At 45.3% G+C, this 71,651-nt stretch overlaps 3 protein-coding genes, 1 long non-coding RNA gene and 1 pseudogene across 5 annotated transcripts; 2 read left to right on the top strand and 3 right to left on the bottom strand.

Moving 5' to 3' along the window:
• Positions 1-37,728: 37,728 nt before the first annotated feature.
• Positions 37,729-40,602, bottom strand: LOC136545497 (uncharacterized). The gene is made up of 3 exons (XR_010781056.1): positions 40,015-40,602; positions 39,774-39,900; positions 37,729-39,610 (listed from the first exon to the last, which is right to left on the bottom strand). It is a non-coding gene; the product is annotated as an uncharacterized lncRNA (long non-coding RNA).
• An 896-nt stretch (positions 40,603-41,498) lies between these two features.
• Positions 41,499-46,594, bottom strand: LOC136541585 (DEAD-box ATP-dependent RNA helicase 52B-like). Its single transcript, XM_066533526.1, has 7 exons — positions 46,436-46,594; positions 45,201-46,072; positions 45,020-45,103; positions 44,238-44,480; positions 43,203-43,370; positions 42,922-43,035; positions 41,499-42,226 (listed from the first exon to the last, which is right to left on the bottom strand). Exons 2-7 carry the CDS (start codon positions 46,023-46,025, stop codon positions 41,705-41,707), a joined length of 1,956 nt encoding a protein of 651 aa, XP_066389623.1. The 5' UTR covers positions 46,026-46,072; positions 46,436-46,594; the 3' UTR covers positions 41,499-41,704.
• A 5,648-nt stretch (positions 46,595-52,242) lies between these two features.
• LOC136543563 (L-type lectin-domain containing receptor kinase SIT2-like) lies at positions 52,243-55,407 on the top strand (annotated as a pseudogene).
• A 6,799-nt stretch (positions 55,408-62,206) lies between these two features.
• LOC136545495 (uncharacterized) lies at positions 62,207-68,300 on the top strand. Of its 2 annotated transcripts, XM_066537514.1 has the most exons (9): positions 62,207-62,638; positions 63,364-63,527; positions 65,166-65,371; positions 66,266-66,520; positions 66,646-66,732; positions 67,156-67,328; positions 67,451-67,560; positions 67,770-67,815; positions 68,092-68,300. In XM_066537514.1, exons 1-7 carry the CDS (start codon positions 62,250-62,252, stop codon positions 67,557-67,559), a joined length of 1,383 nt encoding a protein of 460 aa, XP_066393611.1. In that variant the 5' UTR covers positions 62,207-62,249; the 3' UTR covers position 67,560; positions 67,770-67,815; positions 68,092-68,300. The 2 variants fall into 2 exon arrangements, with proteins under 2 accessions (XP_066393611.1, XP_066393610.1); XM_066537513.1 differs by having other exon boundaries at positions 67,770-68,300.
• Positions 68,301-70,222: 1,922 nt separating this feature from the next.
• LOC136543562 (uncharacterized mitochondrial protein AtMg00810-like) lies at positions 70,223-70,819 on the bottom strand. The gene has a single exon (XM_066535972.1). It carries the CDS (start codon positions 70,817-70,819, stop codon positions 70,223-70,225), a length of 597 nt encoding a protein of 198 aa, XP_066392069.1.
• Positions 70,820-71,651: the final 832 nt, after the last annotated feature.

Below are 71,651 nucleotides of genomic sequence, written 5' to 3'. Positions count from 1 at the left end.
TTTTATTTATAGCATATATATGTTGCCTATGTAGTGTTTTATACGTTACATGAAATGTTATTAATGTTAACAATAATCTCAATTAAAGTTCTTTGGGAATTTATATATGTGAATTTGTTTAAACAATTTAAATTTTGCTAAAACAAACTTTGTAGTATAAAGTGTGTGCTTTCTTGTGGAATGAAAGTTTGATGATGTTTCTAATTCAAACATGTTGAAGTTGAGTTTCAAAAACTGAATTTAATATTGTCTTCCGCACTTAGCCATTTTGACCAAGTCCCTGAAAAACTGAAATTAAGTTCAATTTTTGGTGAATTATTAAATAAATTTTCATAGATAAAAATTGGGCAACTTTTGTTTCATTGGTTGGTACTGTGCTTGAACTATGTTAATGTGTAATTGGTTGATATGTTTGATAGATGTTTAACCACTAATTGATCAATTAAATTTGCTAATCAAAACTGCTGTTAAAAGCCTTATCTGAATCTCATTTTTCAGTTTCAAGTCTCTCTCTTAATAATTCAAAATATTTCAAACCTTCGAGTTTTTGGTGTTAGTTATTTAATAAAAGTTGGAGATCTCAGTAAAATTGACAATGTTTATTAATGAGATTAATCAAGTTTCTGCACGGAATCAAGGTAAAGGAGGAGAAGATGAAGGTTCAGTCAGTGCCACGCAGCTGCCTGCTCGCCACCGTCCAGCGCCTTCGCGGCGTTTCGCGCGTGTGGACATGCGGCCGTGCGCGAGGCCGAGCTCGAGAAGACGCTTCCGAAGCCGCGAAGTCTTCCTCGTCCTTTAAAACACAAAGCAGCTGGCGCTCCTCTTTTTACTCTCTCTGCTCGCCGCCGGCAAACTCGACGCACCGGCGAAATTTGTCGCGGCCGCTCCATCTCCGCCCAATTTCTCACACCCACGGCTTTGCATCATCATTGAGCACCTCCTTGACCCATCTGCAGCGGTCCTAGTCACTGGAATTAGACGTGCGCTCGATTCCCGCCGTGGCCGTCCACCATGCCCATCACACAGGGGCCGCCCTGCACTCGCCTTTCCCATTCACCTCTGCCCAAGCCGACCATACCCTCGCCTTCCCCAGCTCGCGCCGCACTTCCCTAGCCCCTCCTCCAATCACCACTGTCACTGGAGCACCGTCTGCAGCAGCAGCCACCGGCACGACCGCTGCAAGTGCCGCACGCACGCGTGGCCAGATGGCCATGGGCCACCTCCGGTCAGGCTGTGGGAACCTGTGGGTGCGTACGGGTATGAAGATGCCCCGGAACCTCTCCCTCGCCGCCGACGAGCATCAACCAGCCGGAACCAAGCCTCGTCGTGCGGCTCCTCTGTTCAAATCGCGACCAGGGACCTCGCGCAACAATAGAAGCTCTTCTAGAGAGTTTCCTCCAGAAGCTATGACTCAAATAAACAGTGTGCTACAGGGTTTTCTTTTTCCTTTTTGTGTTTTCAGCTGAAAATTGTGAATTTCATAACTAAATATTGGTGCATGCTAAAATTATGAAAATTGTTCTGTAAGCTTGTTATGACATGCTCTACCAAGGAAAAATATTAATTGGTCATAATCAGTAGTTTTGCTATGCTTAAAAATTACCTCTTTTAATTATAAAATGGACCTTACATGATTTTTATAGGCTAAAATAATAATCCTTTAATCATGAAACTTTTTGTGTAAATGTCATGTACTAATATCTACCTCCATAAAAAAAGTTTGGTACTGTTTTGATAATTCTAACTTGGTTAATTAATTTAAGTATGTTTAAATGTCTTTTCCTTAATTAATAAATACTAAAATGAATTAGGAAAATGGTTAAATGATCTTGGTGTGTTTTGATCATTGTTTGAGGGCCTTGGATCACCCAAACCCCTGCTGTTACTTGGCATCTTAATTATTTCCTTAATATGCTTATAATCAACTTATTTTTATAATAATTAAAATGGCTTAATTAAATAATTAGTTTTATGAGCTCCTTATAATGAGTGTGAGTTAGGAAAGTTGTACTCAAGTTGTGTATCTTGTTGTGTTCATCAATACCCATGTTGCATCCATCATGCATCATGTTTATTGCATTTCATCATGTTAACCATTGCATCATCTTATTACGTGTAGTAAACGAGAGTGAGATGGTTCATGGTGGACAAGCTTCGGAGAAGGTTCTTCCTCCAGTGATGTTGATGTCAAGTTCGATTTCTATGATCCTTCTACGGAATCTAACCTTCTCTACTACATAGGCAAGCCCCGAAGCATACAACCCTATCCTTGTTGTTTACAAATTAACCTAGACAAGCCGGACATGCTCCTCGAGCGGAACCACTGTCCACGTCACCCGAATTCTTTACCACCGTCAGATCTTGAGTTATACGGCCATGATTTACTGGATCAGTTTCTACTGAAAGCAGCTTCCACCTGCTCCTTTTTACCTTCTCAGCCTTCCCTCATCCTGCTTCGGCTTCTCTCAGAATCCAGGCACGCAAATAAATACTCGGCTTTAGCTTCTCGTCGTTCCAGAGGCTTCTTCTTCTACCGTCATTTTCTCCTCTCCCCCCGAGACCCGACGCGAGCAAGGCGGCGCGAGTGCCCTTGGCCTACCACCGCGGTGGCTGCGGCCGCTCCTCCTCTTCCTCCTCCCGCCTCGCCCCCTCCTCTTCCTCCTTCGGCCTTGCGTCGTCCTGGATAGCCCCGTAGCGCCGGCTCCCTGCGGGAGGCGCTGGCAGCGCGCGACGGTGCCCCCTGACTGTGGCACGGCGCCCTACGCACGTGGCCACCGGTGGTGGCCCCGACCAGCCATGGCGACGCGTGTCCGGTCCCCACCGATGGTCGCCGACATGGCTGCCCCCTGCGCTGCCTCATCCCTCTGCTCTACGTCTCCTGCGCTACAGGAAACCCTAGCGCGTTGCCTCTTCATCATCGGTGGAGATGGCATCGGCTCAGCTCAGCGGCTCCATCTACTAGTAATGACCCTCCTCTCCCGCTCGGTACCTTCTTCCCCAGATCCTGCTTCCTAATTTCGTTAGACTGTGCTCCTTGCTTGGTTATGTGCCTAAAATTGACGCCAAATGTGTTATCTCTATACATATTGGCAGATATAGCTCTTCTGAGTGAGGTGCTAGAAACAACAAGGAGTGGCACTGAATTTGTATGGCTTATTGCTCTTATTCAGTCGCCCTTTCCTATTTTCATATGATGTTTTTGTTTGAGTTTCTGATTCCATGCCGACAGAGGTACATGAAGCAAGGTATGAGATGTGGCGTGGCTAAGATCAGCTACTAATGGCACTGTAGTCCTCTCTGAATCCATGCCAGCACATGCAAATTTTCTCTGGTATGTGTCAGAAATTTCGCAACCATAATGTTTATTCTCCACTGCTTACATGGTTATGTTTAAATTGGTTCATAATAGATTTCCATCCTTTGTACCAGTTACTCCTTGCATGAAAAAAGAATTGCATAGTGAACCTCCGTCTAAAGAGAAAAGCCTCTAATTATTCTTGGCAGGTGACTGTTACATCATTTCAACATTTCCCATTTTCTAGGGGGGGAAACAGATTTCACAAAATGGTGTGGTTGTCATTTATACATTGCTATACAGTACATGTTTGTGAGAATGATGGTTCATTTAACTCAGTTGTTAGTTTTTGTTGTACAGCTCCAGAATCTTATAGACCTCTGCCTTTACCAGAACCAGAAAGAGGTGGTTGGAGCCCTTTCTCGCCATTCAAAGATAGAGGCTTGTGTTACTGAATTTGATAACGTGAACTGTTCTCTCGCAGTTCCTACATATATAGATGATATATGCCAGATTCAGTTATTGTTGCTTTGCAGACTGCATTCATAATTGCAGAGCATGGTTTCAGTTACTTTCTCATCTCAAAAGCACACTATGGTTACATATTTGTTTTTAGGAATATCTGAACTTGCTGACTAAGCTGTGTGGATCGTCATTTCAGAGGTGATGCAACTTCCAATGGAATGATTTATACTTCTCTGCCCTTGTTTGCAACCAGAAATTTAGAGTTACAAAATCGTCAATTACATTGCAAAGATGACTTCCTGAGATGCGTGCAAGACCATTTCTTATAACCCACTGCACATGAGGTAATTCTTATATGTGTTTTAGTCTGCATAGCATCCACAATTACATACACTGACTGTCTTTTTGCTCGATTCATATAACACATTTGCCACATATTTTGTACCGAGCAAACAATGGGGACAAGGAGCTGTTTTTATTGATCCTATTTTTGATGGCAATAACTATCGCCTTTTACTAGAACTCATGTGACTGTGTTTGCTTTTTTTAAATAGGTGATTTCGATTCTGCATATCCATCAATATATGTTTTCCATAATATTAGAAACAAATATGCGTGCTACATGCAGCTATCAAAAAAAACGCTCAGCACTAAATATTGCCCCTGCATCGACTAGTGGCAACACGTGGGATACTCACTAAGATTATTTGATTGCCAAGATTACAGGCACCTAGAGCTCGAAGGTTGCCGTAGTCACATCCTAACTGTCTGATACCAGTGCTTCCTTTAGGAGATGGTGCACAAAATTTTGGTGATAGCTCTGGTATATACTTTTTCTTATGCATATCTAAGTTGGCTTAATCAAACTCTCCTTTTGAGTTTTGACATCTATGGATTGTCCATTTCCATCTGCCATTGACTGAACTCCTATTGTGCTACGATTAGTGTTTACCCTCGGTCCTCAGATTCTTGAACATTTGCATTGGAAATGTTTACTGTAAAAGTTCCTCATATATATGTTCAACTCTTTGCCATATTAGTTGGAGATATGTCCCCATATTAATTCTAGATATGTGCCAATGAAGTTCCTTGTCTGCTTATCCCTTTTGCGTTTTCATTGGAAATATGTTTCAGATCAGAAGACACATCTAATTACTATTTGTGTTTGCAGGTAGTTATTACCCCAAAAATACGTCAGCATTTGCACCTAAGAACAGCAGCAACCAGGGAAATCAGTTCTAGCTTTCTGTTCTATATAAATTGTTGAAAAACAGGTGCTTTGTCTCAAACAGCCCAACTCTTTAGGTACACCACATTTTTAACCTTTGTAGAATCACTTCCTATTAGGATATAAAGCTTAGGAGAACCAAGATCACCGCTACATTATACACCTAGGCTATGGAGTATATGCATGATGTAGATATCAACCAGCCATCTCATCTGCACTGCATAAATCTCCTATAAAGCACCAAAGACTACCAATGAGCAATGAGTTAGTGACACTGCCATGTGCCTACGTCTGTATACTTTATCTACATTGTTGTTAAGCAGTTTCTATTTCTTTTTTTTTTGCACTGCAGTGTCGGCTCATATGCATGTCTGTTTTTTGTTAGGTCTATATTCCCTATATCTGGGGTGCTTCTCATTTGTTTCAAAGATCCAACAGGCACTTTTGTTGCTCCTACAAGTCGCAGGTTGCTGTTGTTCAGACTGGTGGGCTAAACTCCTACTTTTCTTTCTATTTTCCTCATCTACGTTGCACTTTCCACCTATAGTCATAGTGTTGCTTGCTGAATTTGTAACCTCTGGTTATTCATATGCACGTTCACGTGCCAGACTACCGGTTCTATTCTATTCTACTATTGTTATTCAAATTGATCGGTTTACAACATCCGTTTGTCCTTTTCAGACATACAATGCTTGATTAAGATAATGAAAAGGCATCATAGCTTATTGACTTTTCTGATAACCATTGTTTCCTTCTTTGCCAAAGTAATTGTTGTTCTTCGAATGATATGTATGACATAAATAGTATGATAAAGGCATCAATAATTGTTGTTCTTCAAGTGAGATGACATATATAGTATGGTAGATGCATCCAAAAATTGTTTTCATTCGTTGCTGCAGCTAAATCCTTAACTGTACCCTCCTATGATTGTGTCTGATGGATGCCTGTGATTTGAGATTTTAGGATATTGGTTGCTCAGGTAAATTTGTTAGGGTTTTTACTGCAATATATACTTACTGCTTCAGTAACTTCACACAGATTTTTTGCACTCTTATTATCTTTAAAGCTTCTCACTTATTCATATATTCTAGGATTAGATTGATCTAAAAAATGGGAAAAGAAGTGAACAACCATAATCCTATATCACAAAGCAACTGTTGATATACGATGAATGGAATATGATTTGTGAATGTTAGCTTGTCTTAGAAGGGGAGCATTGGCGTAGTGGTAAAGTTGCTGCCTTGTGACCATGAGGTCATGGGTTCAAGTCCTGGAAACAGCCTCTTGCAGAAATGCATGGAAAGGCTGCATACAAAAGACCCAAGTGGTCGGACCCTTCCCCTGACCCTGCGCAAGCGGGAGCTACGTGCACTGGACAAATGATAGTTCTGGTACTCTAATTAGTTTCAACTAATATTAATGCCTTTCGAAATCCAAGTCACCGATGTGCTTAATGAACACTTCTGGTTCATTTAAACCTTAAACGTTCAAATTTTGACTTTCTTTTTACATAGCGCATAGCCTGCTAGAAATTAAAGCAAATGCTCCCATCAGCTATTTTTATTTGCTGAGGAAAGTTCCGCTTCACTAAATAAGATAGAAAATGAGGTCAATCAAAATTATTTTGTCTTATCATAGAATAAATCCATGTCTTAGTACTGTATTCAAGCAAATCACTCTTGATAGTACTGAGACAAATGCATCGTCTACTGCATGTATCTCCGATCATATCTTCATGCATAGTTTGAGGTGGCCACATACTTCTACAGTTAAGATATAGTATTTCCCTTTCCTTAAAGAAAAGGCTTCCCTTCTTGCTAATAACGCACCTAATTACTATAGTTCCAGAACATAGGTTGAAACACAATAGTGTCTTGCTGCCAGATAGATGAACCATTAGCATTGTACCCCCCAAAAATATGATCTTTTTGTACTGACATGTCATCTATTGACATATTCATATAATATCTAATGCATATTACAGGCTTCAGCCACACCTGTTCAAAGCACGGTACATCCATTGGTCCTCTATGGAAGCACCACAAAACAGCAAAGGTACTACGTCACCATCGTATGCCAATTATCTGTAATCAATACAAAGGGTACATCATGAATTACCATCGCCATTAACCAATTTCAGATACACATCAACAATACACAGGCATTGGAAGACTAAACGCATACGGCATGCACCCAGATGAAATTGCGAAAGAGATTGCAGTACCATTTAACTTATATGTCGCCATTTTCAAGGTAACATATATACCACCAAAGCTTTATCATCCATTTAAGCAAAGTGAATCTACAAGCAAATCTGCTTTCACAGCAGACGCTCCATGCAGCGAGCTTTGACTTGGAGATGTTACCATGATGCAAACGACATGAATTGGCTCATCTACCATGGATGCCAGGTACATTCACCATGCCATAAACTGACACGACTAACAGTCATCATGCTCTACGTTTATCTGCAAAACTGTGACTTTTTCTGCTATAATTTGGAGTGCTTTTTAAACAAGTATTTTTATTAACAGTAGTGTCGGTGTTTCAGACCAGGGGGTCCTCAACCAACTAGTGAATTTGAACTACGTGCCCCTAATCCTAGATGGTGATGCAAAGAGACACAAGGTTTATACTAGTTCAGGCAATCGATGCCCTACGTCCAGTCTGAGAGATCGATCTTGTATTCCTTGCACCGAAGTGCTTGTAGTAGGGGGTTACAAGCTAGGGAGAGAGGGAGCTAGTCCCAGGTCTCGGCAATGTGTCGTGTGGGCCGCTTGAGACGTTGCTCTTAGGTGGCTGGGATGTGTGCGTGTGTGTGTGTTACAAGGTGTTCTTCTCTTCGAGTCCTTCTCTAAGTGGCCTAAGTCCTCTCCTTTTATAGTTGAAGGGAGGACAAGGACAGTACATGTGTTAACTATACAGCGTCGTGCCAACAGGGGCGGTATGTCCAAGCCCTGTGGCCTGTTCCTGTGGTGGCATGGTCGTCGGAGTGGTCCATCCTTGGAGCACTGGGGCAACGTGCTGGTCACGTCCGACCCTATGTGTCATGGGAGCCCCTGGGCTGCCTCGGAGTGGGTGCGGCGGTGAACATGCAAGCCGCCATGGACGGACTGTGTGCGAGGCCGAGGCTTGGTCCGTGCTGAGGCTGCACCATAGTGGGGGGTCTCGGTGGGCACAAACTCTGAGATAGTCGAGACCTTGGTGCATAGTGCCGAGGCCCCGAGTGGGCGGCTGATCTGGCGCGCCGGCTTGGAGGCGGTGATGACCCGGGCCAAGTTGTCCGTGCGATGTTGTTTTCGAGGTGGGGATCATGGGACACAGTGTAGTGTGGGCACTGATCGTGGGCACAGCATCAGAACACAGTGGCTGGTAATCCCCGCCGTGCCCTGTCCTAGCCGGTATGGCGCTGATGCGACCTCGGGTCCCATCGGCCATTCTGTGGCGTCGAGCCATCGTCCGGCTAAGATTGCGGGAGTGGTTGAAGTATTAATGAGACATGATGTGCTATCGGGAGGGTCGATCGAGGCGGGGGGCGATGGGCTGCGGACGAACTGGCCTCGAGCAACATGGAGAATGAGGCCTCACGCGAGATGGAGATCAGACTCCTTACCGAGGCCTTCTGCGAGAGGCCTCGCGTGATACGGAGAATGCACCCCCTGCCGAGGCCTTCCGTGGAGAGCCTCACACGAGGCGGAGATCATGTTCCCTACCGAGGCCTCCCGTGGGGAGCCTCGCGCGAGGTGGAGATTGCGTTAGGATGCCGAGACCTCCTACGTGAGGCTCGAGGCAAGGCGGAGGGCCTGGTGGGCTCGGACGTGGCGGGTGAGGGGCCCACGGCTTACCTTCTAGCTTTATTTTTTAATGGGACTTTAGCGACCCCTTTGATGTTCGCTCGGGGTACCCCGTTCTAAGGTACCCGATAGTAGCCCCCGAGCCTCCGTGGGAGTGCGTGCACTCTCCTTGAGGGTTTGCCGAGGCTTGGTTTATACCCGCTCCGTAGGAATTGGGTTTTGTTTTTGAGGTTCTGGTGGGTGCGCGCAAGCGCACCCACCAGGTGTAGCCCCCGAGGCCTTGGAGGAGTGGAGTTACTCCTCCAGGGCCTTTTTTCATTTTCGCGTTTGAGCGAGTAGTTTTTATCGCATTTGCCGAGCCCATAAGCGCAAGTTCGGGTTGCGGGGGTCTCGGCGAGGCTACAGGAAGAGCCCTCTAGCCTCCGCACGGAGCAAGAGGTTCGTTAGGGGTCCCCCTGACTTTGGGTACGACCCTCACGCTTCCTTTTTGCTCAGAAGGAGGGGTGGAATGTGCCAGGCTACCCTCGATGGGTACGAGCGTGGACACTTCCGGTGAGCTGTTATCGGATGAGTCCGAGTGGAGGCCCGTACCCCGTTCGCTAGGGGACAGCTAGTGGTCTAGAGACGCACTCCAAGAGTATCAGAAGGTTTCTCTAGTGGGTGCCGAGGCCGTTCGCTGGGCCTCGATGGCTCGGTGCCTCCCTACGATGGGATCCCATTCGGAGACTTCCCTGCCGGTCTCAGACACGACTTAGGACGCCCCGAGCGACTGTTCGCTCGGGCCTCGGCCATTCGTAGGCTCGCCCCGAAGTCATCCTTGACTTTGTTGCCCTGGGGCGGCTGTCGAAACCTCTTGGAGGCCCAGCCTTCGAACCCCTGGACCATAACAGGCTCGGTGCCCTTTACCGTGTTTGTAACGAAACCTCTAGCGCGGACTTAGACCGTTTGTCTTTGTCTTGGGTGTAGAAGCCCCCGAGCCTCCGCCAGGAGCAGGAGGGTGGTTAGGGGTCCCCTGGCTTTTTCATCCGACCCTCACATATCATTTTCGTTCGGACGGAGGGTTTGTTTGCTGAGCCCATTCTGGTCTCGACAAGGTTGCAGGAAGAGCCCCTAGCCTCTACGTGAGAGGGCCATCGGGAGTTCCCCTGGCTTTTTATACGCCCCTCGCGCATGAGGGTTTATTTGCCGAGGCCCCTTTGGGCGCGAGCCCGGGTCGTGGGGTCTTGGCATATTTGCAGGAAGAGCCCCTAGCCTTCGCACAGGGTGAGAGGGCCGTCAGGAGCTCCCCTATCTTTTTGTATGACCCTCATGCTTCCTTTTCACTCAGAAGGAGGGTTTGTTTTGCCGAGCCTCTTTGAGTGTGAGCCGAGGTCGCTGGGTCTCAGCAAGGTTGCAGGAAGAGCCCCCTAGCCTCTGCATAGAGCGAGAAGGCCGTCGGGGGTTCCCCTGACTTTTTGTGCGACCCTCATGCTTCCTTTTTGCTCGGAAGGAGGGGTGGAATGTGCCTCACTACCCTTGATGGGCATGAGCGGTGGCACTTCCGGTGAGCTGTTATCGGGTAGTCCGAGTGGAGGCCCGAACCCCATTTGCTAGGGGACGGCTAGCGGTCCAGAGACACACTACAAGAGTACTAGAGGATTTCTTTAGTGGGTGCCGAGGCCGTTCTCTGGGCCTCGGTGGCTCGGTGCCTCCCTACGGTGGGATCCCATTCGAAGACCTTTCTACCGGTCTCGGACACGACTTTGGGTGTCCCAAGCGTTTTGCTTGCTTGGGTCTCAGCCCCATATAGGCTCGCTCGCGGTCATCCCTGACTCTATTATCCTGGGGCGGCTGTCGAAACCTTTTGGGGCCCAGCCTTTGAACCCCTGGACCGTAATAGGCTCAGAGTCTGGTTCCTTCATATGAAAGGAATAGGCCATGGGGAATATCTCCCCTATTGGCTCGGCAATGGGTGGCGCGTCTTTTGAGGCAGTTTCCTAGAGAGGCGAAATGACGCCTGCTACCGTAGTGCCCGAGCGTGATGTGGTGGATGGGACGTAACTGCTCCCGCATTTAATGAGGGAGACGTGGGCACGTGGGTCAGTGAAATCGGCTCGTGGTTAACTACGCCGGATCAGGGGGGGGACTTCCCCGATTTCATCGCCCGTTCATTTCGCCTCCCTCCCTGCATAAATACCCAAAGAGTCTCGCCCCTCCTCATCTTACCTTGCCTACATTTGCATTGCCTCCACCGAGCCATTGCTAGAGCAGCGGGTGCCGAGAAGAAGAGGAGAGAAGAGCGAGCCTAGGGAGAAAGCGAGAAAAAAGCAAGAGCGTGGGAGAGAGAGAAAAACTCACCGCCGCACCCGATTCCTCCATCGCACCCATGGCCGGCGACATCGTCGTTGTCGAGGCAGACCCCTGGGATCCGTTGGATGTCACCGAGGAGATGCTTCAGTCGCTTGTCGACGATGGACTCCTTCGCCCGGTGACAGACCCCACTAGGCCGGAGTGGATTGCTCCGTACGGTGAGCCAGAGCCGAGGCCTCGTGACGGCTACGTCGTGAGCTTCGTCTCCTTTCACGAGCATGGCCTCGGCATCCTGGTGGATCGATTCATGCGGGCGCTCCCGCACTACTACGGCGTGGAGCTCCACAACTTCAATCCCAACTCCATCGCTTAGGCGGCTATCTTTGTTGCCGTCTGCGAGGGGTATTTGGGGATTGCTCCTCATTGGGAGTTATGGCTCCACCTATTCTAGGCGGGGCACACTACCAAGCCGACAGGCACGTCGGGTAAGAGGAAGGCAACGAGGGCCGGCGGCTGCACTCTCTAGGTGCGCCAGGACCGCCTGCACCTCTACATCCTGGCCCTACTCACGTCCTCCAATCGCCGGTGGTACACGAGTTGGTTCTACCTTCGCAATGATGATGAAGGACTTCCCCCCTACACTGGGCGGATTGTGGGGAGTTGCCCGGAGAGATGGAAGTACGGCGTCCCGAAGGACGACCAGCCCAAGCTGCAGCCGCTTCTAGAGGGGCTGGCGAGGCTGCGGGGCCACGGTCTCACCGTGGCTGTGGTCATGGCCGCCTTCCACCACCGGAGGGTGCTGCCGCTGATGGCTTGGCGGCGGCGGCTGTTTGAGATGAAGCCGGGTGAGCCCATTGAGGGCACCCGAATGTCCTCCTCCGCCCTTTCTGACGAGGAAATTCTTCGTCGGGTGGGGGAGATGGTAGAGGCAAAGCTGAGGGGTGGCAACTTGACCCCTATCGCGATGCGGCCATTGCAGGGGTTCCTCTCGCTGGTAAGTCATGTGTGTGGCAGAACCTCCTAAATTATAGGACCCACATACACTTGTCACTGTCCAACGACCTTTGACAACAATGCATATGTTCCTGGTAACTTAAGAAGTCTGTCGGGTGTCCTCGGGGAACCCCGAATCATCCACGATTTCCGAGTAGGATCACGTTACAGAGTCAATGCAGTATTACAACATTTATTCAAATATCAGTACTAGAGTAAAAACAGCAGAAGTCTTACGATAACATAGTTTACAAACCAATTGTTTCAAACCTTACAAACTAAGTTTGATAATTATTACAAACCATAGTAGTAGTGGAGTGGCATAATTAACATATACATAACACACAAAATAAACATCCTGCCCAAGGATCACACATTTACTTCTCATCGTCAAAACGAACGATAGTCATGCAGCACGATCCAAAACAGATCTGCTCATGAGGCTCACCTGCAACAAGGGTCAACAAACCCTGAGTACAAAAGTACTCAACAAGACTTAACCAAAATAAAACTGATAGAACTTAGGAATGCAGGCTCATGGGATTCAAGGTATGGCTTTAACAATAATCAAAGTTCTTTTGCGTAAAAGCTTTTTAACAAAATTCTTTAATTCAAAGGTAAAACTTTATAAGTACCACATATGAATCTGCCATGATCCGTAATGAGATCATGAACTTCATATCAATCTCTTTCGCAAACCTTTCTCAAGTTCCAGTTATTAATACCACGATGATGAACAGTGAGTTGAGTCTCCATAACCAAAGAGCAATGATGATTCGAACCAATTATAAAACCCAGCTGGGGATTCCAGACCACACGACATATGCAGGTCCCCGACCTACATATACCAACCTACCCTCGGATCCTCTAAAACAAGAATGGGTCCGCGCCACCCGAGAATACCGTACTCCACCATTCCAGCCCATGGCCACGTGGGTACACGCTATTCCCGCCATCTCTCCACTCCCAGTGCGCGAGTAGCCATTCTCGTAATAGAATTGCCAAGTTCAGGCTTACCAGAGTATGTGGTTAGTACTACAAATTCTCACCTCATGCAATTCAACAACGGACGTGCCTTAATTGACACAGACGGAAAGAACCTGCTCACAAGGCCTCCATGTCTTGTGGCTCACACACACCGAGTCCGTCCGGTCTAGATTTATTACTCCACATTCCCATATCACATGCTATCATAATTAACCAATGTCCCATTTAAAACTTGCAGGTGGCAGGTAGTCACCCGACTTTCATCGTTCTATGCATAGCTAAGCAAAACTAGGCATATATAAGTTTAAAACTGGTAATATGATAAATATGGAATAACAAGGGTGGTAATACACCAATTAGGCTTTTATGTAACTCCTAATCATTTAATGCAGTAATGGAAAGCAAAAGCAAAATCAATTTATAAAACACAAGGTAGGGTTGTATGCATCCGGGGCTTGCCTTCGTTGACGGAAAAGTCCGATTCGTGCGACGTCACACAAGTATTCGATCCGACCTCAACAGACGGATTAACCTCCTCAACAGCTTGATTAAGTACCATGTGTTCACCTTCATTCACTACACGTAATAATAATACCATGTTTAACATGATGCGGAATACAAAATATGATGCTCGATGATGGATACAAAAATTAACAATTTGAATACAACTTTCCTTCGCGGTATAGTTGCAAGTCAAACAAACTAAATCTTTTTCGTAACACATACATCAACTGCCAAGGATCATTATCAACAAATGACCCAAGGTCATCACTCAATCTAAAATTACAAACAAAACCTAAATCATTAAAGGTTACTATTTGCTTTTATGAATTAATTATTTAATTCAAAATTATGAAATAAATCAACTTATTCTAATTGAGCTCAAAATTTTAATAAATGTTCATTACATGATAACTAAGTGGCAAAAGAAATTTCATAATTTTTGGACAAGTAAATAAGCCTAGAAAAATCATGGAAACCCATTTATTAATAAATTGAGCAATTTTTATCACATTCAAAAAGTACTGAAAAACATTATTTCATATTTTTCTTAAATACTTTACATCACAGAGAAGTCACACAAAAATATTCATAATTTTTGGAGCTCTGAATAAATCTACACAAAAATAACAAAAACAAACACTATTCATTCAAATCTGAAAATAGAAAAATCCATTTTTGAACTACACAGTCACTGACATGGTGACCCCACCTGTCATCCCCTTCCTCCCGCTTTGACTACGGTGATGATGGCGCTGACCAACGATATCTCGACGACGGCGAGAGCAACGGCGACGGTGAATGCACTAACATGATCACTACATCACGGCGCACCGATTTGTGGCACAAACGCGACCAATTACTGCCTGGACCGAGCACTACGCCGGCCATGGCGGCTGCGGTGGCACGGCGACACAATGCCGGCGAAACGAAGCTGAAAACGGGGAAACAGAGGGCATGGGAAGGTCCAGTAGCTCACCACGAACACGTTGGAGCAAAGAACGAGACCGGATAAGCTACGATGACATGGGTCGACGTTGACAACGGTCACGGCGGAGCGATCTTCGACGACGGCGATGCTCCGGTAGCTGTGGTGGTCAAAATGAGAAATCAATGGGTCACAAAGCACTACATCATTGCGGTGAAGCCAAAGCAAGACTCGGCAAGGGCAGAGACTCACCGTAGCGCGCTGGCCACGGCGACGCGGACTCGATGGTGGGACTGCCGGCCATGGAGAAGAAACACGACGAGTGGCGGTTCCCAGCGAAATTAAGCTGAATTGATGGGTTGGCTGAGCGCGTAAGGATAAGGTAGAGCTAATGGATGCTTTGCTGCAACGGCAGAGGCACTGGTTCGACGATGAGGGCTCACCGGAGATGATCGGCAACGTCGGGAAAAACAGAGGGCGAAGGAAGAACAACGACGACGGCGTCGGAGCTTTATAGGGCGGCCAAGGAAGCAAGGAGAAGCCACGGCGACGCCTTTCCCATGCCAGCGCGAAGCCAAGGCCGCCACGCACGCGCCTGGAACGCCGAAGACGGTCGCCGGCCATGTAGCTTCGGTGGTGAACACTGTTCACAATTTTTACAAGTTTGCCATTCGCCAAAATTCACAAATTACTCTCAAATTTTCATAACAACTCAAAAATCTCCAAAAACAAAAGTTCTTCAAAATAAAAAGTTCTACAACTTTGCTTTTATAACCATCTCCTAATTCAGTCTAGATTTTGAAATGATCTTTTAAATTCAAATAGGGGATATTTAACGAATTACGCCTTTTTGAGTTACTCCAAATTTTTCTAAACAACTTGAAAAACTCCAAAAATAAACTTTGTATAACTTGTTAAGCTCTACACTTTTGCTTTTGGACCCAACCCCAAAATATGCTTAGATTTTGAAATGGATTTTTAGGGTAGGATTTAAATGTTGAAAAGCGGGGTTTTCTCGAAAATTTCAAAACCCAGACAAACTTTGAACTTGAGTCAAACAATACAATTCAACACTCATTACACAAATGTAAACTTGTTTTAGTAAATGCATATCAAAGTTTTCACCAGATGCCAAATGCTTTGCAATGCATATGATGACATGTCAGATTTTAATATTTAAACACCCGAGGTGTTACAATCCTTCCCCCTAAAAGAAATCTCGCCCTGAGATTTAAAGCCATAGGGTAAGTAATGGAAAAGAAAATGTGTCGCAAGAACACATACAAACTCTGTCCATAAAATAGCTAAGGTCCCTTTTACAAAACACAACCTAGCTCAACTAATATTACTCTATTCTATATTGACGCTAGAAATTCTGGAAACTTTTCTAACAAGTAATCCTCTAATTCCCAAGTAGCTTCCTCTTCTGAATGTTGATTCCATTGTATTTTATAGAACTTGATGGTCCATCTTCGAGTAACATGATCTTTCTGATCTAACACTCGGATAGGATATTCAGAATAAGTTAAATCCGGTTCTAATTCTACTCCTTCAACTTCAACATTTTGTTCAGGCACTCGGAGACACTTCTTCAACTGAGAAACATGGAACACATCATGCACAGCTGCGAGATGTTCAGGTAATTTCAAGCGATATGCCACTTTTCCATACCTCTCCAAATTTGATATGGTCCAATATATCGGGGTGCCAACTTTCCTTTAACACCAAAACAGGTAACTCCCTTCATTGGTGATACTTTCAGATATACAAAATCTCCTTTGTTAAATACCAATGGTCTCCGTCTTCTATTCGCATAACTCTTTTGTCGGGACTGAGCTATCTTTAAATTACTCTGTATTTGCCTAACCTTGTCTTCTGTTTCTTTCACAAGGTTAACTCCAAAGAATCTTCTTTCTCTAGGCTCAGACCAACTCAATGATGTTCTGCATCTACGACCATAGAGTGCTTCAAATGAAGCCATTCTAATGCTTTCTTGATAACTATTGTTGTATGAGAACTCGGCCAAAGGTAAGCATTCATCCCACTTATTGGAATAGTTAAGGACACAACACCTTAACATATCTTCAAGTACTTGATTAACTCTTTTAGTCTGTCCATCAGTCTGCGGATGATAAGCTGTACTATACAGAAGTTTGGTACCCAATGAAGAATGCAATTGTTTCCAAAAATTGGAGACAAACTGTGTACCCCTATCTGACACAATAGTCTTGGGTACTCCATCGAGACTCATGATTCTTGCTAAATACATCTTGGCATATTGGATCGTAGGATATATTGTCTTGACTGAAAGAAAATGTGCTGACTTAGTGAGTCGATCTACAATAACCCATACTGAGTCAAATCCCTTTGATGTCTTGGGTAGACCAACAATAAAGTCCATACTTATGTCCTCCCACTTCCAAGATGGAATAGGTAATGGTTGTAACTCACCAGCAGACCTCAAATGTATAGCTTTCACCTTTTGAAAAGTATCACACTTTGCTATATATCTAGCAATCTCTATTTTCATTTTAGTCCACCAGAATCTTTGCTTCAAGTCATGGTACATCTTGTTACTTCCCGGATGGATTGATAACCTAGTAGCATGTGCCTCATCTAGAATTGACTGCCGCAACTCAGGAACTTTTGGTACCACCAGGCGATCCTTGAACCATAACACATCTTCATCATCTATGCTAAAGCACTCCGCCTTTCTATTCTTGACTCTTTCCTTGATATGGGCTATACCCTTGTTTTCCTTCTGAGCAGCAATAACTTGATCTCAAATAGTGGCTTCAACAATTATGTTGGTCAAACTTCCTTGTTGAATTACTTCTACATTCAACTTTTCCATTTCTTGACATAAATTCAAACTCATTGTTCTTACTGTTAGACAATTGCAATAACTTTTGCGACTGAGGGCATCTGCAACTACATTTGCTTTACCAGGGTGATAATGTACTTCCAAATCATAATCCTTAATCAGTTCTAACCATCTTCTTTGTCGCATGTTCAACTCTGACTGAGTAAAGATATACTTTAAGCTCTTGTGGTCTGTATACATATGGCACGTATTACCAAGCAGGTAATGCCGCCAAATCTTCAGAGCATGAACCACCGCTGCTAACTCCAAGTCATGAGTCGGATAGTGTTCTTCATGTTGCTTAAGTTACCGGGATGCATAGGCAATGACTCGGCCTTCTTGCATCAACACACATCCAATACCAATGCCGGAAGCATCACAATAAACATCAAACGGCTTCTCGATATCAGGTTGGGCTAACACTGGTGCAGTAGTCAACGGTCTCTTCAAAGTCTGGAAAGCCTCCTCACAATCTGATGACCAGACAAACTTAACTTGGTTCTTCAACAGCTCAGTTATGGACTTTGATATTTTTGAGAAATCTAGAATAAACCGATGGTAATACCCCGCCAATCCCAGAAAACTCCGAACTTGATGAACTGTGGCTGGCGGTTTCCAATCAAGCACATCCTTCACTTTGCTAGGATCAACTGCAACTCCTTCGGCTGACAAGACATGTCCAAGAAATTGCACTTCCTTAAGCCAAAAATCACACTTGCTGAACTTGGCATATAGTTGATCTTCTCTCAAGCGGGTCAGAATAATTCTAAGATGTTCCGCATGTTCTTTCTTATTCTTGGAATATACTAAAATGTCATCAATAAACACCACTACAAACTTGTCTAGCTCATGAGTTCTAGCTCTAGCTACATCTTCCCTATGCCAAGCTTCATTCCTTCCCTCCACCATACAAACTAACATGCTTTCGTGGTTCCTGTGCGCGGTGGTGAGACGCCTCAATTGATCCTATAATTCTCCTACCTGTATAGCATCCAAAGCCCTATCTCTAGTAGCTTGTGCTAATTCTGCAGAAATCCTCTGTATCTCTGCCTGGGGATCAGGCCTAGAGCTGCTACTGCTAGCAACATCATTTCTAGGGGCAAGTTAGTGATGAGGAACTCCTTTGGGTCCAGTGGACTTACGGGGCATCATCTTGGCACGAGCCATACTGTAGGAAAACCAATTTAATCCAAGTAAGACCCTTTGATTAAAATCCAAAAAGTAGCTAAGATGGATTACATTCCTCAAACCAGACTCACTACTCAACTCCAGACTAAGAGGTGAAGAAAGTAACGAGTGAATTATTCATGATGCATGAATCGTTCTTACGAACAAAAACATCAAAGTTAATAACGCACATAAATAACATTTATTTTTATATAGGGCATAGTAATATTACTACTCCACCACACAAAACCTTTTTAATCAAATACGGAATGGTGAGAAAGAAATAAGATAAGTCAGAAGCAATTTGGACCAAATTATCAAGTTAAATTTAGTTATCCCAAATCATTTTGAAGTTTTTGTAAAACAATACAACAAAAACCTTGTAACGATCGCTCTGATACCATTCTGTGGCAGAACCTCCTAAATTATAGGACCCACATACACTTGTCACTGTCCAACGACCTTTGACAACAATGCATATGTTTCTGGTAACTTAAGAAGTCTGTCGGGTGTCCTCAGGGAACCCCGAATCATCCACGATTTCCAAGCAGGATTACGTTATAGAGTCAATGCAGTATTACAACATTTATTCAAATATCAGTACCAGAGTAAAAACAGCGGAAGTCTTATGATAACATAGTTTACAAACCAATTGTTTCAAACCTTACAAACTAAGTTCGATAATTATTACAAACCATAGTAGTAGTGGAGTGGCATAATTAACATATACATAACACACAAAATAAACATCCTGCCCAAGGATCACACATTTACTTCTCATCGTCAGAACGAACGATAGTCATGCAGCACGATCCAAAACAGATCTGCTCATGAGGCTCACCTGCAACAAGGGTCAACGAACCCTGAGTACAAAAGTACTCAACAAGACTTAACCGAAATAAAACTGATAGAACTTAGGAATGTAGGCTCATGGGATTCAAGGTATGGCTTTAACAATAATCAAAGTTCTTTTGCGTAAAAGCTTTTTAACAAAATTCTTTAATTCAAAGGTAAAACTTTATAAGTACCACATATGAATCTGCCATGATCCGTAATGAGATCATGAACTTCATATCAATCTCTTTCGCAAACCTTTCTTAAGTTCTAGTTATTAATACTACAATGATGAACAGTGAGTTGAGTCTCCATAACCGAGGAGCAACGACGATTCGAACCGATTATAAAACCTAGCTAGGGATTCCAGACCACACGACATATGCAGGTCCCCGACCTACATATACCAACCTACCCTCGAATCCTCTAAAACAAGAACGGGTCCGCACCACCCGAGAATACAGTACTCCACCATTCCAGCCCATGGCCATGTGGGTATACGCTATTCCCGCCATCTCTCCACTCCTAGTGCGTGAGTAGCCATTCTCGTAATAGAATTGCCAAGTTCAGGCTTACCGGAGTATGTGGTTAGTACTACAAATTCTCACCTCATGCAATTCAACAACGGACGTGCCTTAATTGACACAGACGGAAAGAACCTGCTCACAAGGCCTCTATGTCTTGTGGCTCACACACACCGAGTCCGCCTGGTCTAGATTTATTACTCCACATACCCATATCACATGCTATCATAATTAACCAATGTCCCATTTAAAACTTGCAGGTGGCAGGTAGTCACCCGACTTTCATCGTTCTACGCATAGCTAAGCAAAACTAGGCATATACGAGTTTAAAACTGGTAATATGGTAAATATAGAATAACAAGGGTGGTAATGCACCAATTAGGCTTTTACGTAACTCCTAATCACTTAATGCAGTAACGGAAAGCAAAAGCGAAATCAATTTATAAAACACAAGGTAGGGTTGTATGCATCCGGGGCTTGCCTTCGTCGATGGAAAAGTCCGATTCCTGCGACGTCACACAAGTATTCGATCCGACCTCAACAGACAGATTAACCTCCTCAACAGCTTGACTAACTACCACGTGTTCACCTTCGTTCACTACACGTAATAATAATGCCATGTTTAACATGATGCGGAATACAAAATATGATGCTCGATGATGGATACAAAAATTAACAATTTGAATACAACTTTCCTTCGCGGTACAGTTGCAAGTCAAACAAACTAAATCTTTTCCGTAACACATACATCAACTGCCAAGGATCATTATCAACAAATGACCCAAGGTCATCACTCAATCCAAAATTACAAACAAAACCTAAATCATTAAAGGTTACTATTTGCTTTTATGAATTAATTATTTAATTCAAAATTATGAAATAAATCAACTTATTCTAATTGAGCTCAACATTTTAGTAAATGTTCACTACATGATAACTAAGTGGCAAAAGAAATTTCATAATTTTTGGACAAGTAAATAAGCCTAGAAAAATCATGGAAACCCATTTATTAATAAATTGAGCAATTTTTATCACATTCAAAAAGTACTGAAAAACATTATTTCATATTTTTCTTAAATACTTTACATCACAAAGAAGTCACACAAAAAGTTTCATAATTTTTGGAGCTCTAAATAAATCTACACAAAAATAACAAAAACAGACACTATTCATTCAAATCTGAAAATAGAAAAATCCATTTTTGAACTACACAGTCACTGACATGGTGACCCCACCTGTCATCCCCTTCCTCCCGCTTTGACTACGGCGATGATGGCGCTGACTGACGATATCTCGACGACGGCGAGAGCAACGGCGACGGCGAATGCACTAACATGATCACTACATCACGACGCACCGATTTGTGGCACAAACGCGACCAATTACTGCCTGGACCGAGCACTACGCCGGCCATGGCGGCTGCGGTGGCACGGCGACACAACGCCGGTGAAACGAAGCCGAAAACAGGGAAACAGAGGGCATGGGAAGGTCTAGTAGCTCACCACGAACACGTTGGAGCAAAGAACGAGACCGGATAAGCTACGATGACATGGGTCGACGTTGACAACGGTCACGGCGGAGCGATCTTCGACGACGGCGATGCTCCGGTAGCTGTGGTGGTCAAAATGAGAAATCAATGGGTCACAAAGCACTACATCATTGCGGTGAAGCCGAAGCAAGACTCGGCAAGGGCAGAGACTCACGATAGCGCGCTGGCCACGGCGACGCGGACTCAACGGCGGGACTACCGGCCGTGGAGAAGAAACACGATGAGTGGCGGTTCCCAGCGAAATTAAGCTGAATTGATGGGTTGGCTGAGCACGTAAGGATAAGGCAGAGCTAATGGATGCTTTGCTGCAATGGCAGAGGCACTGGTTCGATGATGAGGGCTCACTGGAGATGATCGGCAACGTCGGGAAAAACAGAGGGCGAAGGAAACGACGACGGCGTCGGAGCTTTATACGGCGGCCAAGGAAGCAAGGAGAAGCCATGGCGATGCCTTTCCTACGCCAGCGTGAAGCCAAGGCCACCACGCGCGTGCCTGGAACGCCGAAGACGGTCGTTGGCCATGTAGCTTCGGCGGTGAACACTGTTCACAATATTTACAAGTTTGCCATTCGCCAAAATTCACAAATTACTCTCAAATTTTCATAACAACTCAAAAATCTCTAAAAACAAAAGTTGTTCAAAATCAAAAGTTCTACAACTTTGCTTTTATAACCATCTCCTAATTCGGTCTAGATTTTGAAATGATCTTTTAAATTCAAATAGGGGATATTTAACGAATTACGCCTTTTTGAGTTACTCCAAATTTTTCTAAACAACTTGAAAAACTCCAAAAATAAACTTTGTATAACTTGTTAAGCTCTACACTTTTTCTTTTGGACCCAACCCCAAAATATGCTTAGATTTTTAAATGGATTTTTAGGGTAGGATTTAAATGCTGAAAAGCGGGGTTTTCTCGAAAAATTCAAAACCCAGACAAACTTTGAACTTGAGTCAAACAATACAATTCAACACTCATTACACAAATGTAAACTTGTTTTAGTAAATGCATATCAAAGTTTTCACCAGATGCCAAATGCTTTGCAATGCATATGATGACATGTCAGATTTTAATATTTAAACACCCGAGGTGTTACAGTGTGCCGCTGTAGCCTCTGAGCCTCCTCAGCCCCTTGTTTCCTTATGCGCATCTGTTGTTCTTGCAGGCGATGAGGGACGTGTGCTCCTCTCTGCCGCCTGTTCTCGAGGACATGAGGCGGTGGGCGATCAACCGTGCGCACGCCGATGCGCAGAAAAAGCGAAAAGACGCCAAGGCGGCGAAGCGTACGAAGCAAATCCTCGTGCGCGAGGAGCTGGATAAGAGCTGCTGTCAACAAAGGAAGGATGGTCTCCCACTAGAGGAATCCCCGTCGACGTCGCTGTCGACGGAGGCCTCGGATGGGGATGACGGGGGCGAGGTCCCCTGGACCACCTTCCTGACATAGTGGAGGTGGTGCCCAGGGCGTTGGCAAGTAGCCCGGCACTCCCGGGAGGAGGAGGAGAAGCGGACCCGGGGTCAGCGGTTGCCCGCTCCGAGGCCGAGGCCGACACGCCCGAGGTGCGGGTGTTGGGCAAACGTGCCGTCAACCTGGTGGGCTCGGCGGCCGTGGTGGAACAAGCAACGGTGGAGGCGATGTCACCGCCCCTACAGAGGATCGAAGGGGCGTCGGGGTCCATCGAGGACCGACCGGCGCCGATGGATACGGAGGCGACGCCTCTGCCGCTGCCTCCACCGTTGCGGACAAGGTTTGCCATGGTGAAGCGGTTGCCGCCCCGTTCAAGGTAAGTGTATTTTTGACAGGGTCATAGTGCCTTCCATTCGCTTTTTTGGTCTCGCGCTGACCCTGTTGGTTATTTTTCCTTAGTCGGAAGCGGCCTGCAGACGAGCTCCCCTTGGCGCCCCTTAAGGCGCTCAAGGCGAGCCCCGGCTCCTCCGCCCACTGGGTGGCGGAGGCACAAGCCGCTATCCAACGTGGCACGGCATCGGCGAGGGTCGACCCGAAGGAGCCAGCCTCCCAAGGAGGGGCTGCTGAGGCCACCCCTATACAGACAAGGGAGGGAGCGCTTCTGCCCCATGGGGGTGAGGCTTAGGAGTTGGATGGGGCTGGCGTGCCCTTGATTGCCGAGGCCCCCAGGGCCTCTGAGGCTGAGGCGATGGAGGACAGGGCGCTTACGACCGCCGAGACCGCAGTGGCCGCAGTCGGTGTTTTTACGTCCTCCGAGGCCATGATGGCGGAGACTGGAGCCCCCGAGGCCACCAAGGCCGTTGTAATGGCGGCGAGGCCGTCTATCCAGGAGGTGGAGATGAAGGCGGCGGAGGCCTCGGTGGCGCCCTTGGTTCAGGGGTCGCCGCTGTTACGAGAGAGCGCCCAGGAGGCGGAGGTCTATCCGATCTCCTTCGACGATACTTCCCGGGCGCGGGAGGTGGTCGACGCCGAGGATGCTGGTGCCGTGGAACAGCCGGTGCCAGTCTTGGACGAGGGAAGCTCGGCCCTCGTGCAGGCGCAACCCGAGCCTCACGGGTGGGATCACCCGCGAGTACTGTGGCGAAGCCGGGATGACCCTGAGGGGGAGCCTCTGTTCGCCCTTGAGGACGCAGCCAAGGGTGGGCACTGGGGCACCTTCGAGCAATACCGCCAGCTGGCGGAGCAGTCGCTACGGATGGCCCTGTCCATGGTGGTCGACGAACTGCCTGGAGTCGCCTAGGTTTGCGTTTTCCTTTCTCGCGTGACGTTGTCCTTTTCTGGTTTTGTTGCAATCAATGACCCCTGTTCTGCTTCCCCAGGAGCTCGAGACCCGGTCCCTTGGGAAGTCGGTCTTTCTCCAATGGGAGACGGGCATCTAGGACCAGCTTCAGTGGCAGAAGGGCCTTCTTGCCGGCGCCAACGAGCTCCTGTCGGCGCGGAGCGCAGAGGTAGAGGACCTTCGCCTTCATTGTGCCGACGCGAAGGTCGAGGCGGCCACGGCCCAGACACAGCTTGTCCTCTTGCGGCACGGGTGAAGGAGATGGAGGAGGAGCTCACCCACGTAGTTAGCGATCGGGATGCCTTTAGGGGCCGAGCCGTTGAAGCTACGGCCTCGGCCGTGGCTCTCGTAGGGCAGCTGGGGGCGGAACAAGGGTCGCACCAGTTGACGAAAGGTGCCTTGGATGAGGCCCTTACTGCAGCTGAGGCCTCGTGAACTGAGGCTGTGGTTTGGAGGGGGGCGGTTGAGGGTGAGTTTTAGTCCCCTCATTTTGTTTTCCTTTCCTTATGTTCGCTCCCTAACTCCCTTGTGTGATGCAGAGCTAGGGAGTGAAGCTTCCAGGGCGGCCGAGGCTTCTCGGGTCGAGGCCCATCACTTGAAGGAGGAGGCCGAGGCTTCCTAGGCCGAGGCCCTGCACTGGAAGGAGAAAGCCAAGGCCTGTCAGGTCGAGACCCAACGTTGGGAGCAGAAGGCCAAGGGTGAGTTCCGTGGGCTTCCACCCCTAACTTAGGTTGTTTTTTCCCTCGCTCGACCTCATTCCATTTTCTACGGTGCAGAGTCAGAGGTGGAGGTTACTCGGGCCGCCGAGGCTTCCAGCATGGTGCAGACGGTGCTCGAGACTAAGATCGGGGAGCACGAGGCGCTGAAGCGTGCTACCCTTTCTGCCTGCGAGGCCCTAGAGGTTGAAGGGGTTCAGTCAGGCAGCTCCCTGGGGAGCCATTTGATCGCGCTGAGCAACCAGATGCGTGAGCGGCTCCGAGGAGCGCTGCACACGGGTGTCAAGCGTGTGCTGGCCATCATCTCTTCTCACTACGTTGGCGTCGACCTTCCGACCATCAGTGATGGGTATGTCCTGCCTGATGATGACGAGGAGGCTGACGTGGCAGTCACGAAGCTGATGGAGGCGGCAGAAGGCCCTGGCATGGCGCTGGCGACGCTCTTCGAAGAGGAGGTGGTTCCTCTCCTACCATCTATCGGTGGTGAAGGCCTTGAGCCTTGATCTCTGCCCTGGGGGCTATGTAAAAATAGAGTAGGAGTTATTTTTGTATCATAACGCTTGTGGCCATCAAGGCTTTTATTTCTGAAGTATTTGTGTTTCTTAGTTGTTTTTCTTATGTTTCCGAGCCTCTGCCCTCTGTTGCTCCTGATCAGATTTTGTTTGCAAACCCCTTGGGACCTAAGCCGTCCCTTGGGCGAGAGGTAGTGAGGGAGTGCCATAGCCCAAGGGTGTAGGCCGTCTCATGACTCTACCGGCCTCTTGCTTAGGAAACAGACCTTGGTCCGAGGGGTTTTTACAACTGATTCGTCAGAGCCTGCTAGAGTCTTGGCGTAGGAATTTTTGCGAAAAACAACTGAAGAATGGTGCGTGGGACCTAGGGGGAGTCCCCCATCTAGCCCCCGAGGGAGGCTTGGTTCTGCCAAGGCAGAGCCGAGTCTCCCTTGTTGTGTTACTGTATTGCCGAGCCCTACGATGGGCTCGGGGGGTTTCTCGAAAAATTAGACCAACTAAAGAACGCTTTTTAATTGTATTTTGAGAAACGACATATACAATGCTTGGAAGTTTAGGGATAAAAGCGACGTAGCTGTTCTATGTTCCAAGTGTTGGTGAAGACTTCGCCCTTCTCGTTGGCTAGCTTGTAGGTCCCAGGCTTCAGTACTTGGGCGATGATGTATGGTCCTTCCCATGGTGGGGTCAGCTTGTGGCGGCCCTTGTTGCTCTGTGCTAGCCTCAACACCAGGTCGCCTACCTTCAAGTCTCGGCCATGGACGCGTCGGGCCTGATAGCGCCGTAGGCTCTACTGGTATTTAGCCAAGTGTAGTAGCGTGATGTCTCGGGCTTCCTCCAGTTGATCAAGGGCGTCCTCTCGGGTGGTGCGGTTACTTTGTTCGTTATAGGCTTGTAGCCTCGGGGAACCATATTCCAAGTCAGTGGGGAGGATGGCCTCGACCCCACAGACCAGGAAGAAAGGCATGAACCCCGTGGCTCGGCTTGGAGTGTTCCTCAGGCTCCAGATGACCGATGGGAGTTCGGCGAGCCATTTCTTGCCAAACTTTTTCAACCGGTTGTGAATCCTTGGCTTGAGGCCTTGTAGGATCATGCCGTTGGCACGCTCTACTTGGCCATTGGTCCTTGGGTGTCCTACGGCCGACTAGGCCACACGGATGTGGTGGTCGTCGCAAAATGTCAGGAACTTTTTTGCCAGTGAACTGTGTCCCGTTGTCGGTGATGATGGTGTTGGGGACCCCAAATCTATGGATAATGTCAATGAAGAACAGCACCGCCTGCTCGGATTTGATTCGATTGATCGGACGAGCCTTGATCCATTTGGAGAACTTGTCGATTGATACCAGTAGATGGGTATAGCCCCCGGGGGCCTTCTGTAGAGGCCCGACCATGTCGAGCCCCCACACGGCGAATGGCCACGTGATGGGGATGGTTTGCAGGGCTAGGGCTAGGAGATGTGTCTACCGAGCATAGTACTGGCATCCTTCGCAGGAGCATACTAGCTTGGTAGCGTCGGCGACCGCCGTCGGCTAGTAGAACCCTTGGCGGAAAGCGTTCCCCACGAGCGTCCATGGCGCCGCATGGTGCCCGCAGGTGCCTACATGCAAGTCCCAAAGCAGGGCTCGGCCCACCTTGGCAGTGATACATCGTTGGAGGACACCTGAGGGACTTCGCCTATACAGTTCATCATTATAGAGGACGTAGGTCTTGGCTCGGCGTGCAAGCCGTCGTGCTTCGGTCTTGTCGCTAGGAAGTTCCCCCCGATCAAGCCAATCGAGGAACGGGATTCACCAATCCGCGTCCTGATCAGTCTGTGGAGGTTTGGTGTTGACTTCCATTACCTTGGGCTCGGTCGAGGGGGTCTCGACAGTGGTGGGGGCATCGAGTTTTGTCGTGGTTTCCACCAGTGGGCCCTCCTCTGTTACCAAGGTGTAGTTAATGGAAGGCCTATGGAGGTCTCTGGCAAAGATGTTCGGGGGGACCGGTGCCCGTGCTGAGGCCATCTTTGCTAGCTTGTCGGCGGCCTCATTGTACTTCCGCGCGACGTGATTTAGTTCGAGACCGTCAAACTTGTCTTCTAGGCGTCGTACCAACTTACAGTAAGCCTCCATTTTGGGGTCAAGGCAATTTGACTCCTTCATCACTTGATCTATGATGAGCCTCGAGTCACCTTGGACGTCGAGGCGCCGTGCCCCAAGTTCGATGGCGACTTGCAAGCCGTTGATGAGGGCCTCGTACTCGGCCACGTTGTTGGAGGCGGTGAAGTGGAGCCGCACCATGTAGCGCATGTGTACTCCGAGGGGCGAAATGAAGAGCAGACCCGCGCCTGCCCCGGTCTTCATTAGGGATCCATCGAAGTATAGGGTCTAGCACTCCATCTGAATTTGAGCAGGTGGCAGTTGGGTGTCTGTCCACTCAGCCACGAAATCGGCCAAGACCTGAGACTTGATCGCTTTTCAAGGCGCAAAAGTCAAGGTTTCCCCCATAAGCTCGACGGCCCACTTGGCTATCCTACCTGAGGCCTCCCGGTTATGAACTATCTCGCCTAGGGGGAAAGATGATACCACAGTCACTAGGTGCGACTTGAAGTAGTGACGCAATTTGCACCGGGCCAGGACCACGGCGTAGACCAGCTTCTGGATATGGGGGTAGCATGCTTTGGTCTTGGAGAGCACCTCGCTGATGAAATAAATAGGTCGTTGGGTGGGCAGAGCATGCCCCTCTTCCTGCCTCTCTACTACTATGGCAGCGCTGACCACTTGGGTCATTGCGGCGACGTAGAGTAAGAGGGCCTCATTCCTGGTCGGGGGTACCAAGACAGGAGGATTCGTGAGTAGCGCTTTGAGCCTGTCGAGGGCTTCTTCGGCCTCGGGGGTCCAAGAAAAATGCTCAGATTTTCTCAAGAGTCGGTACAGAGGTAAACCTTTTTTGCCGAGGCGCGAGATGAAGCGGCTCAGGGCCGCAAGGCATCCCATGACCCTCTGTACTCCCTTGAGGTCTCTGATTGGTCCCATGTTGGTTATGGCCGAGACTTTCTCTAGGTTGGCTTCGATGCCATGTTCCGAGACTATGAACCCCAAGAGCATGCCTCGGAGGACCCCGAACACACACTTCTCGGGATTGAGCTTGATGCCCTTCTCTCTAAGGCATTTGAAGGTTATCCTCAAGTCATCGACGAGATCCTTGGCTTTTCTGGTCTTGACCACGATGTCATCTACATAGGCCTCAATGGTCCACCCAATGTTGTCGCCAAAGACCTGGGTCATGCACCGCTGGTACATGGCACCTACATTTCTGAGGCCGAAAGGCATAGTCACGTAGCAGTACATGCTGAATGGTGTGATGAAAGAAGTCGCGAGCTGGTCTGACTCTTTCATCTTGATTTGATGGTAACCAGAATATGCATCAAGGAAAGACAGGGTCTCGCACCCTATAGTGGAATCAACGATTTGATCGATCCAGGGTAATGGAAAGGGGACTTTTGGACAAGCTTTGTTCAAACCGGTGTAGTCTACGCACATCCTCCATTTCCCATTCTTCTTCTTGACTAACGCGGGGTTAGCCAACCACTCTGGGTGGGACACTTCTTTGATGAATCTGGCCGCCAAGAGTTTCTGTATGTCCTCACCGATGGCCCTATGCTTTTCCTCGTCGAAGCGGCGCAGGCGCTGTCTCGCCAGTCTAGATCTAGCCCGGATGTCCAGGGCGTGCTCGGCGACCTCCCTCGGTATGCCCGGCATGTCTGAGGGACTCCATGCGAAATAGATGTTGTTTTCAGGCTGTTTTATTTGCGCATTATCATAAGGCTAATGCAATGTCAACCGCATATGCTACTGATTGGGCACTCTGGACATCAGGTATATCGTTTAGTGCTTCCTATGGTACCTTACATCCATTGTATTTTCATCTTTTCAGCAACAGATTCTTACTGGATCCTTCTTAGTTTGCTCCCAAGTTGCCTACTCCATTTTTATTTAACCTAAATCTTTTTAAGATTTTCTTGCTTCCATAGCAGTAAGCTAGAAAGTTTTGCCTGGTTGCGCTGCAAAACCAGTGTTACCCTCGTCTTTCTTGATGGACAAAAAACTCTCTTTTGTTTATACAGTTACCATGATAGTAAGGCAGAAAGATTTGCCTCACATTTTGTTGCTCCAATGTAGGTTCCGATGATCATGTTTATAAAATAGTTAAATTTGTTCTGATGTTGAAAAAACGTTATGTTTAGTTTCTATACTAGGTCACCTTTACATAATTATGGACCTACAGTATACTTCTTGTACTGACATAAAAACTTATGACACCTGGTTATGCAAACACTTCTTATAACACCAATTTTTTTAAAAAAAACTGTAGGACCACGCGAAGCATAAAAACCTAATACAAAATATTATAGTTTGGTTTAGGCTACCTCTTCTGGTAGGCTTTATACTGTAAATGATTTGTCACCTCCAATTTTGGAATTTGGAGAGCTCTCTTAGTTTAGTTTTACTCAAATTTATGGGCAAGCCAAACGGGCCGAGATAATTGTATGAAGAACCTAAGTAACTTCTGATACAATTCGGGCCACCATGATGCTTTCAGAGTACAAAGAGGTGTATTTTAGACGTTTAATTGGCCAAGGAATTTGCAGTGTGCATCTTGTATCTCTTGATGTATTCATACTTTTGTGATTGCTGGTTTTAGGGGGTGGATCCAGCTTTTACTACTATAATAATTGAATTGACACCACTAAAATCATTAGTTCACCAAACATCAGATGCTTCGAAGTTCTAACCCTCCTAAGTTGTTACAAGTTGGGACATCAATCACTTAATCAAAATTTATGATTTCCTTATATATCAGCTCAATGTGAGTTTTCAGCTTTTATGATACTGGGGTACATTTCATTCTCTTTGATACAGGTCCCAAGCTTGCTAACAACACAATCAAATTAAGGCGCAGATTTTCTTGTAAGCCAAAAATCTTAGCATCTCCATGGCTCTGACCTCAGCGCGAACCAATTACATTATATCCTATTGAACATGTAGCAAGATCTGCCATCTCCATGGCTTCCAATTTAGCTGTAGGAGTAGGTTCACACCTAAAGCATCATGACAACTGAGAAACCAATTACATTAGATCCTGTTGAACATGTAGTGTGATCTGGTGCTCTGAGGTGAATTGTATTCAGTCAACGAGAGTGAATTAGCACTAAATGATATGAATCTGGAATGACAATAAGCGCGTTCTAAAAAAAATAATTGTCCTTTGCCATCTTATTGTACCTGTATTGTACAATGAATTTCTGTTCAGTGTATAACTACCATCTAATCGTTTCCTAGGATGAGCTGCGCACTTGCAGCTGAGAAGAGAGTAGGCAATGGATAAGTTTACCTATCCTTCACAGCTAATAATTCAGGTGACAAACATCTAATTAATACTATTGTACAAATGCTTTATTTCTGTGAATTGGCCGTTTCCCACATTTATCACAGATATTGTTGCTCTTTCCATTGCCTAAGTTTTTTACATGTTCTTTAGATTTTTTTTCTCAGGAATAAGTACTTGACTTTGACCTATGGAACAATATGTCATTCTTTGTCGGACAAGTGTTACGGTGAGTCAGTTCATCTTTCAGATGCATGTTATCGCAGTACTACTTCATGCTCCTTTTTAATTAGTTGACACAGGTGGTTAATAATCAAGATTGCCAGATTAATACAGCACTTGGAAGGCAAGGCACAGATTGACTCATTTGTACAAAGCCTTATGCGCGGGGTAAGAGAACAAATGAAACTGATGTTGCTAACCCAAGGAAATAGCAGTTGGCAACAAACCTGACAAATTCAAAGAATTACATGAAGAATCAAGATCTTCATAGTTGGTCACAAAGATAGGAGATGTGAACGTAATAATTTGTCGTCGGAATGGTTAGAAACAGCAGTTGACCACAAACCTCACAAATTGAAAGAACTACATGAAGAATCAAGATCTTCACAGTTGGTCACAAAGAAAGGAGATGCTTCATCTCTAACTATATACTTAGATTCAGGTATATATTTGCCTATTACTATTAGTTAACATCTCACATGGTTTAAATGTATGACACCCGTACTGTTTATCCATAGGCGCGCAAGTGCGCGAGGCATTGGGTGAATACCAACTGTTGCATGACTACCTTGATATTTAGATTTCTTCCTTGTCATCCCACTAGTATGTAGGTCGTTTCCTCTAATGCTTAGTATTGCTTAGAGACTATGATAGAAGTCGAATGATGGTTTCATCGTTCGGGAGAAATAAGTTCTACTTGCTCTTCTCGGCTCTGCTTATGGGTCGTATGAATACAATAATGATGATAATGTTAAATGGAGACTGGACGGGACGTGGGAATTGTCTTTGGTGGTTAAGCCGACAGGGTTGCCTAGTCGTGCTTCTCCCGTCTGTGTCGATTAAGGACCGATCATTGTAGGGCCGCTTGTGGTCGAGACTTTGCAGTACTGGCCACATACTTCGGTAATCCTAATATCTTGGCTATTCTATTATGGGAAAGGACAACCACGCACTGGGAGTGAAGAGATGGCGAGAGTAGCGTGTACCCACCCTACTAGAATAGGGTAGGGCGGTGGAGTACTGTGCTCTCGGGTGGCGCGAACCCGTTCCGGTTTTTGGAGGATCCGAGTGAAGGTTGATATATGTAGGTCTAGGGACCTGCATATATCGTGTGGTTGGGAATCCCTAGCTGGGTTTTAATCGATTCGAATCACCATTGCTTCTCAAAAAAGAAGACTCGATCAACCGAACTACATCGTAGTTAATCAATGAAACATGGTAACTTATGGATATGAGAAGAAAAGAGTTGAGATGTTTAAAGAAGTGATTGATTTAGATTAGGTGCAAACTAGATATTGATATGGACTTAATACACCGCTAAAACATTGAAAGTAAGGATTCACTCGTAGTAAGCTTTTCTGCAAAAGTTACTTTTGCTACAGACCTTCCTTTAAGCCTTCATACCCTTGGAGTCTTTTCTTTTAGTCGGGTAAATCTTGTTGAGTACCCTCAAGTACTCAAGGTTTGTTAACCCCTGTTGTAGGTTCTGACTTGTGCTTCTAATCAAGGTCATGTCAGTGGGCTTGACATGATCTGGTTCTCTTCTATGTTAGGTATTTTCTTATAGTTCTACTCATCACTTAGAATTAAGTTTTTACTTAAAAAGTACTTGAACATGTTTGTAACTTAATGTTGTAAATCTTCCGCACTCTACTCTGATGTATGATGTTTTTGTACCAAATGTTGTAATATTGTGGTAACTCCATTGTTGATCCTGTATGAGTTGTAAAATGTGGATGGTTCGGGGTTCCTCGAGGACACTCGACAGACTACTGGATTATCTGGTTCCCGTGTGCAGCTGTCAAAGGTCTTTAGGACAATGACAGGTTGAAAGATCCGAATATGGCTAGAGGGGGTGAATAGCCTATTTAAAAAACTACAAATCAACTAGAGCAATTTGATTAGTAACAAATAGCGAAATGCAAACTTGCTCTAGCTCTACAAGGGTTGCAAGCCACCTATCCAATAATTCTAGTTGCTATGATCTCTAGACACATAATTTGCTATGTCACTACTCACTAAGAGCTCTCACACTTGCTACACTAAAGAGCTCCACTAGATGAACTTAAAACAACAAAGCAAGCTCTCAATTCTAATTACACTAAAGAGCTTACTACAACTAGTTTGCAAGAATATAAATGAGTGAGTAGGGTGATTATACCGCCATGTAGAGGAGTGAACCAATCACAAGATGAATACTAAATCAATCACTAGGGAGAATACCAAAGGGCAAGAGACAACTAATTTTTCTCCTGAGGTTCACGTGTTTACCGGCACACTAGTCCCCGTTGTGTCGACAAACACTTGGTGGTTCGGTGGCTAAGAGGTGTTGCACAAACCTCATCCACACAATTGGACACCTACAAGAACCTACTCACAAGTGAGGTAACTCAATGACACGAGCAATCCACTAGAGTTACCTTTCGGCGCTCCAGCCGGAGAAGGCACAAGACCCCTCACAATCACCACGATCGGAGCCAGAGACAATCACCAACCTCCGCTCAACGATCCTCGCTACTCCAAGCCAGTCTAGGTGGCGGCAACCACCAAGAGAAACAAGTGAATCCCACAGTGAAACACAAATACCAAATGCCTCTAGATGCAATCACTCAAGCAATGCACTTGGATTCTCTCCCAATCTCACTAATGATGATGGATCAATGATGGAGATGAGTGGGAGGGCTTTGGCTAAGCTCACAAGGTTGCTATGTCAATGCAAATGGCCAAGAGAGTGAGCTTGAGCCAGGCCATGGGGCTTAAATAGAAGCCCCCACGAAATAGAGTCGTTGGGCTACTCACTGCACTAAACATGGGGCGACCGAACGCTCTGGTCATATCGACCTGACTCAAGACCCTAGAGTCCGGTCATGTGATGCACGCCACGTGTCCCTTCTCTTTAAATACTAAGTGGACGCACTGCTGTGAAGTGACCGGACGCTGGACCTCAGCGTCCGGTCGTTTCCAGTAAGCATCCAGAAGCGAGAAATCACGACCGGACGCGTCCGGTCATGCTCGATCGGACACACCCAGCGTCCGGTCACTCAACGTCATCATACGTCAGACTGACCGGAACTCAGGCCCTGAGCGTCTGGTCAATTTTCGTGCCAGCGTCCGGTCATGAGATCGAAACAGCGCGCCCTCTGCTGCCGCTGACCGGACGCGCCGGTCCAACCGAGACCAGCGTCCGGTCACTTACAGTGACCTCCGTCTTTTCTATATAGGGCGCCGGTGAAATTTCTAACCCTTGCTCAAATGTGCCAACCACCAAGTGTATCACCTTGTGCATGTGTGTTAGCATATTTTCACAAATATTTTCAAGGGTGTTAGCACTCCACTAGATCCTAAATGCATATGCAATGAATTAGAGCATCTAGTGGCACTTTGATAACCGCATTTCGATACGAGTTTCACCCCTCTTAATAGTATGGCTATCGAACCTAAATATGATCACACTCACTAAGTGTCTTGATCACCGAAACAAAATGGCTCCTACCATTTATACCTTTGCCATTGAGCCTTTTGTTTTTCTCTTTCTTCTTTTCAAGTCCAAGCACTTGATCATTACCATGGACATCACCATCATCATGTCATGATCTTCATTTGCTCCACCACTTGGACTAGTGCTTACCTATCTCATAATCACTTTTGATAAACTAGGTTAGCACTTAGGGTTTCATCAATTCACCAAAACCAAACTAGAGCTTTCAATCTCTCTCTTTTTGGTAATTGATGACAACCCTTTCACAAAGATATGAATTAAAATTCAATTGAATCCATGTTGCTTGTCCAAACATATTTACCATGTGTAAAAGAATATGGACAAGTTTCATGAATCCTCATATGGTAGCGATTGCTCCCCCCCCTACATATGTGCTAAGAGTTTGGATTGAAGCTTACACATATGCTTAGATAGGAAATATAGGAGACAATATCTACCAAATAGTGCTAAGGTATAAGAGATGGACCTTTGAAGCGTGATACCAATCGAAGTGCACCAATATACCATCCTTAGCACCATTGGTAACTAGACATACATAAAAACTAGAATACCCTATGAGATCAACATTACAAGCAAGGGTCTAGTTTCCATAGAATGAACATAAGTCTAGTTACTCTAGCCTATGCATGCTAGTTTCTCATTTCATCATTCAAGCCTATAACTAGCATACACCACATAAGCATGGATATTGAAATTTAAAACTTGTGCCATGCAAGCAAATATATGAAATGCACATTCAAATACAACATTCAAGTTTATGAGCTTGCTCCCCCTACTTGTGTGCATTTTTTATTGATCCCCTTACAATGTCATTTCATTTGTTTTCATTTGTTTGCTTCCTCCTATCTTACTATCTTTGTGAATTTCTCTCCTCCTTTGTCAACAATTAGCACAAAAGGTGAGCTCAAATTATAGATAGGTTGGGGTGAAACCATAGTGAAATGAGGATCATTTTCTCAATTTGGTTCAATCTAGATCACTTGCAAAAGATATTTAACTCGGTTTGATCCAAGGACAAGCTTCTTCACACATCTAAATAAGGGTTATCTTGTACCATGTTGAGTTAAACACTTATAACTTATTTTCTAGATCAAACACTAGGTTTATAAGCCCACAAACATGTCATATGCTACCACTAGATCATTTCAAACATACAAGCAATAGTGGTACCATACAAGCATCAAATTCATTTGATTTTTATGAATGAGCCTAGTACATGATAGAAATGACTAGATGCACTAAACAAGTCCTTAGCAATGGATGGATGAGATGTCAATCAACTTTACCTTGCTTTGCTCGAAGGAGAGGCATGTCATATAATGGGGGGTGCATCAACACATATTGGAGAAGTCAAGTATGTTCAATTCATTCCTTAGCTTGCAAAACCTCTTCTCATCAAGTGGCTTAGTGAAGATATCAGCAAGTTGATCTTCGGTGCCCACACTCTCAATGCAAATATCCCCTTTTTGTTGGTGATCTCTTATGAAATGATGGCGGACATCAATATGTTTTGTTCTTAAATGTTGAACTGGGTTGTTGGTGAGCTTTACGGCACTTTCATTGTCACATAGCAATGGCACTTGCTTGAATTTGATTCCAAAATCACTCAAAGTAGCCTTCATCCAAAGTAATTGAGCACAACAACTACCGGCTGAAATGTACTCCTGCTTCGGTGGTTGAAAGTGATACACTATTTTGCTTCTTTAATGACCAAGATACAAGTGATCTTCCCAATAGTTGACATGTGCCCGATGTGCTCTTTCTCTTAACTTTGCATCCCGCATAATCGGAGTCCGAATATCCAATCAACTCAAATCTTGCTCCTTTGGGATACCTCAATTCAATATTTTTGTATGCTTCAAGTACCTCAATATTATCTTTGTTGCCTTCAAATGACTTTCTCTTGGTGAGGCTTGAAATCTAGCACATATACAAACACTAAACATCACATCCGGCCTTGATGCGGTCACATATAGTAGGCTTCCAATCATAGACCGATACATCTTTTGATCCACCATGTTGACACTAGCATCACTATCCAAGCTTCCACTTATTCACATTGGTGTACTAATAGCTTTAGCATCATCCATTCCAAACTTCTTGAGCATGTCCTTGATGTACTTGCCTTGACTCATAAATGTGCCATTCTTCATTTGCTTAATTTGAAGACCAAGGAAGTAACTAAGCTCTCCAATCATGGACATCTCAAACTCACTTGCCATCATCTTGCCAAACTCTTCACAAAATCTTAATTTGTTGACCCAAATATGATATCACCAACATAGATTTGCATTATAAATAAGTCATTTCCAAGCTTTTTGGTGAAGAGAGTGGTGTTAACCTTTTCTATTTTGAATCCCTTAGAGAGTAGGAAATCCCTCAATCTCTCATACCATGCTCTTGGTGCTTGTTTCAATCCATACAAAGCCTTTCTCAACTTGTAAACATGGTTGGGTTTCTTTCCATCTTCAAAACCGGGATGTGAGGGCTTGGTTCTTGCATGCCTTCTTCTTTGTCTTGGGTGTGGGCTTGTTTGGACAAACTTCCATAAAGTGCCCCAACTCGCTGCATCCATAGTATCCTTCTCTTTCTTTGCTTATTTCTTTGATTAGTGAAGATGAGATCTTGGATTTGGATAGGCACACCCTTGACATTGAGCTTTTGGATCATCTTCTCCACCTTGTTGATTAGTTTGATTGATTCTTCATTAAGGTTAGAGGTGGAGGAGAAAGATTGATCATCTTCACTTGAATCTTCATCATCATCATCGCCTTCGTCCTCATCTTCTTCATCGTCTTCACTTGAGGAGCTTGAGCTTGAGCTTGTCTCAACTTGCTTGCCCTTCATCTTTTTCTCACTACATGCGAGAGCTTTGCCTTTGCTTGATGAAGAGGCTTCTTTTTGACCCATTTTGTGTGACATTTCAAATGTCACTATCTTGCCAATGACTATGGCTAGGGTCATGGTGCTCAAGTCCTCCATGTTGTGAAGGATGGTGATGATGCTTGCATATTTCTTTTGTGGTAGCACGGAGATGATCTTCCTCATGATGTTCGCATCATCTAGTTTTGTTAGTCCTATTGAATGGAGCTCATTGATAATTAGATTCAAACAAGAATACATATCATGAAACAAGCTCATCATCATTCATTGTAAAGGAATCATAATTTTGTTTAGCTAGACAATGTTTTTGCTCACGGACATTTGATGTGCCGCCATAGAGCTCTTGGAGTTTTAACCAAATTTCATGTGCCGTATTTAAAGTGAACACTTGGTTAAACGCATCCATGCTAAAAGATTTAAACAAGCAATTCTTAGCTCTAGCATTGAAATGTATTTCCTTTTCTTCACTCTTTGTGGGTTTATCGGAATTCTTAATGAGTTTCATCCCGTCACGAGTGACTCTCCAAACTCCCAAATCAACCACTTCAATGTATCAAGCCATTATAGCTTTATAATAAAGAAAGTTAGTGCCATCAAAGTGTGAAGGCCTAGAGGTATCCATCCCAACCACTCTAAATAGTGTTGGCTCAACGGCGATTAAGCCAAAGGTCCAAAATGAGTCAACCGACTCTGATGCCAATTGAAGGGGACCATGACGCCTAAGAGGAGGGATGAATTTGGCAACTTAAAATCTAACACTTAAATATGGGCTCCTTTTCTAACTCTAGCAAAACCTATGCAAAAGATAAACTATCTAAATGTGCAACTAAGGTTTTGCTAGTGTGTTGCTATCTCTACCGCAAAAGGAGTAATGTAATCAATGTAAATGCAGAAGCTAAAGAGCAAGGTAGAGATATGCAAACTCCCGTCGACGACTCTAGCATTTTTACCGAGATATCGAGAAGCGCGCAAGCTTCCACCTAGTCCTCGTTGGAGCCCCTCACAAGGAATCCCTCGCAAGGGCCAAGCTCCCCATCGGGTAACTCCGTGGATAGCCTCGGGCCTTCCCCACGCACAAGTAGGTCTCCGACGTGCCTTCCGGCAAGCCTCTCCTGGATGCTCCCCGCCGTCTTCACTATCAAGCTTTCGGCCGAAACGTCCTAGGCCTTGTTCCCTCTGGTACACGGTGGCGGCCACACCACAAACGCGGTTGGTGTGATCTCGCAAGACTACAAGCCCCTCCGATGTACAACAATGGTGCGCGCAAGCACCGAATGGTAAAAGGTATGCAAACCTCGCTAAACACTAGGCCTAAACCTAGAGCAAGCACATAAGCGATGGTCTAATCAACCTAAGCACTTCGCAAAGCACCTACACTAATCACCTAATAAATCACTAAGCAATCAACACCCTTGATATGTTTTCTCAGCTCCACTCTATTCAAATGGCCGGTTGAGGGTTGTATTTATAAGCCCCACTGAGAAAGTAGCCGTTGGGGATGAAATTCTGCTTTTCTGCTATAGACCGGACACTGATCACGTCCTGGTCGTTGGAGCTACGAACAACTGATCGGACACTGCCAGCGTCCGGTCACTTGCCACCGGACGCGTCTGGTCGCAAGTTCGCCACTCTGGAACCTCTCTGTACTCGATCAGACGTTGTTGTCCTACATTCGGTCGGTTTGCCACCAGCGTCCGGTCGCTGCTGCTGTTGCCGAGCCTCCTAATCGGAGCGTCCGGTTGCTTTCCTTCAACGTCCGGTCCAGCGTCCGGTCGCTATTGCTATTGCCGAGCCTTCAGATCGGAGCGTCCGGCCGCTTTCCTCCAGTGTCCGGTCGTCTCTGTGAGCTTGTTTCTTCGTGATCTTACATGCGGCTTGGTTTCTATCTTTGTGCTTGGACTTTGCTTGATATCTTGGATCTTCTCTTGTGCTCCTAAGGTCTTGCTTGTGGTGTTGATCATCGGATCATCACATCACCTTCGTCCAAGTCACGTCTTGCACCCTATTGAACTACAAAACAAACACTTGCAAATTCATTAGTCCAATTTAGTTGTGTTGGTCATCAAACACCAGAATCCAAAGTAAATGGGCCTAGGGTCCATTCTCCTTACAATGGCCCATTAGGAATTAAATGGACTTATGTATTCCAACTGCATAGAGTACTAACCATACATTTTCTGCACAAATCCATGCCATTTCAGAGAGTTTTATTCAAAGAGGGGAAACCCAGCATCTAACTGATTCCTTCTAATATACCTGCAAGAACATTTAAATAAAAATTATATATTAGTGGACGCCAAGAATTTTAGTAAGCTGCATCATTAAAAATACACTAAAAGGATAATTATTCATAGGGTGTTTCATGAAAAATCACATCACGGAGAAATATAAGAGAAATTTCTGGAACATGCTTTCTTACTCAATCGGGGTTGTTCTTCACTTCAATGTGCTGAAATTGTTAGACGCTCAACTGAAACAGTAGTAAGGGAATCATATGTATCGAACTCCTCTGTTCCCTGGTCCTAGTCTCCTAGATGAGTTTATTCCTAAGTGCAGATCGAATTAGGGATCAGTCGTAGGTACGGACATGAGCGACGACGACGCACATTAATAAGATAAAAAATGATTAGAGAGACCAGAGGGTGGATGGATGCACGTACGTGTAGAGCTCGGGCAGGAGGCTGCGGTCACCGCACATGCAGCAGACGGCGCCGCCCGGCTGCAACCCGCTCCCGTCGGCAGCGGCGGCACCTCGCGGGGACGACGCCTTGCCGCTACCCATGGGAGCAATGGGGATCTCAGGAGACGGATGCGCTGCATGCGATCGATCGGCTGCTCTCTAGGGCGTGGCCGTCACGTCGCCAACCTCCGCGATGTGCTCGCTCGCGTGGTGGCCGTCGCGGGGATCTCGCGCTCACGGGATCATCCGTTCCCGTGACGAGGGAGCGAGGCCTTGATCCTGGCGGGATCAGCGGCGGTGCGGGGTTGGGGATTGCGAGCCAGCGCCAGCGACCGCCGATTGAGGGTGCGGCAGGGCCCAGTAGGGATTCGGGATCTCCTCCACCAGCCTGGCGGCCGGCGCAGACGGCCTGTGCCTGGCTCCCTGCGGCCAGGGGCTAGGCGGCCGACGTCGGGAGAGTAGTAGTAGCACCGCGTGAGGAGTGGAACGCGCGTTGGGAGAGGAGTCGTGCGCATCGCGCGTGGGGGAGAGATCGAGAAGAGTCGTGCGTGGGGCAGACAGGCGTCCATTGGCTGCGGCGGTGTGGAGCGTGGGGAGTCGCGCGTGGGGCGCGTTTGAAGCCCGCGTGCGTGGGATGTAGGGCGCGGGGTGAGAAGCCTCGAATCACACATCGAACATTGACCGTCGGATGAATTTTGGTGTTTTATTAGTCCTTGATTTTAATAAAGACGAATTTTTATGTGTATTTTTCTAGGTGCACAATAGTTAGAGGCTCTCAGCGGGGGACTAAGAGGACCTAGTATAATTTTAATTGATCCATTATAGTAGAGATTTGTATCCATTATACCAATAGTGGGTGCTCACGTTAATTTATCCTAAATTACTCAAAGAAAGTAAGCGACAACTTTGATCCGATTGGGATGCCAATGCATAACATCAGGGGAATAACAAAATGCCAATGTCATGCTCGTAGTCGTAGTCGTAGCAAATGAAAAGTCGGCGTTCCTCACACTTTTGAGGCAGAGATTGACGGAAAATAGTAGAAACAAAGCTGAACAATAATATTATCTTCTCCGATCAAAAATATAAATACCCTGAACAATCACAAATATAATCCCATGAAAGTTTACATCTGAAGACGTTCCTCTCATCACAAATATAGATCATCATCATAAATATAAATCCATGTAGGTTTGTCCTATGAACATTTTACCCTTAACCAGCAAATATTTATAAAAATATACTATCTTACACAAAGAGTTATATCTGCATAAAAGTACATTTTATAAGAAGTTTCGTAACGCCAATGTTATGTTTATACTAAAGTTTTGATAAAGATGAAGGTCAAAATCAAGAGAAGTTGATTTAAATGACAAACCTAGATATTTTGTGATCGGGAGTAAGGAAATGATATAAAAATGCAAACAGATATTTTGTGACAAGAGAAAGCACAAGCATGAGGCGTAGAAGAACCCACCAATTCAGATAATAACATAAGACAATCCCCAGTACAACAAAAAACACAAGATTTCACCAGAACCAAGGCAAAGGGGACATTTCCTGACACCGTACTCGTCAAGTCAAGCAACAAATTCCAAGCATTTGTTCCACCCAATAGGGACTAATTTGATCACGGTTGACCCATTTTTCACTTCTCACCAGAGTACGGTTCAGTCCCAAGAACTCATACTCTGACCACCACCATAGCCGCTGCCACCGCCGCCATAGCCACCACCGTATCCTGATGATCCCCCATATCCACCACCACCGCCGCCACCTCCATAGGAACCACCACCATACCCACCACTGCCCCTATCTCGCCGGAAATCACGGCCACCAAATCTGGCACCGCCACCTTGTCTGCGGTTTCTACCACCTCCGCCTCCGTAGCCTGAATGGGCAGCGTACCCGTCGAGCCACTTAGGAACCTCCTGGTTGGCCTCTCTCATGAGATCACTCAACGGCCTTGCAAGCGTAGTGTTGCTCTCGTTGAAGAATGCAGTAGCCAGACCAGATTTCCCAGCACGTCCAGTCCTTCCAATCCGATGAACATAATCATCTATATCATTAGGGAGGTCAAAATTAATCACATGGGCAACATGTGGTATGTCAAGACCACGAGCAGCAACATCAGTCGCCACAAGGATGGGAGTTGCTCCACTCTTGAAGGACCTAAGAGCATGCTCCCTTTCCTGCATAAAGAACGAACAGTAATATGGTCAACCACATATCAAGGAATCTCAAACATTAGGATTACATAATAGCCACATCATTAAAGCAATAGCAATAAAAATTAAGCAGTCCATGTGGGAGAAAAGTGAATCTATTTTCTGAATATGCATCGCATTATCGTTCTACTCATGAATTGTACTCGAATGATTAACTCTCCAGGTCCAGGAGCACCAAAGAAGAAAACGATTTTTCAGCAAATGAAATAACAGCACAAGATGTGTTCTTTTGTATTCCAATTGCTAGATGTAATCAACACCCCTCCAATAAAAATAATAATTTAAATTTCAAATGTACACATCAATGGCACCTTTTAACGTACTGAAGAAACAGAAAAAATTGCATTAATTGGATGCTCAGATTTTGATTTTTGAGCTTTATTCATTTAGCAGATACACAATAATGTCAAAATAAAACATAGGTAACAAAATTGCTTCTGATATATCATATATGTACTCTTTTCTAATGATATACTAGCGTTAATAAGAAATCCAATTGCAGAATTGATTACTCATATTATTATCTTATGAAGATACTAAGTGATTAAAATAAATCCAATTTGTGTTGTACACTATTATATCTTAAGCACGCACATGCGCTATTGGTTGCAATGTAAAAAAGCATGCAAGGTGGTCAAACCATGAAACCTACAACCTACCTGTTGTGTCCTGTCTCCATGAATGCTAGTTGCAGGGAATCCATTTCTAAAAAGCCAGTCCTCCAGAGCATCAGCCCCCCTCTTTGTCTCCACAAAGACCAAAGTAAGAGCGTGCTGCATCAAACAAAGAAAAAAAAGATAAAGTGCCATGAAAACTGTGAACAAGTTAGGAAATAATAATATACAAAATAGTATGATATAACCATTAAGTTTAATAGGTAACTTCAACCCAATCAGGTTCAACCTAAAACATAACAACAAATCCTGAAAAAATATAGTACCTTTCCATGTGTGCCATTAGCCTTTTGTGCATGAAGAAGGTCCATGAGGTAGCTTCGTTTGTCTGAATCAAGGACAAACTCCACCCTCTGAGCAATCAAATCGGTGCTTGAACCAACTCTCCCAACAGCAAGAAAGATGTAATCAGCAAGGAAATCCGCAGCCATCCTCTGCATAACAATGTATGAAATATTCAGCACACAATTCCTATAAACCAAACTATTCTACAGCGAACAACTTGTGATAAAGATCCTATAATAGAAGAAATTAAACAGTCTCCAATGAGTTATGACAGTAAAATTTCTCTTTCCACAAAATGCTTTGGCAAACACCACTATAAAGTAACCAAGTCCATATGAAAAAACTCGACCTGCGGGGGGGTAACCAAGTTCATATAATCCCCGTATTTGAGGCATGACCATCATACCATTTTCTGTACCATCAATTAACTATGTTGCACTTCTCCAAGAGAAAATAATGCATGATAATACTAAAGAAGTTTTGGAAGTACATAGTAGAGGTAAATAAGGACAAATGGTACGTTCATTTTCTTTACAGCTTCTTCATAACAAAATTTCCGTACGAAATGAAAAGGAATACAAATATTTTCAGCAAAAAGCCTACATTTTATGGTGACCCTTACATAGTTGTGAAACTCAGCAGTACTGCAATGCAAGCATAGCCTCCATAGCTCTAAAACAATTAGTCAGACCCTTGTTCAAAAAACACACTAAGCCAGAAATAGAAAAAAATAGGGTCCGTCTTCCATAAATTAATAATTTTCTGATCAAACCATGATTGATTGCAAGAATTGAACGCAATAGAACTGACCATAAACACATTTTTTTGTGTATCAAGTACACAATCATGGTGATGAAGAAAAACACAAGATAAACGACTACACATGCACTCATACAGTGTAGGCAATGCATATCCGTTGGTTGCTTCAAGTGTATGAAACCCCACTAGAGTGACAATACACACAGAATACATGACATTTACTTTAAGGGTCGAAAGAGAACAGGAAAGAAACAAACCTGTATCTCTTTTGGGAATGTCGCACTAAACAACATTGTCTGCCTCTCACCACGTTGAGGCATGTCCATGCCCTCAACAATTTTACGTATCTGTGGCTCGAAACCCATATCAAGCATCCGATCAGCTTCATCGAGAGCTAAATACCTTATCATTTGCAGTGAGACTCTAGCCCTCTCCAACAGATCCATTAAGCGACCAGGAGTTGCCACCAGGATTTCCACACCTCTCTCTAACTCCCTCAGCTGCAATATTTCAAGAAACACATTATAAACAAAAATAATTTTCACATTGCATTAGTATAGACCAAAAATCTATAACCCAATGACACCACAACATTCTGATACATAAGAAAAATAATGATGCAACTAGTGATTCAAGAATCAAGACATGTTTGCTTTCATATCCAAAGATCTATATACTTGATGTGGCATGGAGACTAGCAAAAGAATACTCCGTATCTATTTTTGTTACACTTGAACAACCAACGCAGACTCTCCAATAGCAACATGAGAGTCAACGCACCTTTTCTTCCTTGCGGTACAATACAACTACAATATTTTACATTAATTGCCATGTACCACTTCATTCTTACAGTATAAACGAATGTAAAAAAAAGTTTATGGCAATAGATATTGTTAAAATTCTAAACTGAAAAAAAGAACATCGATAATTTAAACTGGAAGGAGCCACAATAACTACCAAACAAAAAATATGTTAAGAGATATGCAGCAATTAAAATACCAGGAATCACAATAGAACACATCATCAACAAAACAGGTACCTGGTTAGTTATTGGTGCGCCACCATACGCAACCACAACTCTGACACCAGTCTGGTATGCAAACTTCCTTGCTTCTTCATGGATCTAAGGCATCAATCGTTAGTCGTTAGAAGAAAAACAATCAAAATTAAAAAGATCTACATATATTACTACTGACTAAATGTTTATTGGTTTGACATACTTGGACCGAAAGCTCACGAGTGGGTGACAAGATCAGAGCCAGAGGACAAGCAGTCCTTGTACTCCGTGACCTCTGTTGTGGCCTTGGTGACTTTAAGATGCCACTGATGATTGGGAAACAGAAAGCAGCAGTTTTTCCAGATCCAGTCTGTGCGCAAGCCATGAGATCCCGCCCAGCAATGGAGATTGGGATGGCATAACGCTGCACTGGTGTTGGTTTCACATACTTGCACCTCCGGATATTCTCATTCAATGCGTCACCCAAATCAATCTCTGCAAATGTGTTGACTGGTGCAGGCACATCATGGCCACTAGTCTCAACAGGGATGTCTTCATAGGCATCAAAATTGATGCCAGAATTCTCCTGGCCCTCGAAGTCAACTTCTTCAGCCTCAGCTTTGGCAAAAGGATCGGGCTCACGGTCTCTGCGGTCCCAACCCCCAGGACGGGAGTTCCAAGCACCGCGACCTCCGCCCCCGCCACCACCACCATAACCCTGGCGAGGAGCACCAACGCTGCCACCACCACCACCACCACCATTCACAATGCCAGCCCAGCGAGGGCCACCAACAGCAGCGCCCTGACCAGAAGGTTGTGCAGCAGCCAAGGGCAGTGGTCCACCTTGTGCCGGTGCTACTAAGCCCGCTTGGTTGTCAAAGCTGGCACCAGCTGAACGGCCACGGAGGTGAGGAGGCACGTAGGAGCTGCTCGTGGGGCGCAAGTTGCCATGAGTTGCAACAGAGCCGTTAGCAGCAGCAGCAGCAGCAGCAGCCGCGGGCGCCGATTCCTCGGCGTTCGCAACTGAGTCAGCCCATGAAGATCGCATAATTAGCACGAGTCACTTGATGGAGATGCCCCGCTCGCAGATTTAGCCTGAAACATATTTTCGGCGCAAATTATAGCTAAAGGGGAAAGTGAAACGCAGAAAACAAATGAGCACAAAGTAGAATTTAGCCCATAAAAACAGTACACAGAAATCTAAAATCCAGTATGATTTTTGCGCTTGAGCCAGGCAGGGGCGGAACCAGTAAAGGACATGCGTATACCGCTATACACCCGACATTTTTTGGAAAACAAATCGAAGCCAGTAGGCGCAATACATGTACACACCTGTACTAGATCAGATCCGAACCAAATAGCCAAATACCAGATCCGAACCAAATAGCCAAATACCTGGAGTTAGGGTTTGGGTGCTCGTTTCGCCCGGCAGGAAGGAAAGAGAAGGTGTAGGCATACCTAGTGGTTGCTCTTTGGCGGCGAAGGGACCGGCGAAGACCTGGAAATCTGCGTGCGAGGAGGCGGCGGCGGCGACGGCGGCGTCGTCCAGTCGTTGCCACGAGGGAGAGGAACTTGTTGCAGGCAGAGGAGGTGAACGGGAGAAGAAAAGCGAGACAGCGGTGAACGAAGGGGGCTCGCTACCTATCTTGTGGAAAGTATTCAATCCAGCGGCAGCCCAGCGTAAATATATAACAGGCCCAGAACGGCCCACGAATAATATGCAACCTCGAGAGTCTCTGTGCAACATCGGGAGACAGACTTTCAGCCCATCATCACGTGACATGGAAGCATATTTTTTTAGCTTTCGCTGACAACGGACCGACGCTCATGTTAGCTTTTCCGTTTGTTACATGCGGCCGCCCGGACGTCTCGACAGATATGCGGCCTGCGCCTCCTCCAATTGCTGCCTGCACGGAAGAGCATGTGCGTGGACCCACCTAGCTACATGCGAGAGAGCATAGCACGCGTATCTCAATACGAGAGAGAGAGCACAGCGCGTGTGGCCCAATACGAGAGAGATCAATGCGAGATAGAGATAGAGGGAGCATAGCGTGCATACCCATGTGTTGACCTCAGCTAAATGCTCCACCGTGGGAGACCAAGTCTGGCGGTGCAGGGACGCCTAGTTCTGTATCCGTTGGGTGCTGGCCCACTCTGCATGCGCGTATGTACTTTGATTAGGGAGTGCTAGGCCTTTTGGGTACTAACCGCCTGTTGCGTGCATGTTTGACTATTGGAGCTATCTGCATGCATGACAGAGATAGGTAGCGCTGGGTGCGTGCAGTGCATGCGTGCCTGTGAGTCAGAGCGCGCTGTAACATATGCAGCATATAGATAAAAAAAAACACTTACAATATACGTCTAAAATGGATAAAACACTTGAAACATACTTGCGATATACGTGTATAGCTACTACAACTTATGCAACCTCTAGATGAAAACATGCAACATCTAGATGAAACAGCTGAAACATTTGGAAAACACACTTGCAACATATACAATATCCAGATGAAACACTTGCTACATATGTTTGAAAAAACAAAAATATTTGAAACGTACACTTGCAACACACGTGTATAGCCATTGCAACATATGCAACACCAGATCTACTTTTGTAACATCTAGATGAAACATACGCAACATACATCTGAAGTGCATGAAACATACGGTTGTAACATGTGCTCATATAATTGCTGCCGCGCAACGAAGGCTCTTTGACGCGGGCGCGGGGGAGCACAGCACGAGGCACGCGGCACGAGGCACAAGGCGTGGATAGCACGCAATGCGAGGCACGGGCGGGGTGCGCGACACGAGGCGGGTCTGCGCGTGAGTCGTGAGGCATAGGGCGCACGGCGCGAGACGGGTCCGGCACGAGGCGCAGGAGCACGAGGCGCAGGGCGGTTCCGTCCCGATGGAAGCGTTAGATTTTTTTAATAAAATAGACAAGGCGTGAGTTCAGTTAGGACGAACAACCTGGTCCGCAGGCCCAACGAAGACGCGCGGTAGAGAGCATTACCGCTTTGTTATATGCCTAATATTATATATATATAAGGCATACTTGATATATGGCTAACTGCTTAGCTAAAATTTAGTTTAAATTAACCTTAGTGCATCCAAATAGAAAGGCTAATAGGTGGACTAATTTTTTAGCCAAATCTTCAACTAGTTAGCCAACCACAACTAATTTAGGTTAATTTTTAGTCTTAACTAATAACTAGTCATGTATATCGAACATGCACATATACTAGCAAAATGTATCTGTGCTTTGCAATGGAACCCAATACGTATACTAGACACAAGTTGTTCTAACTCATATGAGTATGAGTTATGAGCCTATGTCAAGATACAAAGAACGCAACCCAATACATCTTATAATCGAACTCGGTATTGATCATCGCTGGACGCGAGTTGTTCTAACCCGCATATGATCATGTGTTCTAGGTTCGGGGCATGTACGATACATGGAGAGGGTATAGTTTGGCATGTAAAAAGAGTACGAAGGAAGAAACTTTCCACTTTCTAGATACACTACTCTAGATTTGGACATCACTGTCGGCCTCATCACTATCGGATTTATGACAACCGGCAGTGATGTACATTTACTGCCGGTTATAAGCTTGAAAATGAGAAAATGATTAGGGCTGGGCTAAAACCGACAGTGAAGGATCACATCACTGTCGGTTTGTGGCTTGAACCGGTAGTATTTTGACGGCCACTCATCACTGCCGGTTTAAGTCAAGAGCCGACAGTGATTTGGATCTATCACTGTCGGTTCTAGCTAACAACCGACAGTGACAAGTCTACAGCACAAAAAGGCTACAGTTGTCCTCTTCTTCCTTCTCTCTTCCATCCCGAGAACAGAGGCGCGCGTTTGGGCCCTTCCCTCCATTGTTGCGTCTACTCTTCACCATAAAGCTAGCGCTTAGATTTTGAAGAATGGCTTGATCTTTTTGCTTTAAGGTTAGTAACAAGCATCCACTCCTTCGATTTTGTTGCTTAATTAGCTTTGTTTTGATGGCTACATTGCTTGATTCTCATTCTAATTCTTTCTCCATTATAGATAGCACTTTTCCAATTGGACATTTGTGCAAGGCTTAAATTATGGTGAATTCATCATCCAAAAGGTTGGTGTCTATGAACACATTTAAATTTCTAGCTAATTATTCCATGGTGGTCAAGGTCATCATTGTTAGTATGTGATGCTATAATTAGTTCTTAAAAGTAGAGTAGAATAGATGTTCTTCATTATTGTGCAATAATTGTTTTTTACTATGATTTTCAATTTACAGGTGAAAGGATCAAGATTCCCAAGAGGGAGGGTGAATTGAGCTAATTCTAAATTTCTTTGCAATAATTAAACTCTACGTTTAGCTCAATTAACATCTTGTGCCTAGAAAGTGTTTCTATTGATCTAACGCACAAAAGTTTAGCACCCTAAGTTTCAATCCTACTCTATCATGGCAATTCTAGGAATGTAAAAGACAAGAATTGAATTGCTCAAAGTAAAGAGAGAAGGAGAAACACGGCGATGTTTTGCCGAGCTATCGGAGAGTCGCCACTCCCCACTAGTCCTCGTTGGAGCACCCGCGCTAGGGTGTAGCTCCCCCTTGATCCGTGTATGGATCAAGTGCTCTCTACGGGTTGATTCTTCGACACTCCATCGTGGTGAATCATCCACAACCGCTCACAACTTGAGTTGGGTTATCCACAAGCTTCGTCGGATGATCACCAAGCTCTCCAATCACCATCAAGCTGTCTAGGTGATGGCAATCACCAAGAGTAACAAGCACGAACTCTCACTTGACTACGACAAGCCTAATGAGAAGGGTGGATGCACACTTTGCTACTCTTGATTTCACTAATAAGGGCTCTCTTTGGAATTCTCAAATCTCAATCACCTCACTAGGAACTTGCTCTTCTTGGCACTCTCAAAGGTGTTTCTCAGCTGTTGGAATAAGCAAAAGTACCCACACACATGAATGGAGGAAGTATTTATAACATGGGCTAAAAAACGAACCGTTATGTGCCTCTGCGGGGTGACTGGACGCGCCGGTCAGTTCACCCCGAACTCCAGTGTTTACAGTGTGACCGGACGTTGGCCAGCGTCTGGTCAGCACTAACCAGACGCGTCCGGTCAAGATTTTCCCTCTCTAGAGCCTTACTAGAGTCGACTGGACTTGACCTCTCAGCGTCCGGTCGCACTAGATGAAAACACCTTGGTCAAATGAACTGACCGGACCCTGAGCCAGCGTCCGGTTAGTATTTGACCCTACATTCACTTCTAACTCTCGATCATACATGAATGAAGTTTGCCCCATTGGATCTAAAGGCTATTTTAGAGCTACCTAGTGCTAGATTCATCAAGTGTGCACCACACCTAACTCACTAGACTCACCTAGGTTAAGCTACCCGTCCATACCCCCCTTAATAGTACGACCAAAGGAAAAATAAAGTCCTAAACTACTCTAAGTGTCTCTTCAACTCCAAACGACACTTAGAACTAGTCCATCCTTAACCTTGTCGTCCATCCTTTGAAAACCGAAACGATTTTCATCGTAGGGGCATAACCACCATGATTGCCCAATCGATCTCCATTACCATGACCTAACTTAATTGCTTCTACAAAACACACGTTAGTCACAGTAATCACGTATTGTCATTAAATCACCGAAACCCAACTAGGGGCCTAGATGCTTTTAATCTTCCCCTTTTTGGTGATTGATGACAATACTATCTCGAGTATGTGAAAGAGATGAGGTTTTTAACATGCTTGGTTCATATAAGCTTTTGGCAATAAGAACAAAAATATTAGGCCTGATATGATTGAAGGTACAATTATGGAATCAAGAGACCCTACATTTTTTGAGAGTGAGTTTCCTATGAAAAATACACTAAGCACTTTTAGTCATGAATCTATTCTTCCTGAGATGCATGAACCGGTAATTCAAGCTAATGTTGAAACCCATGTGAAAAATCCAGAGGAGGATAATAATATAGTCACTCGAAAGAGTAAGAGACGAAGGGTTGCCAAATCCTTTGGTGATGACTATCTTATATACCTTGTGGATGACACTCCTAAAACCATAGAAGAGGCATATTCATCTCTTGATGCTGACTTATGGAAGGAAGCAGTTCAGAGTGAGATGGAATCTATTATGTCTAATGGAACGTGGGAGGTGGTTGATCATCCCTACGGGTGCAACCTGTAGGATGTAAATGGGTATTCAAGAAAAAGCTTAGGCCTGATGGTACTATTGAGAAGTACAAGGCGAGGCTTGTGGCAAAGGGCTATACACAGAAAGAAGGTGAAGATTATTTTGATACTTATTCACCAGTTGCCCATCTAACGACTATATGGATGCAACTTTCCTTGGCTGTCTCACATGGTCTTCTAGTTCATCAGATGGACGTTAAGACAACTTTCTTGAATGGAGAGCTTGAGGAAGAGATCTATATGGATCAGTCGGATGGATTTGTAGCGAATGGTCAAGAGGGAAAGGTTTGTAAGTTATTGAAATTTTTATATGGCCTAAAGCAAGCACTTAAGCAGTGGCACGAGAAGTTCGACAGAACTTTAACATCAGCTGGCTTTGTTGTGAACGAAGCTGATAAATGTGTTTATTATCGGTATGTTGGAGGAGAAGATGTGATTTTGTGCTTGTATGTAGATGATATTTTAATCTTTGGAGGTAACATTAATATGATCAAGGAAGTGAAAGATTTTTTGTCAAGTAATTTTGAGATGAAAGACTTGGGTGAGGCTGATGTTATTCTTAACATAAAGCTACTGAGAGAAGGAAACGGTGGGATAACACTTGTGCAATCCCACTATGTAGAAAAGGTGCTGAGTCACTTTGGATATAGTGACTACACACCTGCTCCAACTCCTTATGACCCAAGTGTGCTATTAAGGAAGAATCACAGAATAGCACGGGATCAATTGAGATATTCTCAAATTATTGGCTCACTTATGTATTTAGCTAGTGCAACGAGGCCTGATATCTCATTTGCTATGAGCAAACTCAGCCGGTTTGTCTCAAATCCAGGAGATGATTAGTGGTGTGCTCTTGAGAGAGTGTTGCGCTATCTAAAAGGGACTATGAGCTACGGCATTCACTATATCGGGTATCCAAGGGTACTGGAAGGGTATAGTGATTCTAATTAGATATCTGATACTGGTGAGTTGAAAGCCACAAGTGGATATGTGTTCTCACTTGGAGGTGGCGCGGAAGTCTTGCAAGCATACCATCATTACGAGGTCAACAATGGAAGCAGAATTAGCAGTATTAGATACCGCTAGTGTTGAGGCTGAATGGTTTCATAAACTCCTTATGGATTTACCGATGGTTGAAAAAACTATCTCTGCAATTTCTAAAAACGGTGACAATCAAACGGTGATAGTCAAGGTGAACAGTTCTAAGGATAACATGAAGACAACTAGGCATGTGAAGCGGCGGTTGAAATCTGTCAGAAAACTGAGAAACTCCGGAGTAATAGCGTTGGACTATGTCCATACATCTAAGAATCTGGCAAATCAGTTTACTAAGGGTCTATCATGTAATGTGATAGAAGGTGCATCGAGAGAGTTGGGCTTGAGACCCACTTGAGGTCATTCCATAGTGATAACATGTCCTATATGATTGGAGATCCCATAAAGTAGGATGGTGAAACAAGCTAGTGGTTGACTGATGGAGAGACCCCTTATTTTAAGGATCAAATCATTTGAGATGCATTGTTTCTCCTATACTGTATGTCTGTATGGCAGGTTGGTTAATTTCTTAATGTGATCCGAGTGGCTTATTTAAGCAGGGATGTTGTCCTATAGAACATCCTAAAAGGAACACACCTATATAAGTTTGACTGCTAGTCACAGTCTATGAGATCTGGGTAATCTCTAGATACTCATGAAAGACCTCGAAGTGTGACTTATATGCTTCAAATAGAGGGGATACTTATAGCAGCCTAGTACCATGATAAGGACTTTGGTGAATCTCAATTCACGCAAAATTGTCAATTCAAGGCATAGTCTATTGTTCAGTTATGAATAAGCCTAACCCTTGTTCTAGACGGAGGTTCAACTTAACAGTCTCCGTTGAAACTCTGGTATATCAAAGAAATATGGTATTGAGACTATTTTACTACGAACCCTAGAGTTTGGTGGGGATTGTTAGATATATTATGGGATTGGCCCATATAATATTTAATAAATCAAATAAACTCTATGGCTCGTAATAATACGTGATATATGGTATAATACCGTATGGGATTTTGACTAGACGATGACTCGATTTATATGGTTGGATATTGTCCATCTATATTGAGAAGCTGAGAAAAGGACGTAGCTGTGCCACACGCGCGCACGTCGCCGCCACTGGCGGCGACCGTGGCGGGCTGTGGACGTGGCGAGGTAGGCAGGCGAGTGAGCAAACGGATGTGGGCGTGGCAAGGCAGGCAGGCAGGCAAGCGAGAGAACGGACGAACGGGAGTGGTTTTGCCACTCAATCCACATAATTACGGGAGTTACTCTCTTTTATGCGGGTGGCGGGCGGAAGTTTCGCCTGTTATTGTCGTCTGCGTCCACACATCTTCTCGGTCCTCTGATCTCCTCCTGCGCCCCATCGTCTCCCTGGCCGCGAGCATATAATCTCAGCTTCTCCGTCAGTCATTTTTTTCGCTTCCGAGACAAACCACATATTCAGCAACTCTCTGGTTTTCCCCGTCTCGGTTCCTGCGCGCATGGAACCTGGGAGAGTAGGCCTCAAGAACGTCTGTCATCTTCGAGTTCGCCTGCTTGGGTGAAGGACGGCAATCACGTTTTTGGGGAGTGTCGTGGAACGACTCTCGCTTCATCCTCTACTTCCCAGGAGATCATTGGTGGTCGGCACAGCTTCTCTTCTGCACTGTATCACACGGGACGACTCCAGCGACATGCACTATGTCGACTAGTGCATCCGGCTCTGGCGCTGGATATGTCTCTGTTCTTCGCTATCCAGTAAGATGTTGTATAAATAACCTTGCTAGTTAGTATCATGTACATTATGCTCATACTTAGAACACACAAGCACATATATGATGTCACAAACCTTTTAATTATTACTATTTTCTAGATTAAATTGCTACTAAGATTGTCTAAATTTCTAACATAACCTATCAGCGGTACTTATAGAGACAGCCTATATAGGCTTTTCAGCGGCCACGAACAACTTTGGTGGAATACGACATTATGTGCTTGGTTGGAGCTTTCGAATGGGAGGGCCTGCTCCAACCATCGACATCGCCACACTACCACAGCTGCCTCAAATTGTTGCAAAGTCTCACTCCATTTCCAAGCAGTCTGTTTCTCTGATAGCTGTTGTTATTACAATAATTTTCCTCACAGTGGGCACTATTGTCTATCTTGTGCGAAGGCGGTTCGTAAATGCTGATCTTTTGGAAGATTGGGAGATTGAGTTTGGACCACATAGGCTCTCATTCAAGGATTTGTTCCAAGCTACAGAAGGATTCAAAGACAAATATCTTATCGGTAGAGGGGGATTTGGACAGGTGTACAAGGGCATACTTCCAACATCTAAGACCGAAGTCGCAGTGCAGAGGGTGTCCCATGAATCAAGGCAAGGCATGAGAGAGTTCATTGCCAAGGTTGTTAGCATTGGTCATCGTGTAATTACTTGGCTACCGTCATCGTAAAAGAGAACTCATCTTAGTCTATGAGTACATGCCAAATGGTAGTCTCGACAACTACCTATATACTAGTGATGATAGGCCTTGTGCTGGTTGGCACGAGAGATTTCAAATCATAAAAGGTATAGCATCAGGCCTTCTCTACCTTCATGAATCCTAGGAACAAGTTGTCATCCATCGAGACATTAAGTCAAGCAATGTGCTCCTCGACAGAGATATGAACGGGAGGCTAGGTGATTTTGGTCTGGCGAGGTTATACAATCATGGTACTGACCCACAGACAACACGCATGGCTGGCACCTTTGGTTATATAGCTCCAGAGTTAGCACGTACAGGTAAAGCAACCCCTCTAACTGAAGTGTTCGCTTTCGGCATACTAGCTCCTTCTCGAGGTTACTTGTGGAAGAAGGCCCATTGAGGGAAGAGCACAAGATACCCCATTCATATTGGTGGATTGGGTGACCGAGCATTGGCACAATGGATCACTTATGGAGGCTGTGGATAGTAGGCCCCAAAGTGAGTATAACACTGATGAGGCATGCCTGTCACTAAAGTTGGGGTTGTGGTGCTCACATCCATTGCCCAATGCAAGACCCAACATGCAACAAGTCACGTTGTACCTCGAAGGCGACCTTCCTGTTCCTGAGTTTATACCAATGGATGTAGAAAGCAAAGAGGGGTTCGACGCACACATCATATTTCATCAATCAGACATTGGCACAATGTCTGGTCTCTCTGGAGGAAGATGATGCCCACGCAGAGTGCAGGATGCATGCTACTTCGGTTATTACTTTGTAACATTTGGTATATGTGCATCTGTGCACAACATTTGCCTGTCGTTGCTATCTTTAACTCGCCTTGGAATTCGGTTTCTGGGCTACATACATATAGAAATAAGATATGGATGCTCCTTTTCTTATTCATGTACAGAAATATAGTTTTGTACTTGTGGTATGCTGTGTATTGTGTTGCAGAACAAACACTTTACCTTGTTTGGTGTTTTCATCATCCAAATCTTATTCCTTTGAAAATCCCCCATCGCCTTCCAGATGAGTCCCCGTTTCAATAATTCAGCGTCACTTAATATGCTGTTATTGGTCCATGTATACATGTCAGTTCATTATTAACTAGTATATTGTTTCAGTATAATGCAGTTTATGTTTCATCAGTCGACACGAGGTTTTATAAACAGGCATATGAATCATTGTTTTTGTTTCACTGGTACATGAGTTGAATGGAACAATTTTAAAAAGAAAGAAAAATAGAGAAACAAATACAACTGTTTTAGTTGTGTCCTTGTCCTTGTTTATACACTAAAAAATAAACAAAAAAGAAGTCATGATGAGGCTCTTTCTCGAACTCTCTCCAGCTACAGTTGAGAGGGGCGAAAAGGGGGCGTTTCGTGCTCCCGCCGGCGAGGTCGCCATTCCCCTCCGCCTTCGGCGACCTTTGGGTCCTCGAATGTGTGGGGGAATGGTGGATCTTCGACCGGCGGTGTAGATTAGGTACCCGCTATAGGGATAGGTCTCCCGGCGGCGGTCGTGAGGTGGTGACGGCGTCGCCATGGTGGAATAAGGTACTCCTGGCCCTCTCCCACCTCGTCGTCACTTGCTCCGGTGCCGGTGGCGGGCCTGTGAGGTCAGGGCCCTCTGGATCTGGAGACCGAGTTGGAGCTCCAGATCCTGTTGGCTCCTGTTCAGGAGTCTTGCCGGTGGTGGCTCGTCGTCTCGGTAGAGCGTCGGGGTCACTGGCCTTATGCTTCGTGGATGCAGTGGCTACTGTGGGTTTGCTGCAAGATAGTGGCTGGATCGGGCTCGTGCTTCCTGCGGTGGCAGTCGTCGTCGTCGTCGAGCTCCGGTCCATGATTCAGGGAGCTCGGGGTGGAGCTTCCTCGGATTTGGACGTGGGCAGCGACGCCCAGAGCTAGCTCAAGTCTTCGGTTGGGAAAGGGTCCAGGGACCTGTTTGCAATTTTTGTTTTTCTTGAGGCCCTTTCTGCAAAGTTGGGTGGGACAGCTGTCCTCCGTACCCATACAACAGTTTGTCTGCCTCTCACGCGTGATGCCACAATGGGATCGTGACGTGCCCGTCGCCTACGAAATCAGAGGATTTCGGTGATCTCAAGAAGGACGCGGTCTTCATATCTGAGTGTAGTTATAGGTTTGTTTGTACATAGGTGGTGTGGGTAGTGTGCTTGTGTTGAGTGGACATGCGTGTGTACGAACAGATGCTACAACTGTACCCAGATGAGAGGCATTCAAAAAATAAGGAGAAGCACTAAAAAAATGAGTGGTAGCAATCAAAACAAAAAGGAGAAGGAAAAAACTAGGTGCTAAATGCCTGTGCCTGGCTAGATGCGTGCATATGCCTGATCGAGACTGCGCGTGGCCGTGACAGAAAGAGATGATTAATTAACAAAACATACCTCTGGACTCTGGTAGATTATTGTGGATGTTCTCACGAAACCTCAAGATCAAAATACTATTGATGAAGAAACATTTTTTTAGACCTCAAAGGGGCCGTTCGGCTGGTGTTAATTTCAGCCGAAATTCACTGTTCATGGCCAAAAATTACTGTTCACTCTCCCACAAATTCCTCCAAACGAACAGGGCCAAAAATGAATGGTGGACAGCATTAAGAACACAAACACTATATAGTTAACTTATCCAACATTTAACTAGATCGCTATATTCAGATATTACCCCTAAGAGGTAATAGGAGAAATATTTTTTATTATTTTTGAGAAATAGGAAAGTAATCAAATTTAAGGTAACATATCTATCAATTAAAGATCTTTTTTTTTAGAATTACACAGCACAATGCAGACACCTACAACACGCACGCATACTCACTCCTATAAACACACGTACGTAAATTCTACCCCTATGAACACCTCCGAAGAACTGCGCTGGCTGATCTTGAAATTCACGAAATCACCACAAGCACCTCGCTGTCGACGGAGATATCGCCTACCACTAAAAACATAGCGACTCCTAGATGATCGAAGCCCAAAGACCTATCAACCACGTCATGTTTAACTAGCCAATTAGATAACCAACCCTGCTACATTGTCTTGATCTCAAGCAAACATGTGACCGTGCATTTGTATTGGATGATTTCCCAACATGATATGTAACATTTCTTCACTAATTAATCTACGTGGAGTTGTAACTTATCTCAACGTTAGATGTACATAAACGTTAGTTGTACATAGAAAATGAACATCTAAAAAACTGACCCATGCACGTTTGCATCGACCATCTCGGGCGACATGGACGGAGCTTCCACCGCGCCGCCGACCCCTCTCCCCATCTCCCGCTCCCTCACCGCCTCCAGAGCGCGCCGTCGGAAGCCCGCGCGGGAGCAAGGAAGGCGGTGGCGGGGCCTTCTTCCCAAGCTCAGGGGCGCACCGGTGGTTTCGGGCATCATCGAGGTGGTGGCCATGGCGACCGACGGCGGCTTCCCTGTCCTGGCGGCTGGATCTGCATGGTACTCCGGCGTTGGCCCTTCTCCGGCTGCAGCGGCGGTTCGAGTGTCGTTGGGACAGCGGCAGCTGGCCAGGGCGGGTCTTCGTCCCTGGCGACCGGATCCAGCAATCCTGGGGCTAGATCCGCGTAGTGCCGGCGTGGTGCGCCTAGGAGTGGACGGCGGGCGTTGGGGGCACGATGGATGGCCTACGACGGCTGCGGCGGCGTCGGTCAGTGCCGATGATGGCGCAAGAAGGCAGTGGCAATGATGGGCCGGGTCCGACGTGCGAGGCCAGATCTGCGTAGGCGAGGAAGGGCCACGGCAGTGGCCGAGTGAGATTGCGGCGGCTACAATAGGCATAGTGGTGTGTGCTGGCATTTGCGCGCGTGGCAACTCGCAGGGCGGCAGTGATGGCGTGGTGGCTACCGCAGTAGGCGGACCATGGCCATTGTCGTGCATGGGGTTGTGGAGCCATGGCGAAAGCTTTGCTCCTGTTGGGCCGATGATGACGATACCTCCGGGCGCCGTTTTCTTCGTTGGAAGCGCTCATCGAACGGTCCTCTCCCCTTTGCAAGGCGTCATGGGTGAAAACCTAACCTTCTAGTCAGGCGATGGTGGCGCCGATGGCGTCGTGTTCCTCCTTGGAGGCGTCATTTTGGACTCGTGCTCGCTCAGTCTGCGGCGGCGGCGGCGGCCAGCGCCGTGGCGAGGAAGGTGGAGGCCTAGTGGAGGATTCAAGTTTGCGGTGTCCACGGTGGAAGAAGGCTGTTAGGAGAAGGGTGTTGGCATGGTGATTGGAGGGCCTCGCATCTGCTTGGCAGTGGAGGGTGACGGTCTAGTGGGACTGTACGCCAGTTGCAACCATGAAGTTGGTGAGGAAGCTAGCGTGGGAGGCACCCATGGAGTTGGCAAGGAGACCAACGTGGGAGGTGGTGGCCAAGCAGACTTGCATTGCCAAGGTGACTTGCCTGGTGTGGTGGCGGGCGGTCCCGCTTACCGGTGGCTGTTTCGACGCAAGGAGGCTCCTGACCGGCAGACGAAGGACATGTATGGCACTTCTACCTTCGATTAGACAACGAGGGTACTGGAAGCTGCGGTGTGCACGCGTGGATCTCGGTGGGTGGGGTTGGCTTGGTGTGCGCCTAAGGCAGCTCCTCTTGTGTTGGTTTAGCAGCTTTGCAGCGGCCTGCGGCGGGTAGCCCTACTTTGTAGTGGCTACTCCAGTGTGGGACAATGTCTTCAGTGATGGCGCAAGCGGATCTGATTGCGGAAGGGCTACACTGCTTGCAGCGGATTGCAGCGGCAAGCCCTGCTTTAGCAGCGGGCTACTCGGTGCGGGACATCGTCTGCAACAACGGCGCAAGCAGTGACAAGGGCGTTTAAGTCTTGACGGCTTTGTCTCTCGGGTGGTGGTGGTGCAGTGTAGTGATCAGTTCGTGGTGGCTTGGTGGTGGTGAAGCATGTGTTTTATGTTGAGTCGCGCATTTCGATCGGTCAAAGTTGTTTTTTCTTCTTCTTTGAGTTTGGGGGGTTCGGTGTGTATTGATGTCCTAATCCAACCGACCAGAGTTGTGTCTATTTATTTTTGCCCAGTCTAGGCTTCATCTGCTTTTTAATATAATCGGCAGCTCTCCTGCTTGATTCGTTTCAAAAAAAAAGTTGTACATAAATGTTAGTTGTATTTTTTCTACAATGTGACAAATATAGAGGTGCATTTTAGTTATTTATTTAAATTAATCTATTTTGGTATTTAAATTTCAACATTAGTATGCAGTAATAAAAAATGCAAATTTTGACGTTGATTAGGCTCAAACCATCGATATATTCACATGACATGTTCACATATATGATGTACTACATCTGTTTCAAATTATAAGTCGCTTTGACTTTCTTAGTACATCTATTTTACTATGTATCTAGATATAATAATATGTCTAGATTCATAGCAAAATGAATGAAAAAAAATCATAGCAACTTATAATTTAGAACAGAGGAGTACCTCTACTGCTCTACATAGCTCTTCTTTGTCAGTCTGGCATGGTGCTAGGCACCCTTTGCCTTGCCCACTCCACCTGCATGTCGCTCCATCGGTTTCTGTGACAATGAACAAACTATTCTTGATAGTATATATCTTATATACATTTGTTTAGTTTGTTGCCTTTTCCTTTTTCTTTTTTCTAAACATTTTAATTAATTTATAATATTTCATTGTTGTATGCCACTCAAAAATCAAGGGCTAAGATTTGTTTGAGATCTTACCTCCCATGAGGTAAAGGTTGCACCTAAGCAAGGCCCTTTAACAAAAGCATTAGCTTTAAAGCTTCACCTTTTCTAGCTCGTGTTATCCAATCTTTAGTTCAAACAAGTGCTTCTACCATCTCTGGATCAAGCCAAGTGCGAAATGGATCAACTACACGACCTGCATCATAAAGGCAGATTCTGAAGCAAGCGTAGATGCTTGCATGGCCAACACATCACGGGCAAGTTGGGAAAGTATAGGATATTCATCTCTCAGATTTTTCCACCAAGCCAAAACATCAAATGTATGTTAAGATGCCTTTGGAAGATTTACTGATGGTTCTGCTGGGTATTTATCTAATTCATTTGATTCCTCACCTAACCCACTTGTTTCATTGTCATATAGGAAGCTATCAAGCTCCTCATCTATGTTGTCCCTAATCTGGTCTACAGCCACTGCATCTGCAAATGCTCTACTTATTGAAGATGAAGGAGCAGTTGTAGCATAGAACCGATACATCTTCTTAATCACAATATGGAATTTGTCAACTTCAACTTGATAAGAATTTCTATATAGCTTTTTCAAGTAAAACTCTACAATTTTTCTATTGAAACTAGGATTAAGAACATTTGCAACAGCAAGTGCCACAGCATTAGACTTCTTCCAATATTGTCAAACTTGACAATCATAGCATTGGCCATTTGACTAATAGTGGGATCAATATTACTGCACCATTCATTGAGCATAAGTTTAATCTCACAAAAACCTCTAAAAACATATTTGTCTGTTGGATAGGAAGGACTACCTCCGTCCTCAAAAGAATACAATTCTAACACAGTGTCACGTTTTAATACCTTAAGTTTGACCAATTATAGATAAAAAAAGTATCCATGTTTATGATACCAAATAGATACCATTAGATTAATTACGAAATATATTTTTATAATAAATTAATTCAAAACCATAAATATGAATATTATTCACTAAAAACTTGGTTAAACGTGAACCACTTTTCGTGGCACGCAACTCATTGTTGCATTCAGGACGGAGGTAGTACCAGATAATAACCCAGTTAGCTCAAAGAACTTTCTCAATGAAGGGGAGTAAAGTTCATGCTTTGTCCCACTCCTCAGGCGAAGGACAAATATGCTCATACATGTGGCGTTCATATGACTTGAGCCTCTCAAAAGTCAGCTTATAATACACAACATCTCTTAGCATCAAATGTGTTAAATTCCATCTAGTGGAAACATCTAGTGAGAGTCCAGATTTAGTGTCCAATCCACACTCAGTAGCGCACTTCATGAACTCCTCCCACTATACCGTAGAGTCCCTTCACAGCTACTACAGAAGCTCTAACATTTTAACTGCAGATCGGATCACACGCGTACCATCTCTAGCAACAAGTTTAAGAATGTGATTAGCACATCTCACATGAAAAAACATTCCCATCACAAACTAAAGGACTATGCTTCTTCAGTTCTACAATTACATCCTTAACATCAACCTCATTTGCAGCTGCATTGTCCAAAGTAAGAGAAAACATTTTCCTCTCAACATACCATTTCAAGAGACATGCAGTGAAAGTAAGAGAAAACAGGTGTATTTCTCATTTTTCATCGACCGCAAAGGAGTCACAGTCACTGAATTCTAGTCACCCAAAATTCACTCTTTCTTGAGAAAACCCGGAATTCAGGAACTGGTCCACGGACGCGGAAATTCAACATTGGGCCAAACTTTTCTCGGAAATACGTGGCCCTCAAAGTCCAGCCCGTTAAAAACTGAAAGCCCACTAGTCACCTCCACGACCCCAAGACGACCCAGGAAGAGTCCAATCAGGCTCCTAACCCTTCTCCGCTCCGACGGCCTAAACCCCGCCGCCGAAATGCTCCTCCGTCGCGGCGCCGCAGCCGCGGTATCCTCCGGCGGGGCTCGCGCCACCGCACTCCCCGACCCGCCCGCCGCGCTCGCCTCCCGATCCTACGCGAAGGCCAAGGGCGGGGGCAAGCCGGCGTCGTCCACGTCAAACCGCGGCAAGGTCCGCGCCAAGGACCCGCGCGGGGTGGCGTCGGCCGATGATGCCGCCGGGGCCGATTTCTCTGCCGGAGGCGGGGGCGACGACATTGACACCGAGTTCGAGCTGCCCACCGACCCGCTGCCCCCTACATACGACACAGCTCTCGACGTCGGCCCCGGCGGCCGCCCGCTCTTCGCCTTCACTGACACGTTCGGGTCCTTCGCCCACCGTGACGCGAACGTCTACGTCGACTTCACGTAGGCACCCTCCCCCCCTCTCAATTATATCGCCAATGTGCGTGGATTTTGAAGGTTTGGATCTTGCGGTGGCATTGTGGCGGTCTGTCTGGCCACATTAGCAATTTAGATAGCAATCAATGGTTTAAGTAGGGTTGATCCTTTGTCTGTTGCTTCATCTGTAATCTCACGATGGAGTCTGGGGACTGGGGTTGATGTTATGTAGATGCTCCATTGATTTGTCCAAGTTTTGTAATTTGTTTGTTTTTGCTAACTTCAAAGCCATTTGATGCTTTGACTAAATTGAATTCATTTTCTTAATGCGTATGTCTAATTGTTGAAATATTACCTTTCCAAGTTAGGTAGACATAAAATACTGTATTATATAGTATTTTGTAGTATCTTGTCTCATTAGATGTAAGAAGGGCGGGCCTGGTGCAAGCGGTAGAGTCTTACCGCCTGTGACCGGAAGGTCCCGGGCTCGAGTCGCGGTCTCCTCGCATTGCACAGGCGAGGGTAAGGCTTGCCACTGACACCCTTCCCCAGACACCGCACAGAGCGGGAGCTCTCTGCACTGGGTACGCCCTTTTTTTGTCTCATTAGATGTAAAGATAGTTCATTTCGTACATTAAGCTGCAACCAGGAGATTGAATATTGCTCAGATTGAATTTCTTGGATGCTATTGGCAGATTCTTTTGGAATGTTGAATTTTCTTTTATTCCTCTGTCATGTGGCATATTTTTCAGTTTGGATGAATGGAATGCTGTTTTACCAGAAGGGTTGCCAGCGGGCATGATGAAAGAATTTCAGGAGACAAGACGGTGTGCTGTGATGGTGAGGAAGAGCTTCCTAGACCTCCGGGATAACTTCCGTAGGATTGTTGATCCTGCTGTTACAACAAAGCTCAAAGGTGTGTGACGTGTTGATACTTGTGCATATTGGATTCTTGGATGCTGCTCCATGTTATTAAGACTACTGAGATGTGTTAGCCTCAGATGATACATGCTGTGTGTACAGTGCTTGTATTTGTGCTGCTTACGTCTTATGTTAGCATGGATGATTTGGGTTCCTTCAGATTATAGTGAACACATTTGCTGTTGACTGCATCATCAGCATCATGCTAGTATTTTATGGTGTCAAGCAAATGCTGCTCCTGTTAACATGCATCATATTTGTGGGTTTGATTGAACTGATGTACTGATATGTCAACTTTCTCAAAATCGACATTGGAAATTAATATAATATGCCCATTGATTTAGCATTAGTTCATTTTTTTACTCTTTAAGGCATACTATCAGAGCAAAAGAAAAGAAAGGGTGACCGAGGAACTAGGTTTCTTAATTCTAGAAGTGGTGGTACCCACTCCATCTAAAAATATAAAGACGGTTTGATTTGGTGGGGTATTCAATATCACACTTTGACTGCTTATGTCTCGTATAATATATCATTCATGGCAACAAAAGTTTGATTATTAGAAAGTATCTGTAAGTACAAATCCAAAGTTTCATATTGTTAGACTAATTGTTGCTTGTTGGTGAAAGATTACGGAGTTTGAATTTTTAAATGTGTACCCACCTTATATTTGGGACAGAAGGAACATGATTTTCACCTAGCAAGATTAATAGTGAAAAACTCCATTCGCCTTACTTTTCCTTGTCTTAACTTTCTCAAGCAAGTTCTGAATTGATACTAGTGTTGCAGAAAGAATTGCAGTACCATCAATCTATAATCATGCAAATAATGGCACATTCGAAAATGTATATAATATATTAATATGCCATTATATCCAATGTTCAACAAGGTGAGATTCCGCGGTCGCCTAGGCGCGACTAGGCGCTGGGTGGAGGGGTACCGCCTCGCCTAGGGGTGTAGGCGGACGTTGGGCAGAGGAGGAGGAAGGGAGAGGCGAGCGGAGGTCACCGGTGGGGGAGGAGGAGCGGCACGCGGCGGGCGGAGGTCGCTGGTGGGGGAGGAGGAGGGGCGGGCGGCGGGAGCGTGCGTGTGCGGGCGGCGCGCTGACCAGAGAAAGGCTGAGAGAGAGAGGTGCGGGAGAGGATCCAATGGCGGCGGCGGCTGTGCGGCATCGGGACTGCGGGAGAGACCGAGCAGAGGAGGTTGGAAACTTTGGGCTTTGGGCCGTTTTCAGAGGAGAAAGAAGGGATAAGGTGCTAGGGAACTTGGGCTTTGGGCCGTTTTCTGTTGTAAGGGCCTTTCTCTTTAGTGAAGTCCACTTATCTCCTGTTTTATTTTTCTTTTTTTCAACATATATGTGTGTATTAGCCTGCCTAGAAAACGCCTAGGCACGCCTAGGCGCTAGGCGATGGGTCTCCGCCTAGAAACCACCTAGCGCCTAGAAAAACATAGATTATATCCCATATATTGCTAGAGTAAAGCTGTTTAGTTTGCACTACAATTTTTACTTTGTTTTTCTCTGAACACATTGCCATTGCAAAACATATTCAATACAATGTGATTGCATATGTACACGTATATTTGCTGCAACACTGTATCTCAAGATCTCAATCATTTCCTGCTTGCCTGTATCCAGATACCAAAAAACAAATTGTCTTGGATGGCCCACGGAGTTGTGGTAAAAGCATTGCACTTGCGATGCTTGTCCATTGGGCACGTACTGAAGGATGGCTGGTATTTTATGTTCCACAAGGGAAGGATTGGACTCATGGAGGATTCTTCTATAGAAACACATATAGTGATTTTTTCGATACACCGTTACAGGCTGCGAAGATCTTGCAGGTGCTAACCTCTGTAATTTTGTATGTTCCAGTTGCTTCAAATAGACTATCTTTCATATTCCTCTTTTCTTTTCTCAGTATATATGGATGCAGATAGAATGCATTATCATCTGTTTTCCTTGTTTTATTTGTTTGTAATCTGCCTACACGCTCCAAATAATGCTAGTTTGATGTATGTGATGATATAGTAACCATCAAGTGGGCAAGTGGCAGCGATTGTAAGAATACGATGTGTTGATAGGTGGACGATGGCCATGCATATATTGATTAACATTCAATCATATTTGGTACCGGTGGAGCCTCTTCTTTTTTTAAATTGTCACTGTGAAATCTACGTATCTGATATGGTTACATATTTGCCTAAAGATTGATATTATTTTTAAACACATCTCACCTGTGCTATTTTACATCATCAGTTCATACTCCATACTGTATGCAAACTGGGTTTCTCTAATCTCAGTTGTATATTGATAATAAGTTAGTAGGAATGTAAACTTATGCAGTTATGCTTGTTTATTTGTACATATTTCCTTTTGTTACACTTGGTTCCATGGATACTTTATTAAGCATACACATTCATTGCTAGAAAGCAGATAATCTGTGACATTTTTCAAAATGCAAATCTCACCACTAATTTGTACTGTAACATATTTATAGAACCTATTAAAAGTCATGAAAGTAATATTAGGACAATTATGCACTTATCTAGATATTTTAAAAGATATTGTGCCAAAATGTAAAATGCTGCATGCTCTCCGCTTGCACTACATCACTTTTAGTTGGAGGTAGTACATCTTAAACCTATGATTTATGGCAACATATATATTTGGTTTGATACTACAGTGTGCTGGATGGAACATCATTTCCTCTAAATCTGTTTCTATTGCTGCTTCAGGATTTTTTGAAGTACAATGAAACACGCTTACAACAATTACCATGTCAAATTTTTGAGCCTATTCCCCTGGGAGAAGGTGCTGGTGTTGGAATGATGAAAGGGGCTGACACAATGGAAATGCCTGAAGGGTCCACATTATATGATCTCATTCAAACTGGGATAACTCACACGCATGCTTCAGTTGGTGTTGTAGTTCGCTTAAGGAAGGAGCTGTCCCTTGTTAAAGACGTGCCTGTACTGTTTGCCATTGATCAGGTATGTCGGAGCATTGACACCATAGCTGAATTGGCTGCTGCCACTTCAATGTTTGATATGTTGTATGTGTAAAAATTCCCACTAATGTGAAACACATTAAAAGATTCTTTTTTTTTCTTTTGCAGTACAATTGTTGGTTTACATTCAGTGACTTCCAGGAACCTGTAACTGTCCGATCCTGTCGATCGATCCATGCAAAAGAGCTTACAATGGTTCGTTGCACTGAGATACCTCACCATGTTCAATCATCACATTCTTTTATGTCCTACAGTATCCTCCTTTGAAAGTAGCAAATATTTGCATATCCTTTCTGCTTATTTGCATGTATTTTTTGGTTGTGATGTAGTAAAAATTGTTAAGTTCCTTACACTTTTCTATGTGTTCATTCTCTTTTCTTTTGTAACCTTTCATGTACTCTGTTCTGTTGCCTAATAAGTAAATATACAGTTTCTGGGTGACTTATTTTTGTAAAGATGAACATATGAGTCTGTATTAGTTTTTTTTTTTACTGCTCAGTGGAGATCTGGTATACATGTGGCAAGTGTACAATGCGTAGCATCATAGCACTTTTTTTTAACACTAGTAATCAGTTCCCTGGACATACACACTTAATGTTTCACTTGTACTATAAACAGGTCAATGCTTATAGATCAATGTTGCACAATGATATGATGGTGGGGGCCTTTTCACACTCAACAGCAGTCGGCAAACTACGGCAGGAGCTGCCAGATGTTCCTTCTGGTGCTCGTTTGATGTTTCCACGTTACACCTTAGATGAATCTGAGACTGTGTGTCACTATTACATGAGGTATTTTTTATAGAAATTTGGCATATTTCTATCAGTTGATAATGTTTGATAATCTGCAATGGCTGACTCTGGCATATTACTTGTTAACTCAATAACTGAAAGTTGGCAATGCACTTGACCAGGCAAAAGATCATTCGGCGCGAGAATTTTTCAGAAGAGAAATGGAAAAAGATATATTACTTATCAAATGGAAATGGTGCAGAGATGAGATGGCTTGCTGCCTTTGTTTGAGGTAGTATACCGTCCCTGAAGGCAAAAATGCATTTTGCTCCCCCAAATTTATTCTTAATATTGTTCTGTAATATATATTTTTTTAATGACAATAATGATCTGTAATCAACTAGTCATATATAGCTTCAGGTGGCATCAATTTTTTTCACTTCACTGAAATCATTAGCTTTTAGTAATTTTCTGATATTATGTTCTGCCTTTATCATGCAGTTTCTGATACCTGGATTATACTCAGTTTTGATGGTGGTCTAGAAAGGTTGCCTACTTCTGTTTCAGCATGCCATTCGACACCACAGTTCATTGTTGTATACTTGTAGTCTGTCTCACGACACTCCTAGCAGAAAATTTGGCTTCAACATCATTTTTGCTGAGTAGGAGATAAAACATAAGTTTGTGGCTCAGTTACATGATTATATCATTGGGCCCTTTGAGTTCTGCTCAGATATGCTAGATACAAATAATAACCAACTGATGTGTAACATTGTTCTTGGAGAAGTTTTCACATGTTTTGGCTTCTGTATTTTTCATGTAGCTGCCTGCGACTGCGAGCTCACTGTGCTGATGAGTATGATTATGAGTTGACGCCAATCTACTCAGCTTGCTATATTGTTGCTGAATTGAGCCCCATTGAATAGTTGTTGTTTTTTATATTTTTTGTGGTACGAATCGAACAATTATTTGAGTTGGGAACAATGTTCTTTGCGGAACTCAAAGGTTACTTGTATGAGCCATATCCCCTTCCCTCCCTTGTTTCTTGGAGAGATACAGCTTGTTGATTTTACCACATTGTCGATTCCATTGTACTTTTGATCGTGCCTTTCCGTATATCGTCACATATTTTGTGTCCCATGCCGTTCATAGATTTTCCTTCTGAAATAATTCTTTTTGCAAATGCATAACTCTGTTTTTGGTCCCTCGACTTCTTTTGTCTAAAAGACCCCAGATTCAAACCTGTCTATGCTACATTGTCAAATATATATGGTTCAGTTTACGCCCCAAAGCCTATCTTGAGAAAGTTCTGGTCTTTAATATTAGAAAAAAAAACACACACACGCACACACACTCGACGGTTGATTGAGGTGGACGCAAGTATCGTTGGTCATAGCCTGTTCGGTTGGCTGGTTCGTATTGTTGATGGTTTGTGAAGAAGTACTGCTGGTTGGTTTATGTGAGAGAAAAATACTATTCCGGCTTTACGATCGTTTACGATAAGCCACAGCCAAACGAACAGGCTTTCTTTCATTTACACTGGTTAATTAATCTTTTTTATCACTTGTGCAAGTACAATGTTAGTATACGACAATGGACGCATTAACGGAACAGAGTTAGTACTCTGTTTTCAGACGATCATTGAGCAGCCTAACAATTAGTAGGTGTGCCGAAGCTGGAGTGGATTTCTTCTTCCCGTGAGCTCATCAGCCATCTCTTCGTCCATGATGAAGGCGCCTCCGTGCATCCACCTGACCTGACGTGGGAACGCCAGCGGGGGTTCTTGCCGCACCGCCCCCGCCGCGCGCGCCCTGAACGCCGGGAGGTCCAGGATGTGCGGCAGCAGCAGCTCGAGCACCGGGTCGGCCGCCTGGTCGTCGTCTTTCTCCATGCCCATGATGAAGACGCCGCCTCCGTCTTCGCTCCCGAACTCCATCGCGCTAGCATCGTTGTCCCCGTCGCCGCCATCGTCGTCCACGAAGCCACCCTCCTCCTCGTCCACGACGATGATGGCGCGGCCTCCTCCACGAACCGAAGGTACTCTGCGAGAACGTCGCCCTGAAGCCAGGCCACGGGTAGGAGGAGGAGCAGTGGCGAGGAGATGTTAACTATAGCTGTATAGACACCGACCATCATGCCGACGCCTGATGGAGGTGGAGCCATGGAGCCGTGTAGGTGCTGTAGCCTGCTGTCTCCGTGTGCTAGCGTTGGATCAAATACATGTCAGATTCAGATTTGAAAATTAACCAGAGGACAGCTTCGTCTTTAGCCGTTTGGATTGAAAAAAATGCAATAGCTTATCATGATAAGGGTGTGCCTATACTTTTATGGGCAGAGGGCAGCATCTACTTTCTACCTACTCCAGCATATTTTCTAACCACTAAAGTAAATGCTGAGCATATTCCTATTACAAAGGCTTGAAAGCTTAAGGAAAGTAAAATGCAGAAAAGTAAGATACAAGTGCTGCCGAGCATTAGGCTTATCGGTCATTCTCCCCCTAAGCCTTGTGCCGAACACCGGAAGCGATCTGTTGTAGCCCAATCCTCTCTCTCGTCTCTTGAAACTTAGACTTCCTCAGCGATTCTGTGAGAATATCAGCCAGCTGATCAGTAGTGGCAATGTAGCTGGCATTGATGCTCCCGTCCTCCAAGCAATCTCTGATGAAGTGGTACTTGATGTGGATGTGCTTACTTCTCTCATGGAAGACATGGTTCTTGGTCAGAGCTAGAGCAGACTTGTTGTCCACCTTCAGCTCAACCACATCCACCTTTCTGTCAAGGAGCTCTGCCAGCATCCTTGACAGCCATAGTGCCTGAGTTGCTGTAGTGGTGGTGGCGATATACTCCGCTTCACAGCTCGAGAGAGCCACCACCTTCTACTTGAGGGACTGCCAGCTGACCAAGCAATCACCGAGGAAGAACATCGTCCCAGTTGTGCTCTTACTGGTATCCACATCACCGGTGAGGTCGCTGTCGCAGTAGCCGACTGAACCGCGCTGTGTTGGGGGCCCTTCGGTAGTGGAGACCATAGTCGAGGGTGCCCGCCACGTAGTGCAGAATTTGCTTGACGGCCTGTAGATGTTCCATCGTCGGCCGCTCCATGAACCGACTCATGTACTCGACGGCAAACGCGATGTCCAACCGGGTATGGACCAGGTAGCGCAAGCTCCCGATCAGCCGCCGGTAATGGGTTGCTTCGACCTCCTCCACCTTGCTCTCCCGACTCAGCTTGAGCTTCTTCTCCATCAGGGTGTGGGCCGGATTACAGCCTATCATGCCGCCGTGCTCGAGGATGCGCTCGGCGTAGTGGGTTTGGCAGAGGGCGATCCCGCTAACGTCCTGGCGTACTTCGATGCCGAGGTAGAAGCAGAGAAGGCAGAGGTCGCTCATGTCGAACACCTTCTTCATCTGCTCCTTGAACACCTCCACCTTCTGCTCTTCAGCGCCGATGATGATGAAGCCATCGACATAGACGCCGACCAGTAGAACGTTGCGTCTGTTGCCCCGCCTGTAGGGTCGAGATGGCGGACTAGAGGGGGGTGAAATAGTCATTTCTAATTTTAATCGTGTCGGCTAACCGAAACAAGTGCGGAATTATAACTATCGGTCTAGCCAAGACTACACCCATCTATCTATGTTCTCTAGCACCTTTCAAAGATACTAATTAAGCAACAAAGGTGCCGGGCTAGCTAGAGCTTGCCTAACCAATTCTAGAAGCAAGGTCACACAAAACTATGCCACTAGTACTTTAAGCAACAAGGGAGCTCCTACACATGCTAGTAAGCAAAAGCACAAAGCCACCTAATGCTCACTAACAATGCTCAATAACAAGGCAACCAATGCCAAATTAGAGAGCGTAATTACTTAGCTACACAAACTAAGCAATGTGACTAACAAGGTCACATAAACCAAATTAGCCACACAAGGGAGCTACTTCTATGCTACACAAGCAAGAAGGCAACTAGTAAGCTACACAAGCTAACTAATTACAAGAGCAACTACACAAGCATAATGTATATGAAAGTAATTACAAGCTTGTGTAACGAGGATGCAAACCAACGGAAAGAACAAGGTTGACACGATGATTTTTCTCTCGAGGTTCACGTGTTTGCCAACACGCTAGTCCCCGTTGTGTCGACCGCTCACTTGGTGGTTCGGCGGCTAATTGGCATCACCCGCCAAGCCTGCACGTCGGGCACCGTAAGAACCTACCCTGAAAGTGAGGGTAGCTCAATGACACGCTCAACTAGAGTTGCTCTTCGTGGCTTCCGCGGGGCGAGCACAATACCCCTCACAAAGCTCTTCTCCGGAGCACCGCACAAGCTTCTTGCGGGCTTCGACGGAGATCACCACCAAGTCGTCTAGGAGGTGGCAACCTCCAAGA

This window comes from Miscanthus floridulus, chromosome 3, assembly GCF_019320115.1.
Source record: "Miscanthus floridulus cultivar M001 chromosome 3, ASM1932011v1, whole genome shotgun sequence".
Taxonomy (NCBI): Eukaryota; Viridiplantae; Streptophyta; class Magnoliopsida; order Poales; family Poaceae; genus Miscanthus; species Miscanthus floridulus.
This window is presented reverse-complemented; position numbering and strand designations above follow the sequence as displayed.

What these genes read in the sequence shown, in the direction of transcription:
- LOC136545495 (XM_066537514.1), top strand. Translation starts at nt 62,250, where the DNA reads ATGCTCCTCCGTCGCGGCGCCGCAGCCGCGGTATCCTCCGGCGGGGCT. An exon ending in AGGCTGCGAAGATCTTGCAG is followed by an intron (nt 65,372 to 66,265) that starts GTGCTAACCTCT and finishes TTGCTGCTTCAG; the next exon opens with GATTTTTTGAAGTACAATGA. An exon ending in TACTGTTTGCCATTGATCAG is followed by an intron (nt 66,521 to 66,645) that starts GTATGTCGGAGC and finishes TTTCTTTTGCAG; the next exon opens with TACAATTGTTGGTTTACATT.
- LOC136543562 (XM_066535972.1), bottom strand. Translation starts at nt 70,819, where the DNA reads ATGACTATTTCACCCCCCTCTAGTCCGCCATCTCGACCCTACAGGCGG.
- LOC136541585 (XM_066533526.1), bottom strand. Translation starts at nt 46,025, where the DNA reads ATGCGATCTTCATGGGCTGACTCAGTTGCGAACGCCGAGGAATCGGCG. An exon ending in CATTCCCAAAAGAGATACAG is followed by an intron (nt 43,371 to 44,237) that starts GTTTGTTTCTTT and finishes ATTGTTATGCAG; the next exon opens with AGGATGGCTGCGGATTTCCT. An exon ending in CTAATGGCACACATGGAAAG is followed by an intron (nt 43,036 to 43,202) that starts GTACTATATTTT and finishes TGTTTGATGCAG; the next exon opens with CACGCTCTTACTTTGGTCTT.